This window comes from Enoplosus armatus, chromosome 9 (assembly GCF_043641665.1).
Source record: "Enoplosus armatus isolate fEnoArm2 chromosome 9, fEnoArm2.hap1, whole genome shotgun sequence".
NCBI lineage: Eukaryota > Metazoa > Chordata > Actinopteri > Centrarchiformes > Enoplosidae > Enoplosus > Enoplosus armatus.
Genome location: NC_092188.1, coordinates 9,006,726 through 9,078,297, shown reverse-complemented (window position 1 = coordinate 9,078,297; position 71,572 = coordinate 9,006,726). Strand labels below are relative to the sequence as shown.

At 43.1% G+C, this 71,572-nt stretch overlaps 3 protein-coding genes across 3 annotated transcripts; 2 read left to right on the top strand and 1 right to left on the bottom strand.

Moving 5' to 3' along the window:
• The first annotated feature begins 17,268 nt into the window (after positions 1 to 17,268).
• Positions 17,269 to 46,421, top strand: cicb (capicua transcriptional repressor b). The gene is made up of 20 exons (XM_070911751.1): positions 17,269 to 21,121; positions 33,529 to 33,678; positions 33,823 to 33,994; positions 34,577 to 34,688; positions 34,792 to 34,974; positions 35,119 to 35,251; positions 35,361 to 35,539; positions 35,707 to 35,845; positions 36,113 to 36,210; positions 36,319 to 37,324; positions 37,454 to 37,593; positions 37,745 to 37,905; positions 40,523 to 40,713; positions 41,236 to 41,712; positions 41,816 to 42,213; positions 42,336 to 42,493; positions 42,597 to 42,757; positions 43,146 to 43,280; positions 44,022 to 44,153; positions 44,248 to 46,421. The coding sequence occupies exons 1-20, from the start codon at positions 17,269 to 17,271 to the stop codon at positions 44,535 to 44,537; spliced, it is 8,268 nt and encodes a 2,755-aa protein (XP_070767852.1). The 3' UTR covers positions 44,538 to 46,421.
• Positions 46,422 to 46,644: 223 nt separating this feature from the next.
• znf526 (zinc finger protein 526) lies at positions 46,645 to 51,899 on the bottom strand. The gene is made up of 7 exons (XM_070912222.1): positions 51,611 to 51,899; positions 51,292 to 51,461; positions 50,336 to 50,431; positions 49,423 to 50,213; positions 49,176 to 49,311; positions 47,469 to 49,091; positions 46,645 to 47,224 (listed from the first exon to the last, which is right to left on the bottom strand). Exons 1-7 carry the CDS (start codon positions 51,897 to 51,899, stop codon positions 47,051 to 47,053), a joined length of 3,279 nt encoding a protein of 1,092 aa, XP_070768323.1. The 3' UTR covers positions 46,645 to 47,050.
• A 1,391-nt stretch (positions 51,900 to 53,290) lies between these two features.
• gsk3ab (glycogen synthase kinase 3 alpha b) lies at positions 53,291 to 66,454 on the top strand. Its single transcript, XM_070911582.1, has 11 exons — positions 53,291 to 53,322; positions 53,428 to 53,613; positions 59,312 to 59,499; positions 59,711 to 59,794; positions 60,623 to 60,733; positions 63,322 to 63,452; positions 63,736 to 63,940; positions 64,347 to 64,442; positions 65,149 to 65,335; positions 65,514 to 65,591; positions 66,095 to 66,454. Exons 2-11 carry the CDS (start codon positions 53,439 to 53,441, stop codon positions 66,160 to 66,162), a joined length of 1,323 nt encoding a protein of 440 aa, XP_070767683.1. The 5' UTR covers positions 53,291 to 53,322; positions 53,428 to 53,438; the 3' UTR covers positions 66,163 to 66,454.
• Positions 66,455 to 71,572: the final 5,118 nt, after the last annotated feature.

Genomic DNA, 71,572 nt, shown 5'->3' with positions numbered 1-71,572 from the left:
ACTTCATTTGCAGGAGCTTGCCCTTTCAGCACGCAGCACTCTTTCCTGTCTGTACAGTCTAGCTCAGCTCACTGGGGTTCACCCCGGCCTGAGCAGTTCTGGCCCCAGGCCACCTCTCCAGGCCCTCTGTGTGTGTGGGTGGGTGGGTGCGCCCAGAGTTAGCTCATGGGTTATTAGTGAAGTAGTAATCCTGTCTTTTCTCTTAGGCCAGTTAGCATAATGCTCCAAAGTTCACAGCAGCTCTGGATCGGGGCAAAGGAGTGGGGGGGGTGTTGTTAAGGGGTTAATCATTACTGTAAGATAGCCTGGATAAGTCCGACACGTGAGGCCCTGTCCTGAAAGGCCCTCTCCTCAAACTATGCACATTCACACATACACAAATGATTATGTTTTAACATCCTGGAGCTTTTCGTCTCTGCGGCCAGGTCATCCAGGCGTCTGATTGGTTAACTGAGCCGTGTTGACCAGCGGCCTGTCCCCGCCTGGCCAGCAACAAGATGGATCTATAGCAGCGAACTGTGAGATAGATGGCCTCCAGGCGGTCTGTGTAGCTGAGCTGATTGAATTTCCTCATCAGACCCCTGTGGTCTGGACTGGAGCATGTCACAACACGCGCACACACACACACACACACACACACACTCTCACACACACCACACACCCTCAGCCCCACCAAGTCCTGTGTCTGTATTTGAACTGACAGCTGCCTTATTACTACTTGTCATATCTCAGCAACAGATGAGGCATCAGTCTTACCTGCTCTGCATTCTCTCTCTTCTTTCTGTTTCATTTTCCCCCGCTCTGTTTCAGCCGCTGTCTGACTTCCTGCAGACGGCGGCGTGATCTGACTCGGTCATGATATTGCAGGGTAAAAAGATTGATTGGACTCTGATTGTAACACAGGCTCTCTCTCATCCTGTTTCAGGCCTCTACAGTCGAAGAATGGTAGATAAACAGCACAAATATTACATTTCTCTATCAAAAGAAAGGTTTCTCAGTTTATTTTTCTGATGTCGATATTGCTATTGATTACTGTTGTTGTTATTATTGTTCTCATTGGGTTATTTACCTCTCCACCTGGCATTATTATTATTCCATGGCTCTGTTAGCTGTTGCTTTTTATGTTGTGTACATCACTTTGGATGATGTGAAACCCTCCCGAACTCCATTCCCTGTTTCAAACCTTCAAGACCCCAAACCAGAGACCTTTTTCTTGTCTTTAGTTTTTACAAATGTAATATAACTAAAATGTGTAATATTAATTTTGATGCTGACAGAGAAATAACACCGAGGACTGAGAGGGCAGCGGCGGAGGATTTTAATTAGGGGCAGAGGGGGAGTGACTTTATCTTCTTTGTCATGTATTGTAATTTTTATTTTATAATGTTACTTTTTTCTCTCTTGCTCTTGTATATTTTTTTTCTTGTTTTTTGGGGGTAGGGTGGGATTGGGGGGGGTTGTATCATTTTAAAAGAAGAAAAAAGATGTGTATTGTTTGACTATGTAAAGGTCTATCTTCTCCCTCTTTCAGTCTCTCTTCTTTCGCCTCGTCTCCCCCGAGCAGTTACATAACACTCAGATGGAGAGATGAGAGTTAATACCATGATGTAACATTGAATTTCTCCACTTCTTTCGTGTTTCTTTTTTCCAAACTTGTAATTAAGCTGTAATCAGGGTTAATTAAAACCGGTTAAAACCCAATATGAAGATCACTGTGTTTGTTTATGTCTGCTATTCTTTCATACATCCATATTTATTAATGACACATAATCAGACAGTGGAGTTTTATTACAGGGTTATTTGTAAACAAAGAGATTAACCCCTGACTTTTTGTCTCGTCAACAGAAAGCCCGCAGTCATTTGAGGCCTTTTGGTATTTCTGCTTCAAAATTACAATTATATACAATGTAAACAAACACTTTAAGCTGTTTGAAAAGTAATCCCCACGACTGTGCTTTCTAGAGGGAAATATCTAAAAGCCAAAGTTTAACAAGATTGATACCACTCTCTTTATCTGTCCCTAAAATGTAAGGCTTCGTCCAAAGGCAGTTAGCTTAGCTTAACGATGGTAGAAATGCTGGAAACAGGGAACAGCTAACATTAGATTGGCTTTTTGAACAAACAAAATTCACCTACCAGCACCTCTAATGCTCATTAATTAACACGTTATGTCTCGTCTGTTTAATCTGTACAAAAACCAAAGTGTACAACCATCAATTCTACTTTTTATGGGGTGATGCGGGCCAGACTATTTCTTGGCTGCGACCAGTAACTCCCTGGAGTCTCCGCTGTTTGCATGGCAACAGCTCAGAGCCAGGACACCGTCCAAACCATAAAATGGTGAATTGTCGTTTTTTACAGATTAAATAAACATAACATGTTATTTAGTGAGCTTTAGAGGCGCTGGAGGAATGGTTTTGTTTAAGTTAAATTTCACAGAGCCATGCTAGCTGTTTCCCCCTGTCTTCACTCGTTTTTCTATGTTCTATGAAACAGGCTGCTAGCTTTAGCTTCATATTTAACAAACATGCACCGACCAGAGCATCAATCTTCTCTTCTAACTCTTCGCCAGAATTTAGAGCTAGAATTTAATTTAGAGCTAGCTACAGTGTACTCTAGTTAATGTATCTATCTTTTGCATTTCCATTTTTTCACATTCAAACATTTTATTCATCCAATTCAGGGCATATTTATACATAGTTAAAACTATCTAAAAGTACAAAAATATATTTGTGTAAAGAATAAAAGAAAAGACTTTCCAATCCATTTATATTGTACAATCATCCCTACTTCAGTTACTCATGACATTTCATAATTTTTATTGTCTTTACCCTGGCCTTCGTGATACCTGATGGTTGCGTGGATGAAATAAACACACACACTCATGGCTGCCGTGATGCAGAGGCCTCTGAAGTTATAAGTTTAGCAGTGATAAAGAAAAGCACTTAGTCTGCTGTGCTGCTGCCCACTCACCCACGTAATGCTCACATAAGGCTCGCCCATTTACCTTTTAATGTGACGTCAGTAGTAGCTCCCTTGTCTTTAGCGCACTTACAGGAACATATTGAATGTAAGAGGAGGAGGAGGAGGAGGATGAGCTCTTGGAGCCCTTGAGTGGCACTTCTTGATGTTTAATGTCATGTGGGACATTTAAAATAAAAAAAAATTTGCAATCCAAAACAAGAAACACCACAAACTTCAACTTCAACCTAAATATACGCAGGTAAACAGACACACACACATATATATATATATAAATTCACATATAAACAAAAGCAAAAATCTAAAATTATAAAAGAAAAACTTACAAAAGAAAAACATTAACAACAGTTAGCAACATTATTCAATATATTCAATACTTTTATAAAGGTTCATATTTTATTCTCATTTTGGTTCTGGCATTCATCAATAGCACTAAAATACATTTTCAATAATACAAATAACGTTTTGCTTGCAGATCATTACGTTTTAAAACTAAAATAATGCCTCAAGTAGATATTTGAGGATTGATGCTGAAACATATTTCATTGTCAGTATGATCATGAAAACAGAAGAGAATGGCATTTTGTATTACGTTGACATTTAAGGTTGTTTTCCTCCACAAGAACTCTTCAGTCCAAAAATCTTCCAAAATAAGTGATGAGGTGTTACAGGGAAAGAGTGACAGAAAGCACACATAACATCATTTTCAACGTTTGACAGGATCAATTGTATAAACAAGTTTATAAGAAGCTCAGAGTTGTTGTTGAGGCAGACATTAATTAGACTTAAAGGATAGGTTTTGTCATGTCTATCTTAATGATTCAATTCTAACATGCTTGCGTCTACATTGAAACATTTGTTGGTGGGTGTAATCCCTCCTCCTCTCCATACTGGCTGTGAAGGGATCCCTTCTTAACATATAAGACACCACACTGGAAGAGATGAGGAACAAAATCCCCAGTCCTCTGTTTATGCAAAAGTGCCTTCAAGTACGCCTCGAAGTAAAATGAGTCTTCAGCCGTCTGAGTTAGTCAAATCAAATCTTTCAATCTCTGTCTTTTTATTACAAAGTTTCCTGTTTCCTCAATGAGATAGTAACAGAAAGAAGGAAATTTGAGCTCAAAAGACTGTAACTTTGGAAGATACCTGCTCACTTAGCTTCCACTGAATATTGGAAAACATATTTGCACTGAAGGATGACTGTGGACTTTGTCCTCCCCCTCTTACAGAGTAATCACACCAGCGTATGCTTACGTCACAGCCTGTATAAAGAGGAGGAATGATCACAGCAAGTGATGGGCATGTCAGTATTGTATTAAGACAGACTTGACAAAATCTGAAACTATCCTTTAAAGCAATGGTTGCCATGCAGTGGTTATTATTATTATCCCGCGAGTGGGTCGTAAGATAATAATATAAATTCAAAATATTGTTGCTGCTGCTACACAATGTTGAATTCTTCACAACTTTTCTCTGATCTTTGTTTATTTTCTGTGAAATATGGTAAAGTTTTACCTCTTCAGGCCTCTGACATGAAACCATGAACTGCTCACAAGTCAGACATATTCAGCCAGCGAGGAGGGGTCACAGGCGGACACTGCTTCATTTTAAGGGGTCACCAGCAAACAATGTTGTCAGTGTGTGACGTATGGCTTTACTTTCTTTGACCTTGGTATGTGTGTGTGTGTGTGTTGAGATTTCTGGCCCCCACTATTGACACACCAGGTCACCCAGGTGCTCCATTCACAGCAGAGGAGAGAGAGAACGAGAGAGAGAGACCACAGGAACCACTCTACTCTCTCACCTGTGCCACATCCCTCTCCCCTCGCTTCATCTGAGCGCCTGCTTTCGCGGAAACCCATGCACAGCCGGCTCTGTGCTCCACATATAACCACAACCTATGCATTATGCACACGCTGCACGGCAAGAGGCCTTTGTGAATGCACACACACACACACAGGCACGACTGTTGCATCTTCTGTGAGAGTTACGGTACAGTGACAAACGGAGGCATGCTAGTAAGTTCACCACATCCTCCACCATACAGAGAAAAGCTGCACCGCACATGAGTGAGGCACTTTCACAGCGACGGCACTGAGCACAGACGAGTGTGTGCGCACATTGATGTGGTTTGTTTGAAACTCTGGTACTCCTTCCTTCCCGCCAATCTTTCTGTTCGACCTATTTCACCCCAAAAGAAATATCATATTCATTCTCCTCTCCCTTAGGGGACTGAAATGTCAGAGACTGGCCTGATGTGTAAAAAGGTGGATAAGACTTAATGAAATACGTCTAACTTGGCATTTTTATTCACCATCAAAACAAAAATGGTATACTCCCTCTGCTTAGTCATTTCACATTGAATGTCTCCCCCTGTTGGTGGAAGACCGCACTGCACTTTATACAGCTTTAAATTGACTTGTAGTAGTGAAGTTCTTAGTGTTGTTAATTGTGTGGAGATACATTTTTTCTTTTACTCAGTTGCCTATGAGATGATAACATTTAACAGGAAGTAGAGTCTTGTTTTTGTTTGAATTAGTTTGTTGTTTCTTGTCACTTAATGAACAATAACCGGTGACTAATAACACACCAACTTGCTTTAAAACCTATGATTATCATACAGTAAACAAATCAACCATCGAGAACATTGAGCTTATTCGTTCTATTTACTAAATCAGTGGTTCCCAAAGTGGGTACTATGGCACCCTGAGGACCACAAGATTTGTTTATTTCCATTTTTTATTTTACATTTTAGTAAGGTATAATAAATAAACAAGGTGGAAATTACATGAACTACATTCTTATATTTACATTTCTAAACACATCAAAAATGAAGAAAAAAGCTATAAACATTAAAATCATTAGAACCCTTCTAAATTTGTAGAAATGAAAGGCTAAAGATTTGTGGATGAGAGCTCAAATGTAGGTTTTGATCCAATCCAGGGAGATCATTTCCATTGACAAGAACGTCACATCTTTTGGAGTAGTAGTTGCTTATATACAGTAATGAAACTATACACTCAGCATTCATGTGCAAAATGTAATGCAAAAGTAAAAAAAAAAAAATGACACACAAAAATACTGAAGTGATGGGAGACTGCAGGGTATAAATGGTTGTCCTAGTTTGAAATTCTTCATCTTGTCTTTAATACAGGCAGGAATCTGTGTGTCCAAGGACGCCTGTCCACGAGAGTCCATGACGTGGACCCTGAGGAACAGCTGAGTGGTGTAAGGTTACTGTGAACAAGAATGCAGTGAGCACAAGGGCCCACTGTTCTCCATACTGCAGCTTGTATGGATGCCGGCCTTCTGTTTCTGTGCCACCTCTGTTAGGCTTTATGATGCTATGATGTCCCCTCTGTGCCTTTTCCAGCCATTTGGTTTTAGTGTCATGGAACCAATCACATCAATATGCAGTAGCTGTTCACGCTTCCGAATGATTCTATAAAAGAGAGATTTTTATACATTTCTTTCTTCCTTTACTCACACTGGTTTTATCTCCAGGTTTAATACCAGTCTGTGCCGGCTGGATCTCCCCTAAATCCTTAACCTTGCACGGTCTGGGTGCAGCATTTATCAGACATTATTAGACTTCATGACTCCTTGCCGCCTCCTCCTGTAAGCTACAGGAGCAGACTTGTCCTCTGCTGACACTTGATACACAAAGAGCCCTTCCATTCCTTCAATTACACACTCCGTCCCTAAAAGCCACAGGTAAAGAGTGCACAAGTTTAGTGAAACTAAAAATACAAATCTATTGAAAGACCCCTTATGTAAAAATGCTTTTGTAGAATTTGCCTCAGCCCTAAGGGACCTGTGGAAGTTGGATGGCTAAAAACCATACATAGAAGCCAAAATGTGTGTAAGTAAGATGATAAAATCAGGTAAAATACGTAAATGTCATATAATCAAAGTCCACATTAGAGTCTACAGCCTACAGCTCTGTGAAGCTGCACTAACCAGAACCAGAATCAGAATTAGAATCAGAAATACTTTATTGATCCCGGGGGGAAAATTGTACAGTACCGGTGCTCCCATTCAAGAGCAGCATAAATTTAGAAATAAAAGTATGTACAAAATATAAAATAAGAAATAGAAAATAAAAATATACACATTTATTTATGTATGTCTATATATATATATATATATATATATATTGCATATATTGTATATATATGTAACATGCTGATGCTAAGGTTGTCTAACCGCATTTGCATATTAGCATGCTAACATTTCCTAATTAGCACTAAACACAAAGTACACGTGAGGTACGTGGAAATGTCTTCAGTTTTGCAGGTATTTGGTCATAAACCAAAGTATTGGACAAATTAAAATTGTCACTTGATGATGGTGCTACAGGAGAAGTCATGGGAGCAGCAAAGACATTAGAATTCATCCTCAGGGCACCATGAATGCCAGTAGAAAATTTCATGGCTTTCCATCAAGTATTTGTTGAGACATTTCAGTCTGGACCAAAGTGGTGGACCTCCATACAGCCATGCTGCTAGCGTAGTCATCTAAAAGTGGTGTGTCTTTGTTGAATATTTAAAGTCCAAGGCCATCTCTCATGACTCCATTCCTTTAGGTAACAAGAATCCATAGCTGCAGCAGGGACCATTACAGACCAGCTTTCAGATGAAACAGGGTGCTTGAAATCCACACTGAACCCTCAGAGTTTTATTGTTGGTTTTGATCGTTTTATTAGAGAACACCATCTCCATGACTGCAAAGCTGTTGTTTTGAGAACCTTTCAGTCTTTCAGTTTTTTATTTTTACTCCATCACTTTTCCAGGGTTTGATGGGACATGCGTGGTCTGACTGGGCTGGGTGAGAGGTCAAGGGGAGGGTCAGAGGTCAGAGGTTATGCTACTGTGAGTGTCTGAGGTGAGAGACATTCCTGATGTGGAGTAACTCAAGTTATATCATGCTCTTCCTTTCTCTTTTCTTCCAGACTCACAATGTTTCTCCCCTCTCTCTGTTTTCCTCTGCTGCTGTCTGTACCTGAGGCCGGTCTGACAACAGAGCCCAGCAGGAGAGGAGGGTCTCTGGTGTTTGACTGACAGTCCAGTGATGTGCGCACAGAGAGAGGGTGAAGGGTGAAGGTCAGAGGTCAGGCTCCCATGGAGAGGGGGAGAGCAGAGCTGGGGAAACAGAGGGGGGGGGGGGTTGCTAACGAGGTGGGGTGGTCGCCGGGGTTGCATGCCAGGAAAAGAGATGAAAAACCACGTTGAAAGTTATGTGATGAGATTTTATTGATCCTCATAGAGACGCAATGGAGCTGCTGTAACAGCAAATAGTTATTGGATACAAAAAAGAAGAAAGAATGTATATATATTATATATTATATATTACATATACACACTTGTTAAAAAGTTGAAAGACATAAATATAAGCAGTGCAGAGCCTCGGAATGCAACAGCGGTCCAGGTCCAGCACTGTTCACATATGTAGTGCACATGCCTGGCTGCAGAATCCTTGTGTAGTTGACTAAAATCTGGACTGCTGTTTTGACGATGCAGCCAGTTTAAAAGTTCATGTGTTTCCAAAGTTTCTGGGCTGCCCCCAGCCATTTTCAGTTCTTTATTCATCCTGCATTCCTCCCAAATGATTCATATAACAAATAAAATAGTCCTCCAAACGGCCCTCAACAAAAACAATATACCACCCTCTCTTGTACAGCACCCTGATGTGAACCTGCACCTACAGCTTGTAGAGATGCCTATCTACATCTATAGGCATCTCTTAACATGTTAGTTTATTATAGATATAATGGTATCAGCATATAGTATAGTAAGACATTGCAGTAAGAAATGCCAAAGATTTGTTTGAGGCAGTTTAGAAACAGGGTCTCTATTACATAGTTTGTCCACCAGAGAGCACTGACAAGTTTATTTTGAAACTGTAAAATGTCCTGCTCACAATTCTTTATGATATCCTATATATTTAAAATATCCTGGTCACAATTATCTTATAATCGCATTCAAGAGCTCCTTAACAAAAATGTTTTATGTTGTGTGTTTATCCTGAAAAAATAAAAAATATCAGGCAATATATTTTTATTTGATTTTTTAAACTCTCAAATGTCAGTATCAGTATTGACCTCAAAAATCAAGTGTCAGATGTGATAACCAGTGTGAGCGCCTCCATCTTACTGGTTTTGAGCTGCAGATAGGTCTCCTCTATGGGAATGAAAAATCTTCTACTATTATGGAGGACAGACATAGATGACAAGAGACTGATAGGGACCGATGTAATAAACATCTGATGTATTGAAAGTTTGAATCTTAGAACAAATATACAGATTCTGATTGAAATGTTACAGTGAAGTGGTCCCCAAACCCTTGTGACTTGTGATGCTTGTGAGCAACTCATGACTCATACTCTAAACTGGAAACTGGAAATAAAAAATACCAGTTATGTTGTTTTTGTCTTATTTCCTACCCCCTCGGCTTTTTCCAGCGAGTCTATGGATGTCCCGACTCCCAGGTTGGACATTTATATTTCAGTGGAGACCTGAGTAAAACTCTAAGACGTTTAACTTTTCGTGCAGAAATTGTTCGCCATTGAAACTTGTATGTTGCAGTGCTGAACAATTACAACTAGATGTCACTCTACATCAACATTTAATCAACGTCCAGCCTTCTCCGTGTCCTTCCCCCTCTCTCTACAAACACACACACACACACACACACACGCACACACATGCACAAACCCAAGCAAGCACACATAAGTGGTAGACATACTCTTACAAAATATACAGCTCCTCTCATTCAGTACTTTCTACTGGTTTTAGGTCTGTACATCTCTTCTCTACCCTCATCGAGCTTGAGTGAGAGATCAGCATGCATGCATGAGCTCACACCGGGAGGGGGCGCTGCTCGTGTGAGCTCCCGCATGGCTGTCTGTCTCAGCATGAGTCTGGTCTTGTACTACTCACAGAGCAGGGGATTATGTAATGTCTACTATTATAGCACTATATCACTACCTATTGTGCGAGGTAGTGTTATTTCCCTTCTTCTGTGCAGAAGTTAAAGGTCACAATACAGATTTCTCATAGTGATCACACGTGCAGGATGCCCGTTTCACGCACGTGCCATCATCCCAAACATGCACATCTTTCAGTCAGCACACCGGTTTGTCTCCGCCACTGCCTGCAAGTTACAAACATGGGGTTAGCCGAGTTTACGCCAGACCACGCCCCCTAGGTCCAGCTGGTGGCAACACTCTTGATGACATCACCGCCGCGCGCACCCATTGGCCCCGAGACGTGGCACACCTGCCCAATCGCCTGCCGGTGAAGTGACGTCAGCCTAGACCGGTCCCGTTCACTTTCAGTGGAGTGGGCGGGGCGGAGAGATTACCGACGTCAGAGCCAGCGGGATGCTGCGCCGTGATTGGCTGAAACCGGAGAAAGCGAGCGTCTGTTGCTGAGAGAAAAGGGAGAGGGAGAGCGATTTGCAAGGGGCACCGATGCGTCGGCTGCACCACATAGGAGTTGTCCAGCTCCGAAGCAAACTTTTTAAACATCCACTCATGCTCATTTCTCCTCCTGTGTCAAAGCTTTCACTCTGTTTGCCTAAATCATGATACAAAAGAACGATTAAAATGCACTTTGCAACAGTTTGGAAGCCGGGCCACAGGGTAGAAACAACCGCATTGTGGTGCTTTAATCCTGCTGCACCGGCTTCAGCCTGGACTTGCAGAAGGGTTGATGCATTATCACCGTCTGCTCAGGGATGGCACTTGTGCTGTCAATTATGGTAAACATACTCCTTTTCAGAAGGGGAGGGGGCATTTGTGCCTTTCTATTGGTTCTCAGTTATTTGCTCCCTCCTCTCGGCCCTCCCTCATGCTGTTCCTATGGTTCCCAAAGCTCTTATTGGATACTGTAAAGTTTGGGACAGGACACCGGTCTGGCTCAGCATCCCCGCTGCCATTGGCTAGATCCCCCCGTCTGTCAACTGGACTTTGACAGCTCGCCACGCCCTCTGGTCTCTTGCGCCGGCGCTGATTGGCTACTGTACCTGTCAGCGAACTCTGATTGGTCGGCTCACCCAGCTGTTAGTGGTTCATTCACCATTTTGTGACTGTAGTGGAAAAGAAGACCGATAGTTTTTTATATCCCTGTTTGAGTTTCTGTGGGGGAAAGACATGTTTTGCGGAGGAAAAGTAAAGTGTGAGTCCGGACCGCACAGCCGTCAAAGCCGACAGCCAAGGGATGTTACCGAGAGTAGTGCGAGCCTCCACATCAGCAAAATAAGACCATAAATCTTTCTCTGGCGCGGGGAAAAGCTCTGTTGGGGTGAGTTGAAACTAAGTTAGCAAAAGGTAGTGAAGCTCAACTGACATGAATTTTCCATTTTCAGGAGCAGCGAGTTAGCACGAGACGAGAATCAACTGCCAACGGTCGGTCGTTTGTTCCGTTACCGTCCGAAGAAATGGAGTGACACCGCTTGCGAGGCGAGGAAGAGCCGAGAGAAAGGGGAGGGGTGGGGGTGTAACAGCCTAAAAACTTTCTCAAATGTTTTACCGCAGTCCCACGGACGACCGGGAGATATGTTTGCTCTCCCCGGGTGATATTACAGTATTGCGGTTAATGTTGAGTACTTTTCCTTGACCTTAGCTGTCGAGTTTTGCGTGGAGCAGCGCTAGCGTAGTAAAAACAATCGACCTATTTGCAGCACTGCAGCCCAAATGTTTACTAATAGCAACGCCAGCTCGCTTTGGTGTTTTTAAAATGGACCAGGGAGAAAACGGAAAACAACAAGAGAGCGAATAACATCCCGTTTCCTTGTGGTCTGGCTGATGGTGTCATTATGTGGGTACTAGTAGTCTGCTAACGTTGCGTACTACGACTACTACAACCACCACTACTACTAACGTTACTGAGCTGCTTACTAGAGCGAAACACCAACACGGACAGATTCCTGCTTTTTCCAAGTTTTTAAAAATCATATAGACAGAGTGTCACCTTACTGGCTCCATTAAGGAAGCTTCTCTGGAGTGGTTGCGTGCATACACTAGGCGTTGTAGTGGATATTTGTATGCCAAACATCGCTGTACGAGGAAGAAATAGGCCTTAAAACGTCACTTGAAACCGGTTGTTTGTGTTTGTTACCGAGCACCGTACAGCAGAGCAGACGGGCTGACTGCCTCGAGTCTTAATACTCCTTTGACATTGTGTAGCGCCTCTCGTAGTACTCGCAGAGATCAGCGCAAAAAAGCCGGGGATGCATTCGGTGTTTTCTCGGCTTTTCCCTCGCCGACACTCCACTTTTCTGCACTGAAATCAGTGTCGATGCAGCCTTGACATCTCTGACTGGGCAGTTTTAAACAGTTTGGTCATATTTCTCTTTGGGTATATTTTCACAGGAATGTAACGCTTGTTTTTGACATTTGGACTTGAAGTGTCCTCACCTGTCCTGCAGATTTACACTGTGGCATGCATGCCTCATATCCTCATTATTGCGCTTGTTTACACAGAAGGCAAACCCCTGACGGTGTAGGCATCTTTGCATAGCTTGTAGAGCAGTTGGCCATTGATGTGGCATTGGCAGTTCTGCCATTTGGTCCCAAACAGGAGCAGTCACCTCTGATCTATGCTTCAGCCTCCTGATCAATATGGGCCAGAATGCACAAATTCCAGGCCTCAGTGTGTCTCTTTTATTGATATAATATCTACATTCAGATATGCCACCCACTAAATAGCTGCCAGTATTCATACTACGTCACAATGGATGTTCTCCATAACAAGCGCAGTCACACACTTGCATGCTCGCACATACACTCTTCACAGCTCGCCCTCTTGCTACACCTAAAATACCCTAACGAAATGTTTTCTTTTACTTGTGTCATGTTGCCTGTACGATCACATCCCACTCACTCATGAATGCACAAACCAAAGTGTTTGTGTGTGTGTGTGTGTGACAGAGAGCATGTTCTTTTTTTGCTGTTTCATGTGTGAGTGTGTTCCCCGGTGACCCAGTTAAGGGCAAAGCCGCCCTGCCATGCTGGAGTGTACGAGGGCCACGGTAGGCTTCACTATCACATCTGTACCACTGTCTTCCTCTTTTGTACCATCGCACGTTCTTCTCTCTCCATCCCTGTCCCCGTCACTGCAGCCCTGCGCCCATACAGACACCCATAAAATGCTTTTAGGAGAGGGATGAGCTGCAGCGTGCCTGGTAACTACGTATACACTCACACTGACATATAGTACAAATGCAGCGTTGAACAAGGTAGACACAACCTGAAGACAGCCGCAGACAGTCATATACCTTATGTACTATGAGCAGCTGAAATGCCCCCACGTCTCCCACACACACTCACACACACACACACGCCCTGTGCCATGTTGCGGTGGGGCATAGGCTAAATTCTCTACGAATTACTGAATAAACTGGCATCAAGGTGGAGGTTTATTAGGGTTGTATAGTCCGGTAATAAATACTGCACAACTTCTTCTTCTTGTAGTGTTGACATTGAGATGAGATTTCCTTATGATTGACTGTTATGTGTGTGTGTTTGGCGCATACACACACCCTTATCCAACCTGCTAAGACATCACCAGCAAAGTGCGCTTTGCATGAAAATGTATATTTTTAATCTCAAAATTTAAGAACCATAGAAGTCATTTTTATTTTTTTTTATGTTTGTTTTTACAGAAAAGCGAAACTTGTACTGACCAGAGTGTGAGCTCTTGCATGTGAGTGTGTTGACGGATGTTTATACGGCACAATGAATGTGTGAGTGTGAGACGATATATAGGTCCAAGGGAGATTTTAACAGTGTATGCATGACTGCACTGTAAATTCCAGGGAGAGCGTTTAGTGTGTGTGTAAAGTTTGATGTTGCTATGCTGTGGAGGGGGGGTTACATAGTGTGCTCCTGTATGTGTGTTGGGTGAAACAGCATCTTTTAGCTGTTTAAGGAGGAGTCCAGTCCAACACCATGGAGACGATAGCCGTCGATTATCTGTCTATTCAGGATTTACAGTCGCTTTAGACCAGACCTGCAAAAATTTCAGTCTTAACCTGCTCTAGTGCTGGAAGATGTCTTGAATTACCCAAATTATGACTGAGTTCCTCTCTGTTTCGTCTGGATTCAGGCCAGAGGACCATCAGGATTTTTCAACAATTCCCTTTATATTTTTTGATTAACAACTTATACATTAAAACAGTACCCAAGAAGAAGAGATTTTGATTTAGACTTGCTCTTGAATTGTAGCTAACAAACAATAAGGCTTAAAGGTCTTCAGTTATTTTCCTTTTAGCGGATGTTCGTCTGTGCGTGCAATGCTTTTGATCTTTTAGGGAAGAATTGGGACTATATGAAGTGTAAAAATCCTATGCCATTTATTATATGGCAGCACTGATATTATAGATGCTTAAAGTATAAATTCATTTGCGTTTCCCTGTGAATTAGTATCACATATCTGGTGTCTTTGGCAACAATGGTATTCTGTCTGTAATTTCAAATGAAATTCGGTGTATAAGATGATTGTTTGTCATCATTGCCTTGTTTTTTTAAGGATGGACTCACAAATGGGTTCAGATGGCTGAAGAGTTCAAGGGTTTTCCACAATTTAATTCTAGATAACAAAAAGTTATGAGGCTTTCTATGATAAATAAATCGTTTACAAACTTGCTCCAAATACTCAACACTGAAACTAAAGATTGGTCAATGTCTAATTCTGAAACTCCTCTGTTATCTACTTGTTGTGCACATACTCTGTTGTGCAGTCCAGTATCTTCAAAGTTACAGAATGTGAATACACACACATGCCTGCCACTGGCTTATCAGCCAAATAATGCAGCATTTTGGGAGGCCATGAGCATGACCAAACGCATTTTTCTAAGCTAAGATCAGATCCTCTTGAGTTATTCAGTCAACCAGTCTGTCAGCCAAGTGGCCCTGACTACTTCCTGTCTCTTCCAGTGCACTACTTTGCAGGACCAACACTCCCAATCCAGGCCTCAGTGTCTACACTAATGAAGGGGCACTTGGCCTGGTACTTGGAGTTGGAGTTTTCTTTCTTCTGGACGGTTTATACATGGAATTTACAAAAACTGACTGTAAATAGAAAGTGAGTGATGGACGGTATGTGGAGTTTCACTTTATGTTCCTATGTTTGTTTTATACAGTTTTGTAGTTAGTAATAAATAAGCAGAGATATCAACAGAGCATTGTCTGTCAAATTTCTGCATCTGCAGGAAGCATCACAGTTACAGTACAGTAGGTAAACTCTAGATGTAAAGCTACACACATGGTGCTATTGCAATAAAACACAAAACATTAGTATCATTTTTAATATTGGTAATTAGAATTTACCATGGAAATTATCAATATGTGTATATTTCACTACTGTGCATTGACAATCCATGAATCCAAAAATAATGAAATAATTGAAAATAAGTTCTGATAAAATGATGATACAGTAATGAAAATGAAACCCCCTTTGCCTGTTTCTACTTTTAATATACTGTATTGTGTTAGGGCAGAGGTGACTCGAATTGTTTATTAGTCATTCAGGACCAGGAAGAGATGCTTTTCTTTACTGTAGGAAGTGGAACTGGTGTGTGACGGGTTTATGTTGTGTATTGTTTGTTACAGCAAGCAAACAGTTAACGACAAGGTCACCCTATGTGTGTGTGACGAACTTTTCCAATGTCTAGGACAGGAAGTGTGAGTGCCGTATAAATGTGTCTGTGTGTTCTTGTCTGTATTCGTAGGAATGCAGGCATTTTAATATGTTGCCGAGTTGCTAGGCTTAGTCGAGGGCAGCACATATGCACACGCCTGCGTACGAGTGTGTAAGTATGTGTGTGTGTGTGTGTGTTTTTGTGTGTGTGTGACTGTATTTAGCCTGTAATCTTGCATCAGTGAGTGTGCCTGATCCTGTTCCAGCCTTTTAATTTCTCTCATTTTGGGCGTATTTTACCATGGCAGATTATTCCAATTATATTGTCTTTTTGTAAAAATGTGTGTGTGTGTGAGAGAGAGAGAGTGTCAGTGTGACAATGACAAAAGACGACTGGGAAAGACTGAGACATCGAGAAAGAGTGAGAGAAGGCCAGCGAGTGCTAGAATGACTGTGGAAATTCCCAATGACTACACAAGAACAGCCTATTTGAACAAACAGCCGCATACTCCTACCTCTCTCTCTCTCTCTCTCTCTCTCTCGCTCTCTCTCTCTCTGTCGTTCTCTCACTCATGTTGTAGGATGACCTCACCCAGGCCACAGCCAGCGCTTTTCCTCCTGATGGAAGTCAAAATAAATGCTGTGTTGCGATCCCACGTTGAACATGCAGCATCAAGTCTATAATGCATAGCGTGAGAAAGCTACCTTGTCGCACATCGAAGTAGCTGGAGGGAGTACAGTGGAGAGATCAGGCGACCTGTAGTATGAGACTCAAGTGTGTGTGTTAGATTGAGAGATGAAGCGAAAGCATTTTTGTGCATTTTCTCTGCATGCATCTGAAACTAAAGAGATTTAGGCCATTAAAAGCAGACGTTGGATTCTCTAAGAGACGAATTGAAGCAAGTGACCTTGAATGTTTACGTTTCTTTCTTTCTGTTGTTCTTTTGGCCACCTTTTTCTTTTTCTTTTCTGCTGACCCTTTATTTTTAAGTAAACTAACCTACTATATAAGTTATATCATATTCACACAAGGTTAATCAGATTAAATCTCAATCCCGGACATGCTTGCCCAGGATTTCTTGGAAAATAAATCAATAATTCAGCAAAACTATCAAAACATAAATATCACTTTTGATTAATTATTTAGTATTACTCTAACTATGATATAGGCCTTGAGAAGAATACAGATTTTTATAAGATTTTTATATCTTTTCCTTTATTTTCATGAAGCAGTCTTTTTTTTATTATTTTATTTTAAATGGTGGATAACTAATGTACAAATTAAGATTTTATGTTTTGAGTATACAAACTCGCACCCATAAATAGACACGCTTGCATGCACACTCTAGTGGATTAGGCAGATATGGAGGGTGAATGAGAGCATACGTCAGACATTGAGCCAATGTGATAGCCAGTGCAGTGTAGCACACTTCCAGGTATGACGTCATTTTTATTCTCAGCAATTTTTGATTATGAAGATAATAAATGACCACCTGTCTTCTGCTTTTCCCTCTTCCTTTCCAGCCTGCAATACAGAGGACAGAAGGACAGAAGAAGAAGAAAAAGTAGAGGAAGACAAAAGAAAGGAGGTGAAAAAAAGAGGAGCAGGAGAAAATCTGCAGCACTTTGCGAACAGTGAAGAAAAGATGAGACCATTAAAGAAACACAGAGGGCGTTCTCCCCCGCTAACTAGAGGCAGAGGGGGGAGAAGGAGAGGGGGCTCTCAGCCCCTCCAAGAGAAAGACCCCAAAAGAGTCAAGAGGGAGACACTCGTCAAAACCACACAGAATGCACCCAACATTCCCTCTACACGCAAACAGACCCTGCCCACAGCCGCCAACTCTAACGAAGAATCCATCACAAACAGCAATACCCCCACGAGGGAGGAGTCGACTGAGCTGAGGAAACTTGTGGAGTCAATTGAGAAGGATGGAAAGAAGGCAGAGGAAAAGACAGAAAAGGAGAAGATAGTGATAGTGGGGACGAATGGAAATAGTGCTATGTCCACTGATACTGTAGCATTTCCTACCTCCGCCCCAGCACCACTCTCCACAGCCACGCCCCCTCTGGTCACCAATCACAGCCCCAGTTTAGGCTCAGTCTCTAGTAGGAAAACAGCCACATTTAAGGCTCGTATACCCAAGAAAAAATACACATACGAGCACTTTGCTAACAACGCAAGTGCCCTGACTACCATTCCTACCTCCAGCCCTGCACTCATACACAACCATTACTGCAATATTAACAGCAAAATCAGTGATAGTGTAAATATGCCCAATAATAATTTCAAGAGTAGTAACAATATTAGTAATAGCATTAATAAAAGCATTAATGTTAGCATCAATAGTAGTACTAACAGTAACACTACAAGTGGTATTAACAACCCAACTAACAGTAGTAATAGTAGTGCTGGGAGCCACAGTACCTTTATCAATAGCAGTAATAGTAGAAGTAATAATTGCTCAGGTAATCACCCATCAGTGCTAAATGTGGATAGTAAAGCTACAGAAGCAAACCATTTTGTTTTCACGGGGGATAGGGCCCTCAGGATAGCAGATTCCCAGGAAAAAGATTCCCAAGCTGGAGAAAATGAGTTAGAGGGGGCCCCTAACTCAGTGCGTTCCTCCTCCACTGATACAGCTAGTGAGCACTCAGCTGACCTGGATGTGATGGAAGCAACAGGACCAAGCCTTCATCATAAGAACTCCCACATCCCAGCTCTTCTCCATAACTCGCACCCTAAAGAGGCCAGTCTTTCAGAGGGGCTAGCTGAAGCTCTGGCTAAAGGAATGAAAAACCAGAGAGTTCTAGCTCGCCAGATAAAGAGGGCTATGGAGAGTGGGGTTGGGGCTACAGGGGACAGAGGAATTAAGGAGATTGACTCATGCCCTTTATCACCTGTGTTCAGACCAGGGGTGGTGCGTCGGGTGAGTGGAGGCACTGTTGAAGTCCAGCTCCAGGAGACCCTTGTCAAATACCCTTTCCATGGTGGAACCGTGATGACGTCGTCATCAGGCACTGAGAGCACTGTGGAGTTCATTTTGGATGCCCCCCCACCTGGCATGGCACCTGTGGCTGTCGGGACTCGAGTATGTGTGCCCTTTGGTGGAGAGGAGGGAGGTCCTCTGCTGTACAGAGAAGGGATTGTCGCTCAGGTGGACCCCCACCCCGGTGTCTCTTTCCCTTACCAGGTGCTTTTGAGTGAAGACAGAGAGACTCTGGACAATGGAGGGGTGGGGGAAGAGAAAGAGAAAAGGAAAGCTAATGCTCATGCTGTTTGGGTGTCCCGACAAAGTCTGAGACTGCTCACCCCTCCTTGGGAGGTCTCGCATTTGGATGGTGGGAGGGCCAAGGAGAGAGAGCGGGAGAGGGAAAGGGAAGAGAGGGAGCGGAGGGAGGAGATGGAGGTAGAGAGGGAAGTGTGCCAGTTGAGTATTGGAATGGGGGTGCTGGGAGGGGGAGCAAGGTTGGGCCATGGTTTTTCACATGAAGGGGTTGCAGGAGGGCATCCCTATGAAAACGTACATCCACCACCCCATTCTAGTGTAGCTGGCAGCACAGTTCATGGCTGTGGAGATAACTACTCTGACAGAGAGAGACAGAAACAGCCAAACACTCCAGAAGAGGACGTTGAGGTATCTCATTTTAACATGGGCCTCACTGTTGATCCCAAGCCAAATGCTGGAACCTCTCAGCACAGAAACGTCCTCTCCAAGTCTAGTGGCTACCCTCCTTCGTCCCCCCTCCTCTCTGTGGTACGGGGTCTGGGACCCCCACACCTCTCCACCATAGCTAGTCCTCAGCCACCCCCTTCCCCTGCCTTACAGGGGTCTGAAATGAACAACACAACTCCAAACCTACCTCCATCAAAGACCACTCCCACTCAGACCCCTACTCCCACTTCTGGTGGGGGGTCCTCCTCTGCCTCCTCTCGCTCGAGGACGCCTCTCTCATTGGCACAGCAAAAGTACAAGAAGGGCGATGTGGTGTGCACCCCCAATGGTATCCGTAAGAAGTTCAATGGTAAGCAGTGGAGGAGGCTGTGCTCCAGGGAGGGCTGTATGAAGGAGTCTCAGCGTCGAGGATACTGCTCTAGACACCTGTCCCTGAGGACCAAAGAGATGGAGGCAGCAGGGGGAGAGAGGGGAGGAGGAGGCAGCAGCTCAGGGACAGTCACCCCCTCTGACCTGCGGGGGAGAGCAAGCAGTGAGTTTGAGTGGGACGACACGTCAAGAGAGAGCAGTGAGACCAGTAGCAGAGGAGACTCCAGACCCCGCTTAGTCCTCCCCTCCCTCCTCCCCCATGACCTGTCGTCACGCTTTGACTTTGATGAGTGTGAGGCTGCCACCATGCTTGTGTCATTAGGGAGCTCCCGCTCTGGCACCCCCTCCTTTTCTCCCATCTCCAACCAGTCGCCCTTCTCCCCTGCCCCCTCTCCCTCACCTTCCCCACTGTTTGGCTTCAGGCCAGCCAACTTCTCCCCGATTACCGCCTCCCCGGTCCTGCAACACCGGAGGCACAGGCAACCCAGTGGGACAGGGGGAGGAGGGGCAGTAGGAAGTAAGGTAACAACCCCAGCTGGAGGAGGAGAAAGACACCCTTCAGGCATCCAGCCCTCCTTCCACAGCAACCTGACATTTACAGTCCCCATGAGCCCCAGCAAACGAAAGCCCGACGGGCCTCCCCCTACACCCCTCATCTCACACCACCACGATTACACACCCAAGACAGAGCTGGAGCAGGGGGACCTCAACAACTCTTTCAGGGTGCTGTCCCCCCACACACCAGCTTCACATTCCCGCACACACACACCCACCTTCTCCCGACCCAGAGGAGTAACCTCCTCCAGTAGGCCACCGTCCTCCACTGCTGTCTCTCCTCCTCCTCTGCTGGTGTCTCCAACTCCTCCTTCTCCTCTCACTCCCGACGGAGGGCCTCGTCGTGTGGTCCCTGTATCCCAACAGACCTTGCGGGACTCCCCTGTCATTGTGAGGAATCCCGAAGTCCCACTGGCAAAATTTACAGAGTGTCCCTTGGGAAGAGGAGGAGGAGGTGGAAATGAGGGAGGGACAGATAACTCCTCATCTAAAGACATTAACCTAACACCCCTTACCCCTCAGCCAATTTCTGGCCTCCAGGTTCCTGTCCCCATTAATGCTGCTGCAGCCACAGTACCCAATGGCACCGTCCTTTTGCGAAGCCCAGCCCAAACTCTGGTGCTTGTGTCCCCGACACCTTCCTCCCTGCCCACCACTGCCACCCCTGCCACCCCCCTGCAGGCCCTGTCAGTTACCGTCAGCACAACAGTCACAGCACCCACTCCAAGTAGCACGGACAGCTCTGGGGAACAAGAGAACAGGGGGACAGGGTTTGGGGGTGAGGTCCAGCAGCCAGTTCCCTGTCACCCTTCTCCCACCGCTCTGCTGCCCCTGATCCTCCCAGCTGAAAGCCTTCACCCTGTCCCACGAAAAGACATCATCATGGGACGCCCTGGCACAGGTGAGACTTCTGTACATGTGGGTGTATTTTGTATGTGAGGTCAGTGACTTTGAAGGAGAAACCTCTGAGACTATGGAGAAATTAGTTGCAATTTGTGAACTGGGCTGCAAACAGGAGATATGTGGAATAAATATATTAAATGGTGTATTCTGGGCACCTTTAGAAAAACTTCATGATAGCTATGTTTAGTCTCTGTTCCAAAAAACTCCTGAAAGAAAATGTAACTTGTCGATGAGAAAGTAATATAGATCAGAATATAACCTTAATTAGGGATACTGTGTTGAAAAATGTATGATATAGTGTACCTATTTCAAAGTAAAAAACAATTACATGTATAAAATAGACTTTCCATTAATTAATTCAAAATTATGTTTTTTTAAATATCAATCAACTCAAACTTTATTCCTACATGACATACTTGCAGCTTTGTACATGAAAAAAAAAATGAAGTAAATATTCTCCTCTATTAAATTTTTAATGAATCCCAATTTTGGGAACGTAGCAACCTCAAGGGAAGGATTTTCTGCAACATCCCCAGTAGTGTGGCATGAAGCATTAGGGTCTCGCTCGTTTTTTTCTGCGTAATTAATACCTTTTAGTTTGTTTTTGCAATTTAATTTCATGTCACTAATTTCAAATACTATTAGAATTTTCTCTAACCTTTTTAAATTATGTCTTTTTTGTTAGCTGTGTGGCTCTGTGGTGTCAACTACTAACACAGACAGTATCAACTCAGAATGGACTGAGAAAGCTCTGTTTACTGGCCTTGAATTTAAGTTAAGTTAACAAGCATTTTATAGTATGATGGCAATGATTTTTGTACTCAGTAACTGAGACTCCACAGAGAAATGCACTGATAGTGCTGCTATCGTCTTCAGAAAAGTACCAGAGGAGAGACAGAAGAAAAACAATGTTCTATTAATGTGAATTCAGTTGAAGCTACTGCAAGTGGCATAAATATTAAAATAATGACAAGACTAGGCAAATTGTGTGTAAATGTAGCTTTATGAGTTCCTCTTTTTATTTTGTACACACACACACACACACCCTCACGTGCACACACACACACACACACACAGACCAGAAGAGAGGGAGATTTATTGAAGCCTTAATTTTAAAATGACATGTTCCTGTTAAATTAAATAGTAAATAGACCTAGCTTAGTTATTTGTTTCTCTCTATATACTCTCTATATTTTCTTATAAATACCAGCCAACCATTAATATACTGCTTTGTATTTCATTCATCAAATAAATCTAATTCAGCTAAACAACCATTCATTCAATAATCATAGTTGTTTTGAACAAAAAGTATCAAACTACTGTATAGTGTTTTTTTAATTTTACGCAATAACTTGTCTGAGAACACATAACACCCACAGTGTAATAGAGGGTTAGATTCACATTAAAATGCCACGACCTATGTGTGTTGATGCCTAGTGAAAGAAGCTCCTGTTAGCCAACATGCTGTTGTCCCATATGGCTTTCTCTAGTCGTCTGTCCACCATCCTCTTGTCTGCTGGTAACACTAAACTAAATGCTAAGGCTGGTCACGTGACCCATGTAAGCCCTGGAACAGGCACCTGTGATTCAGCAAGTCAGGACTAGGCTTGTTGGAACCACTGCTGATGACAAAAAGTATATAATATATATTCACAAGATTCACTGAATTCACTAGTCAGCACTCAGTGAGGTTAGAATAATCCGTACCGTCCATCCCGGTAACTCGGAGAAAGGGAGCTTGGTTTATCTGATGGTTTTTGGAAAAGGACTAGTTTACATCACGTATCATATTTAAGAGCCAAACACTGTTATTAGTAAAACAAAATTACCGAAGTAATAATTAAATTGTGGTTAGTTTGGATTTTAAATGCAAATGGAAAAGGGACACACTAGCTGGATGCAAAATTATTTCTGTGTATTCATGTGTGTGTATCTTAGAGTGTGTGGTCGTTAGAGAGAGAAAGTGCAAAAGAGAAAATGTATGCATGGGCATGCATGCCTTGGTGTTTTTGTGTTTTCTATAGGGATTAGACTGTACGTTATACAGGATTAGCTTTGTTGATATTCAAGAGTCCCTCTTATATTCCAAGTCATTATGGACAGAAACTTCGTGGTTGAGTGGTAGCAATCATAACTACACCATATAGACAAGATAGACACAATGCAACAGCATGGATTTATAATAGAGAGGAAAGGGGAAGTTCGATAAGAAAAATAAGGAATCTGAGGAAAGAGAAAATGATGGAGGAGTGAAGAAGTGTAGCTGTTCCCTGCTTTAAATCAGTGCTACACTAGAAATTAACATTTGAAGACGAAAGCAGAAGTGTGTATGGAACGTGTGGGCTAGATGTATGTAGGCCAGTTATGGACTGTTTCCACCAACTTGTTTTTGATTTTGTGTTGAGAGAGTGAAAAAAAGGGGGGATTAGATCAGAAAGAGAATGAGGAATGCCTCAGAGAGGACGACAGCGAAGATGAATAAAGACGAAGGAGGAGGAAAAGAGGAGGATTTAACTGCAAGTTTTGTACAAATCCAGCAGTTGTTTATTTCCTGAAAAAAGTCTGACCGACATGCCTATTATAAGTGCATGTGTGTGTGTGACTTCCTGACCCCAGCAACTATTATCTTCTTACTCACTACAAACTATTTCCACTGACTCTTGCCGTGTGTATGTTCATGTGTTTGTTTGTTTATTAGTGACTCATGTAACGATATAGTGAAACAAGGTGTGGGCAGCAGTCTTGGCCAGTAATACTGAGGTGGGTTGATTCTAAATGTGTGTGTGTGTGTGTGTGTGTGTGTGTGTGTGTGTGTGTGTAGGATATATGTTGTAAGTTTCAGTAGTGTATTGTGGGTGTGTGAAGAAGTTGTTTCTCAAGCTCATGTGTAGGAATATGCTGTACTATAAAGTGTGTGTGTGTGTGTGTGTGTGTGTATGAGAGACCATTATTCATCATCAGCTGAAAATAAGAGCCTACTTCTCAATTCTGTTATATATGGACATATGGTATCAGTTAGTGTAATTCACTTCACCAGGGCCTTTTGCCCTCAGTGTGTATGCACTTATCGCTGTGCAGACGTTCACGAGTGTGACAGAGAAGTGGACAGGAAAGGGAGCGCTGTCATTTTGAGTGTACGGTCCCTCCTCACATCCCTTTTTTTTTGCAGCTGAAAGGACGCTGAATGAATGAATAGCATCTCTTTGTGTGAGTGCATGCACGCCTGCCAGCGTTTGTGCGCATTTATTTTACAAGATCTTTGAGTGAAGTACACATGTGGGTGTTTCCTGTAGTGTTAGAACGGGTGTGTGAGCTTTTGCATATGGTCGTAGGAGAGTGTGAAATACGAGGGACAGTAGGAAAACACTGTGCGCATATGTGTGCAATCACACGATTTGCAAGTTTGCGTAGGTGTTAGTGTCTTCTTATCAACTTGTGAAATATGTGCAAACGTTAAACAGTTTTTTAAAGTTTTAAAGGTTAATTTGGTGTTTTTCAAATTATCTTAAATATTCATTGTGTCCGAATATATCATTATATAAAATATTTTTGAATTGTTCAACCAAAACAAGAAGGAATTTGTTCTGTAAATCCTCTGTAAATTAAATATGTGCATCTTTGTGTAATGGTAATAAATATGATTCAGAGTACAGATTGAGGATCAGTATCAGTATAAATGTGATCATATTTATGGCATTACACACATATGATGTTGGTTAGAATTATGTTCATGTGAGGGTGAAAACGTTAAAAGATCACCACTGAAACCAAGATTATTTAAAATTCTCCTACATGGGTTAATAACTCATCAATTATGGCACATTACATCATTCAGGGATAGAGAGAACTCCAGGACACATCAGGCCTTGAAATTAAAATACTGTTTACAAAAACTACAACAGAGTAATTAAATGAATAAATAAAATGTGCAAACTAAATGTTCTGTATGTTGCTGTGGTCAGGTAGGAACTTTCATTTCATCAGGAGTGAATGAAATTACTGTGAAATATCTGGCAGTTAATAAAAGTACAATTTAGGATGATATTTCAGAAAACCAATATAGTTCTAACACCTTAGAGATCATATAGTAAAGTGCAGATTTAACACGTAAGAAGACAAAGAGACCATGATATGTAAGTCGAAGGGAGCAGGTTAAATTAAATCTCATACAATTCAGAAATAAGTAGTCTGTGAGTTCTTCCTCTCTTCTTGTCTGTGTTACATACATTATAATCCTGCTCATACACATTAATATTCTGTGTTTTTATTAATTCACTCAGAAATAAGGCATCAGTCGTCTGGCTCAGTGAAGCTCCTCAACTGACACTGTCACACACTTTAAAGACAACAATGCGTATGTTCTCTGTGTGTCTGTGCTTTCCCACATAAGACACGCTAATGAGTAAGTAAAATTAAATGTATTTTTAAGCGTCCCCGTAACTTCCTGTAAATTAAAACTGTTAAAGGAACAGGCAGAAAACTGTTAGCGACAAGGTAAAGGATGAGACCGTTTTTTATGGTGTCACGTGTGTGTTGCATGCAGTGTGTGTGTGTGTGTGTGTGTGTGAGACAGAGTAACCAAGCGTCAATCATTGAGTACCGGATATGATGTGTGCGCGCCAAACGTCTGTTGCCATGGCAACAAAGCAAACATCACACTGATGTAGCCTGTACATAACACAGAATATTCACAAATAGAAATAGCTGCCCCTGTGTGTGTGTGTGTGTGTGTGTGTGTGTGTGTGTGTGTGTGTGTGGCACGTGTGCTTGTGTCACTTTTCACTGAGAGGGGAGGAACTTCAGCATGCTCACATGTGTTTACACACCAACACATCAGTGGTGGCTCCTTCTTACTCCGTCTCGGGTGTTTTAGTCAACATTCCCTGAAAACAGAAACGATCCTAGATAATCGGAGGGTTTCCTCTAAATTATTCAAGCAGTGACTGAAGTGTTCCAGGTCAAATACCCTTTTACACACTCATAAGAGCCATGTCCACGCCTGCTACTGTTTTTGTCATTTTGAAAATTACAACCCTCATTATAAGCATTTATTTAGATAATATTTTACTTTTAGCATTCTTGAGTGGCATCTTTCATCAATCTACCTCTGAGGTCTGAAGAGAGGAAAGTGTGTATGGTGTCCTTTTTATAGAGAGGACCTAGATGACTTTGCTGCTGTAAAGGTCTTAAATGAGTATTGTTCGCTTGTATCGAAATCCCGGTTTCAACAGAAACACCAGCTTTCTCTGTATGACCACGTAGTGAAACTGCTCGGCATCTCACATACTGAGCTGCATGATTATGTCTGTGAGCATAATAATTATCAACATAATTGTTTCTTGAACAGAAAATCTTTTATTTGGCCTTTTAGCGTCTTTAATGAACATGTTCTAGAGATATGTTATTAGAGATATATGTTACCCAAATGTCAATATTCCACAGTTATAAATGATTGAAAGTAAAATTGCAATATAGCCTTTGTATATTATTAAGTGTGCATAATTCTTTATCTCTATCTCTCTGTGTCACTCACACACATGCACAGGCAGTTTGTGCAACACTGAGTAAACATGTCATGCCCCCTTAAGTACACGTGAATACACTTTTTCGCACTGTTATTTTGCACTTGGAAACATCTTTTTCTCTTCGCTCCCGCTCTCCTCCGTCTCATTTTTTATTTTTCTTTCTAAAAAATTATGACACATTTGTTTTAACCCTTTGCTCCATCGCATTGCAGTGGCTTCGCTTCCCCTCCTCTCCACTTCGCTCTCTTCATCCTGGTCTACCCGGATACGGATACCCGGGAATAACATCCCCACTCCCTCCCGCCCCTGCTTTACGTAACGCTTAAAGCCCTGCATATCCTCCCTGGCCATGGCAACAACCACATCTGGATCACACAGCCATCTAGACTGGCACCAAAGCACATGTGAAGCCCTCAAGACTTACCACAAAAGTCATGTGCAACGATAATCCTATTCTCTATTGGGCGAAGCATACTTTGGGGAGAAATGCACTGGTGCAGTGGGACTCCTTAGTCTGAGGTGGCTCCAAGACTTAGACTGCATTCACATAAAGTTAGCCCGATATTCAGATTTTGTTACTGCTTCTTCAGGATCTCAGTTAAACCCACATTCACTGTTCTTAGGAGATCACAGGTTTCATGTGTTCCTCACATCCCGAAGTTTGGAATGAGAATAGTTTTTATTTAGCTCAGGAATTTCGTTTCTCCTTCATCCCACTCTCCTCCTCTCGTTTCCTTGCATCTCAAGCTCCACAGTCTTTGCACTGGTTTTCTGCTGCTGCCCGTCTGTCGGCCATTTATCTGCAGGCTAGTAGTGCCCCCAGATGGCCAAATACATACATTACAAGTTCCTTCACACAGTGGATGGAGTGATCTGGGTCTCCAAACACTGGTCTGAAGTTTGCGTTTCATGTATTTTCCCCAATGCCAATTATTCGGTGTTGAGAGGAGAAAGTCAGTGAATCTGCATATCTGCATTCTTTTGTGGGTGACGAGATCTGTTCACTTCCCAGTAATTGATGAATAATTGTTTTATTCTTCTCAATACTCAACGATGGGGTCTTCCCTTTGCAACACTGAACGGAATAAGGAGTAGCAGGTTTTTTAACTTTACCTGAATCTAGAACACAGCCATGATTGACTCCAGTGTGTCCTAAAAAGGCATCCCTCCGGGCATCCATAAGCCATGTTAAAATGATCGGTTAACTTTATTTTGATGCAATAGATGGTGATGGTCAGTGGCAGACTGGTGACCACGGGGACCAGTGCCCAACATAGCTGTTGCCATGGTAACTGCAAAGGACTGGTGGATCGAGTTATAATTGGACAGAGCAAATGGTGGGTTGTGGGAGGGAGAGACACAGAGCACAGGGGTGGAAGATGAATTAAGGGATGAGAGAGATGGGATGGGAGAGTGAGCGAAGGCGGTGCTCCGCCTGCATGGTGCCAGCGTAGGTAAAGAGGAGGAGGAAAAGTTTCTTGTGTGAAGTCACGTGGCGTTTGTCAGATGTAATTGGGGGGTAGAGACGTGCATACATACGCACATTAAAAGCATGATGTCTGTAAGAGGAGACAGCCAATGAAAGCTGCTGAACACCTACACAGATATTGCACGGCCAGCACGGCAGCAAGGAGAGATAGTTAAGCTCAGCTGAAGGGGGAATTTCTCTTCTACTGTTTTTTCACACCTTCTCTCTTACTCTTCCCATTATTCACCGCTTATCTCTATTATATATGACTAAGATCTAAAATTCAGAGGTTTCACACCAGCATGCCTACCTCACCTCCTCCCTCCAACTTTACATATGTGCAGTCAACAGATTTTCTTATCTGTACGTCTTGTGCTCAAATAGCTATTGTGAGGCAGTCGAAATTGTCTGAAGTGACAAAATACTTTTACACAAATATGTCTGCAGTATTTTGTTGCTAATCAATTCAGAATTTAGCAGTATTCAAACCAGGCTAAAGGAAAAAGTCATCACCCGGCTCTGAATAATTGGTCAAATGTAGTTCATTACTAAGGCCTTGTAATGTTTACCCAGGGTTGTAACCACTGAGCAGCCACAGTAATCCCTCATCTCCACCCTGCCCTCTTTCACCCTCTTTTCCTTTCACTCACACAGCCAAGCTGTCCAACTATCTCCGCTTAACACACTGTGTTCACTGGATTGACTTGTTGAGAGCTCAGGGTAGTTGATAAGCCTTAATCTCTTACTCTCTCTCTCTCTGTCTCTTCTTTTAATGCCTATTAGTTGAACCATTTCTGGAAACGCCCAGGCTTAAAAGAAGTACAGACAGTCACCCCATTTTTTTTACATGACGCAAGATGCTTCACTGATGCCAACAGACAGAGAAGATAAAGGCACATGAGAGTTGAGTGGCATATTGAAGTGGAGCTTAGGCACACTGCAAAAATGCTTCTTTTTGTTTGAGATGTTACAATATTATTTCTCTTTTTTCCAGCCTTGTATAGTTGCACAGATCCAGATTTAGATTTGTCAGTGTTGTTATTAGGGAAGTGTAACCCAGGACTGAGAGGGTTAACTTTTTTTACTACTGAGGACAGCAGCTGCCAGTGGCTCTCACAACCTTATTGGTCAGTTCCCGAGCTCCTGATGAGCTGACTGGCTGGTGGTGGTAATTAAGTCCCTCCCAGTATTGTATTTGTCTTATGGATCGATGAGCTAAGCTGAGCATGACTTCTTGACTCATGCAGTATGACAGGAAACCGTATCATGCGTACAAGTCCTCTTCCTTTCTGTCTTAGCTGTGTTATACCTAAACAATATAGGTATCTTTAAATGCTTTCCCTTTGTCTCCCTCTGTCACCCCCCTCTCTGGCCCCCTGTGCCCTTCCTCCCTTTAAGAGAAGTTCTGTTTTCACAAGTTGTTTTCTCTCTACCCACCCACCCACTCTCCTCCTCCTCCTCCATCCCTCCCTCCCTCCCCTGCCTCTCCTGCTGAAAATGACTCTCATTCTATTTTTACCCTCTGGTCCTCTCCACTCTTAGCCTGTTCCACCCATTTTCCCTCTCTTTCTAACCACCCCTACTCTCCTGTTTTCAATTCTCTTCTTCTCTCTGTTTTTCTCTCTCTCTCCCTGTCCCTGTGAGTGTTGCATCAGAACATTTCAAATTCTGTCTGGAGGAGGCGCATTTGCATGATGGAGAGATGGAAAAATGTTTGGGGATTTGAATGGGCTTTTTATGGTGGAACCATGAATACATACATCAATTGCCTCTCTACTGTTTGTGCGTTCCTAAAAGCAAAGGTGTAGCACTACCAGAGAAAGGGTTTATAACCCCTCTCACAAGTGAATGTTGCTGATTTATAATACAGTCAGCGTTTAAGTTTGAAAAAATAGCACACAGAATGACCTGCATACTCATATAGGTTTAATGGCTGTGGATGTGCATTGTCATCTTGACCCCAGAGCCCTCATCAACATCCATCCCCTGTGCATATTGCATAGAAAGACCAAAAACAGTATGGAAAGTAAACAGCAGATAGCTCACTAGCGCCTTCCTGCATCGGATGGTCTTTATGCGTATTAAAGCTTTAGCCGAGTGTTTGTAAGAGGGAGGGATCTTGTCTAACTTCTGTTAAGCCATTGGTTGGCCTACATCTGAGTGTCGGCTCTTGATTTGCCGATTCGCGCATCAGTCGAAGTTTACTACGAATCCCACACCAATGACACGAGCCTGGGGTGGGATTACCGAAAGAAACACAAAAATATATATTTGAGGTATTACTTTAAGGCCAGATAGTGTTTCTCTATGGATATAATAAATCTACATTACGTTTTTTTAATTATTGGTATTGTATAGTTAAGATAAGTTTAGTTTTTGTGGTAAGAAGGGTCGCTGGTCGTAAAGCCGGGTTAAATTTGCATATGACTGGCATTCCAGTGCACACTCCGACCAATCAGGGTTCGCGGCGGGCAGATGACAGGTGGCGCTTGGCCAATAGCCGAGTAGAATTCGCCGAGGGAGGCGGGACAAGGCTGGGCGAGGTTGACAGGACGAGTAGGGGAGGGGGGCGAGTACAGGGGGGGCAAGCAGCCTAGTTTACAACAAGAGGAAGAGGGAGGGAAAGAGAAAGAAAGGGCCAAGGCTTGCGAGAGAGACAACGAGACAAAAATAAGGCAGTAAACTCGGGCTAGGAGCTGTGGAGATGCGATACGAGGACTTTTCTGGACCAAAACAACACTCCTAACATCAAGTATTAACCGAACTGGACGGTGTGCGCGCCGATGTCGTCCGCACGAAGTGGCTAGCTAACCTGCTGCAGACGGACGTACCTCAACCAACGGCTTTAATCTAACGTACTGTATCGCTTCCCACCCGTCGGGTTCGGGTCCAGTGTTCGGGCATCTTCAACCTGCCACTCGGTTGCTGCCTTGAGGAGGAAGAAAAATACAACACCAACTGCGATTCATCACCCTTTTCTCCTCGCTGACTGGAGCCTGGAGTCCTCACCGTAGTCGCTTTTATCGCTGTGTTGGAGACTCATCAGTTGCTAGCTAACGTCAGGTCTGTGGCCAGATTGGCCAGGTAGGATAGGAGCTGGTAAATTAGAGATGGTACAGAGATCAACTAAGCTGGTTTGTAGTAGAGACGATAGTGTTTGTTTGCTCTCTTGATAATCAAACTGATGGAAAGTGGGCTCTTAAGAACTGGGTGATGGATGAATGCACCAGATTTACAGTCAACGACATCTACTTATGCTAGTAAACACGGATAACCCCAAGTTGGTCGCTGTCCTTGTAAAGGTGATTTTGGATCTTGGCAGGTGTTAACTAAATTGTCAAGTTAAAGCAGGAACAAAGTACAATTCTGGAGGCAGGTAATGGGAAAAACAAGTTAGTATTTGGTGTAATGCACTTGTCAAACAGTCCTCGCTGGATTAATTTGGCAGCCAATACGTGTGAATACGCCTTTGTAGTTGAGACATGAGAACAATTGGGTTTCTTTTGCCTCTGTCTGTGCGGCGGGTGCACGACCAGGGGCGTTCCCGAGAGGTTGGTCCAGTTTGGAGTGGTGCACTTGAGGCTCCGGTTGTTGCAAGAGGCAGCTAAATTAGCGTCTGTGTGATTTATTATATAAATCAGCAAGTATTAAAGTCGGTGTTTAAGTAAACAGTGCTCACTTGGACCCGAAGCAGATCCTCACGCCGACCTTCCAAGTTACAAGTAGACGAATCACCTTAGCTTTGATCGCCCCAGTTTGCTTGTTGCAGTGCTGCTTGGCCTGATCGATACGGTGCCCTCTTACAGCAGCCCTGTAGCTGATCTACTCGGGAGCTTTATGTGCTTCTTAATATACGCCGAGCTCACCTGTCTGCAGCTGTATTGTAGCACAGAGGAAGATTTGGCATGGCCCAGAAAGACTGCGTAGTGTCCGGGCGGATGTTTTAATCCAGGCCGTGGATGGACTCAAGGCCTTGTTAACCCCTTCATGGCCAAGCTGCTGTAGTAATGTAAACAAACAGGGAGAGAGGGCATCGGGGGTAATTAGACCAGAGGGAGGAGGAACCTTGCCTTCGATCACAATCATCGTTTCAGTGGGTCGTCAATACACTGTTGCATTCTTACAGATTTAACTTAAGTTTTGAGTTTTATAGTAGTCGTTTATCGTACATTCTGTCCACTGATGTTTGATTGTTCCGTGTGCGTTATTAGATTGCGGCATTCTGCGATACGGAGAGATGGACTCTATTTGACAGACATTTCATTTTTACTCGCATTGGAACTAAAACAAAAAAAGGACACCTCTCTTTGCCACATCTTTAAGATCCTCATGATGCAGGTTGATGATGCAGTAATTATTGTGAATGATGACTGCAACCTGTGGGGATGAAACGGATACAGACACCATTGAGCACTTGTCGTCATCTGTTTACCTCCCCAGCATCAGCTCGAGATTTTGGATTAGAGATGTTTCCTTACCTGGATTTCTGTGTGTTGTAGAAGAGAGATTTTAAAAGGACATATCATTATTCTTTTTGGGAGAAACCTCAAGGATTTCATTCAGCCATGTTCTCATCAGAGAATCCTCAGTATCTCCGCCAAGGATTAAGCATGTTTGGTTAGTCCATGTCACTTACTTTACCATATGAGATTATAGTGTTCTTTTTTGCCAAGGCTTTATACATAGAGCACGATTTCATTATTGTTTAGTAGTAGCATAATGCAGTCTTTCACCTGTTTTTGAGGCTTATAGGGGACAGATTTTGTAACTTGAAAGTTTTTGGGAAAAGCATCCTTATTAAGAGATTATTTTCAACAATGGACATAAAGCTTATTCATTTATGATGGTTCAGAGTGTACCAGCTTCTGTTCTCCATCCAGCCTGTTATTGAGAACAGAGAGTCCTTTTGTACATCTGCTGTTGTTGGAGTGATTTAACCAGTTAAGTGGCTGGAGGTGTGCTGCTGTGGCAGTACTCATATTCTCTGTAGTAGTGATATTATTGTATTCTGCCAAGTAGTTAATTGCATTCCCCTAGTGTCCCAGATGTTTACCAGCCCCTTATGGCTAAAATGAAAAACTGCAGTATTGTGCATCTAAAGAAACAACTTGTTTTTAGGCTATTTATCTGTGGTTCTATCACTCCAAGATAATATGAAAAGATTATGGTAACATTGCAAACAAATTTGAAGAAATGATTAGAGATAGTGATTGGAGTAGGAATGCATTTCTGGTGGGAGTGTTGCACCGAGGGCCCTGATTCCCCAAAAAAGGAAATAGCATCTTGTTGATCTGAATGTAAGAAGGCCTGCTTCTTTTAAATGTGATATCTGAGCAGGGAAGCACATTATGAAGTTATGGACGTCAGATGGTGTTGGCTGTTAGTAATAAACAATACTGTTTTCCTCTGCAGTGTGGACCAATGTAGAGCCCCGGTCAGTTCCAGTCTTCCCCTGGCATTCATTGGTCCCTTTCCTGGCACCCACCCAATCAGATGCTTCATCTCAGCCAGGAGAGGGCCAGCACCCAGTCCACCACCCTCAAGCAGCCAGTCTGAAGTCAGGTACTGAATACATTTAGGCCTGACGTAATGGCTGTAGAAAATGTGTTATCACTAGTTTAATTTCATTTTAATACTGTTTTGAATCCCATTAGATTGCTTACTTTGTCCTGAACTAGTATGCATCTCTTTGTTGTTCTTCCACAGAGTGTCAGGGGGTGGCAGCGCTGTCACAGGAGCCTGCAGAGGCACCTCCCACTGTAGAGAGAGGTCCCCTGTCCCGGCCTCCCCCCTCTGATGAGCCGCCTCCAGAGAAGGAGAAAGGAGAAGTAGAGAGGGAGAGGCCTGACAGCGAGACAGAGAGTGACGTGGATGACCCGTAAGTGCAGTTTTTTTGTTTCATAGTGGTTTTATGTGTAAAGCTGTGAGGCTACATGAACACATAAAGATGCATACTGCACATATATCCTTATCAATGTCAGCATATAAAAGTGGTTATGTACTTGTCCAAGGCAGCCTTCACAGTTATTTTCTGTGTGGTACTGTGTACCCACACATACAGTAAGGGAGTGTGATATTTTCTGTATCCTCGCGCTAATTTGGGCAGAAGAGCTCAATGCCAGAACAAAGCAGATGGGAACAAAAGCATTCCATCTCTGGGCTCTATCACTATATGAAAGGCAGTGGCCAGGCTGTCAGCCATTGAAATAGATGAGCTATCTGCTGAATCTGCTGATGTATCTCATGGGAGATGAACTACTTGTACTCTGTGTCTACATCTGATAGACTTGCAGCTCTGAGATAAATAATAGCAGTTACAAAGTAGAATATTTATTTTTTAAATATCAAAGAGGGAAAGAGAAAGTAGCGCTTAAGTGTAAGCCTGCATGTGCGTATAGTCCCCAAGGAAATTATCTTAATCAAGATTACAAACAGAGGGCTGTTTTTTGTCTCCTTTCAGCTTCCTCCCAGGAGTTGTACCAGAGCAGCCCCTCTCTACATCACCAGTAAAGAGACGCACTCAGTCCCTCAGTGCGCTGCCCAAAGATGGAGATAAGAGCAGTCCTGGAAAGGTATTCTTTCCACTCCGCCCACCAGAACATCAAAAATTTCTGTTTTCCTTTTACTAAAATATGTAATGGAATATCTCTCTATCTTTATTTGTCACTCTTTCAGAGGGAGAAGGACCACATCCGGCGACCAATGAATGCATTTATGATTTTCAGTAAGCGCCATCGAGCATTGGTGCACCAGCGACACCCAAACCAGGACAACAGGACAGTCAGCAAGATTCTTGGGGAATGGTGGTATGCTCTGGGACCTAAGGAGAAACAAAAGTACCATGATTTGGCCTTCCAGGTACACAAATGCATTTTCTGACAAAACAACTTTTAACAACTATGACATGTGACTTAATGCTTCAATGGTAACCGATAACTGATACTGTATTTTTGTCTTCTTTTTCACTTACCCCCTCCTTTTTGTCCCTTCTCGTGTTCCCAGGTAAAAGAGGCCCACTTTAAGGCCCACCCAGACTGGAAGTGGTGCAACAAAGACAGGAAGAAGTCCAGCTCTGAAGGCCGTGGTGTCCCAGGGGGCAAAGACATCAGAGAGAGGAGCATGTCTGAGTCCACAGGTTGGTTTCACCCAGCTCTCACGATATACAACATACACATGTATATTTTTGTAACATTTGTCATTGATCCTTTACAGTTCTTTAATAGTCCCGTTTTGCCCCCTAATAGAGCCCCATTCTGTGGAGCTGAAGGGGGTTGGTCCAGGTCTGGTGGGCGTGTCTGAAAGGAGTACAGGAGACAGTCATGTGGGCCAGCTTACCCGTCCCCGAGCCTTCTCTCAAAGTGCCATGCACAGTCTGGAGCGGGGTGATAGGGGTAATACACAGGCCCTGGCAGAATTGGCACAGGTAAGAGTGGAGCACAGCCCCATAGACCTGGGTAGCTGATATGCAGCTTTGCATATTGTAAACATAAATTGGAGACTATTATTAAAGCTAGTTTGTTTGCCACATCATACAGACTGTGTACAGACACTGCAATAGAAAATACAAACTATACAGCTTTATTTTTTCAGATGTGTGGGGATGGTGGCAGTCAGTTTTCGAGTCACGCACCACCCCTGTCACAGTCCCAGCGGGGTGTCAGCGAGGACATGACCAGTGACGAGGAGCGCATGGTCATCTGTGAGGAGGAGGGAGATGATGATGTCATCGGTGAGAAAACAGAGCTACTCTACTCATGAGACCAAATGTTAGATGTTAGATTAGAGATATTACAGTGTTAGTACTCTGTTTCCTGTGGCACTGACCCACTCTCCATAAGATTCTCACTCAGAAGTAAGAAATAACATCAGCTTTTTGACCACTTCCATGTTGATGGCTTTGAGAGCTCATTCAGACACTAAGTACACCCTGATTTGATTGGATTATAAATTGGAAGGAATGTCACATGTAGCTGTAGTGTATTTTCCTTCTCCACAGAGGACCCTTATCCTAGCAGCTCCATAGACCTCAAGTGTAAGGAGCGGGTGACTGACAGCGATAGTGAGAACGGTTCTGGAGATGAAAGTGATCGGAAGGTAACCAGCTTTAACATTTTTCTCATGTTATTGAACTCTATCTAATACACTGTGTACACCCTCAATTACATCAGTGTTTACTCAAAATAATGTTCTCTGTCTTTTCAGAGAGTTTTTGCTCCAGTCATTTGCTCCTCTGCATTATCATCTTCCTCGCACCACACCCCTCATGGCAGGAGTGTCTCACTGTCTTCTTACCCCACCAGCAAGCGTTATGATGAGGGGAGATCAGGAGGGGGAGGTTTCTCAGATCACAGGAGGAAGGAAAGAGGAGAGGGAGAGGGTAAGGACACATTTGGGGGAGAGGGAGGAGGAGGAGTGCAGCAGTCTCTCTCTCTCTCTTCTGGCCAGTCAGTCATCTCCTCTTCTCCAGCTGGAGGACCTCCGTCCTCATCAGTAGGTTCACTGGGTGCGAACCCACTCCTGGGCATTGGCGCTGTAAGGGTGGCCTCTACAGTGGTGACCAATGTAATGCGTCCTGTTATCAGCACACCGCTCCCCATCGCCAGCAAACCCAGAGATGGAGGCACATCATCCAGCCCGCATCCACCAGAGAGGAAGTCCCTGACTCCCCATCAGCAGCCACAACTTCTAATTGGTTCAGGAGGTGGGGCCGCCACAGGGGGTGGGTACTACTCTTCATCATCACCTAATCCTGTAGGTGCAGGTGTGGGCCCAGGTGGTGTATTGACTAATTTGGTGTTGGGAGGGGCTCTGTCTGCTCAACCTGCTGTACAGCTCATCCCCCCCTCCCCCCAGTCTCAGCCCTCCCAGCAGCAGGCGCTTCCCTCCACCGCTGTTTCAGTACCACATAACCAAACCAATGGGCCCCTGCCTCTGCCCATGCTTCAGCCCCAGTTCCTTCCCGCTTCTTCCCTAGCACCCCCTGGGGGTAAGGCAATCACGCAAGTTCAGTACATCTTGCCCACCCTACCTGCCAACACTCACCCCAAGAGTCCACCTCAGCAGCTCAGCCAGCCAACCAGTATCTTCAACCTGCCCACAGCTCTACCCACACACGTTTCCCTGGCCAATGGAAAGCAGCAGGGTACAAATTCACTGACAGGATATACGTCCAGCCCAGCAGTGGGAGTGGTCAGCCCGGGAACTAGAGGTGAGAGATTTAGAACTGCAGTCATGTCAGTAAGGCAAAGTAAGGTCATGATAAGGCTCCATACAGCTATTATTCTGTGGTAGCTCAAATAAAATGCCCATTCCCCCTCTTTCTCTGTCTCTGCCTCAGTGCAAACACAGTCTCCAGTGCTCCAGGGTAAAATGCTTGTTCCCATGGCAACAGTACGGACTGCGCCAGCCCCTGCCCAGCAGTTTCCCATTGTGGCTCCACCTCTTCCTGTCCAGAACGGTGCCCAGAGCGGAAGCAAGGTCAGTGGAAGACACTGAAATTAGAACTTTATAAGTTGTGCTTTTTGTTAGTAACGCTAAGTTAAAACAGATCATTAGCTCACAACTTACACTGCCCATTCATAAATTTGGATTCCTTTCTTTATGGCTTCCTCTTTTCATGCCTCTCCAGATCATCCAGATTGCTCCCATGCCTGTGGTCCAATCCCAGCTGCCTCAGGGTGGTGCAGTCCACCCTGCAAGCCCCTTCCCTGTAACAGTGGGCACAGCAGCCGTGGTGGCTCCAGGTTCAGCCCCCTCCCAGGCTGTATTATTGCCACCAGCACCTACCAGGTAGGAAATAACAAACAAACTGCATTGAAAGAATGAATATGGTTCCTATACTTGAACCTACAACACCACCCTGTGCTTTTCGTTCTGCACTAATCTATATACACAGACCACAACAGGAATACTGTGTCAAATAGCAATTTCAATTGTAGTGAACATCACCAGTTTGGTACACGAGAACAAAGGAAACGTAGAATGTAGAGTAGTTTTCAGTCACAACGGTTATTCTAAATTGTGAAATGCATTTCTGTAATTGTATTTTTGTGAGACTAAACTCACCCACCTGCCGCTGAAAGACTGCTAGAAAAAGGTTCTTTCAGATATGCACTTCGCCCTGTAAATGTACTGCCAGTTAAACATGTTGCTACCATGTTTGCAAAAGTGTTTTTTGCTCAGGCATCCACCTGGCGGGGGTCTAAATATAGTGCATTAATGCATTCAGAACACAAATGTTATAATTTATATGCGTCACTTGTGCTGCCTTTTTAATATAACCAATACATTTTAAACGTAGGCCCAATTATCATTTCTTATGTGCAAGGAAATTTAATCTGTTTAATATACCCTTTTATGAACAAAATACTGTACATGAGCTAATTTTAAGGTGGGAAGAGATGTTCTCTTCTCATTTCGGGTGAGAATTTTCTAGCATTGCATTGCTGGATGAAAATCCAGCAAAATGCGACCTACGGCATGTGAGCAAAATGAGAAATTAGTTGAGAGCCAAAACTTGACTTAAATTTTCTATTTTCCTTTCTACAAACCTAACTGGAACAGGGTGCTGTCAGTATGTGTTATATATTCAATAACTCCCAGAGGTGTAGATGGTTGACAATCAGTTAACAGTCAAGGGCAAAATAAGTTTTAGTTTTCATCACTGAGGGAGCCAGTACGAAGGCTCTTTTTCCTTGATGACATTATTTCCCAACTTGCTATTGTCCAGACATGCTGCGTTGTGGCAAGTAGTTATAAAAAAAGGAGTTCCCTTAATGTTTGGGCATTGCATTTCTTTCCGTAACTCCGTAATGTTTGAGTTGACTTGGAACATTTTCTATAATGGAGATCTATGTTTGAAAGCCCAAACGCTATTGCTTTAACAGATAGATGAATCCAACAATGTTACAGATCAGATGTCTGAAAGGGGCTATAAACAGATTATGGGCCAGTAAAGCTCGACTCAGCGCTGACAAACAGGCACCCACTTATGAACATATGCCAGCCTCACTCATCCTACTCTGCGTTACTGTTGACCTCAGTAGTGGTTCCATTATTGTCAGTTTCTCTTCACGTCATAGTTGAAATTACATGAGCCAAATATATTGTTTTCTGTATGATATAAATGTGACTGATGACTTCTATGAAAGGACTCACATAGTGCTTCAGTATAAATTGGATATGGTGTGCTGTTCATATGTCCTGTGTACATGCTCCAGAAGGAATATTTAGAAAAAGGACATTTGAAACGATGGACCAGCTTTAAACACCATTATTGGTTTACTGATGTGCTTTCTATTGAAGCAACATTTCTTTTTCAGAGTATACTACTCTTGCAGTTAATAACGAGAGACAGCAGCCACTCCTGGGACTTGCAGTGATTCAGAATCTCCCTAAAACTAGTGAACATCCGTGTGTTTTGTAAAGAGAATTCCCCTGCAACCATCTTGGATGTAAATAAATTGGGTGAGCTCGCACAGAAATTGGGTGCTTACCTCAAAAATAGAAAGCAAACAGAAGGAGTGTTTACATGACAATTTTCCCCCTTTGGACAGACAATAAAAGGTTTATTCAACCATTTCAGACAGAACGAAATACCTTTCCAAATGGGCCAGTTTATGCCTAACAAATTTTTTAAACAAGGCAGTTTTATTCTGAGTGGACTTTTATTGTGGTTATTAGTGGGATAAAACACAGACTAATGAAGTAATTAAGTTTTTGTTGATTGCTGTTAAACAGGTGTTGTTATCAAAAATGAATATGTCTTTTCTTTGTAGTTTATAGATTGAAGTAACTCCAGTTACTTGCTGGAACTTAAGGTGGGATAAATGATACCATGTATAAGGAGGTTGTTTCTTATAGCAGGGATGGCCAGATTTCTTAAAGCATAGCGAGCAGACAATACGAGAAACAAAAACTCCAGCAGGGGTGCAGCTGTAGCAGTGCAGCTCTATTCTGGATGTGTTAGTCATGCTGCTGGTGGCCCAAGTTGCCTCTGCCTGCCACCCCCACACTACCTCTCAGCTCATAACACACACACACACACACACACACACACACATGCAGACACACACAAACACACACACACACACACACATGCAGACACACACAAACACACACACACACACACACACACACACACACATAGCACTAGTCATCCGGTGCTGCTCGCTGTGATGTACACTCACTGACCCTCAATGCAGCACTGCTTTTTTTGTCTTCTTCTTTCCTTCTAATCATGTCTCTGCTCCCTTCATTCTTGTTCTGGCTCATTATTATACCTTAACACCTTCTGTCACCACTACTACACCTTTTCATTTTCTCCCTCCCTGTGCCTTCTTCATTTTTATTCCTTATATTTCTCTCCTGTAATCACCTCTCCTTTTTTTCTGTACCTCCCGTCCAGGATCACCTATGTCCAGTCCACTCCAGGGGTCCCATCCACTCTGCCTGTGGTCTCCACGACAACAGGCTCTTCCACCACCCAGCAAGCCCTGCCAGTGGCTGGATCTGCATATGTTCCATCGCCCCTAGCAACGCTCGGGTTCACAGCCATCGCACCACCTGGACAGACGCTGGTTCAGCCACTGATTGCAGGTCAGTTCTGTGTAGAGCTGAATTCATAGGGTCTGTTCTTTATATACTCGTATTGTATGAAATGAGCTTTATGAACTACAACAATGGTAGGCAAACAGCAGATGGATTTGGCAGAACATTTTTTAAAAAAAGCTTGAATTGCTTTTTGTATAATCAGAATTGCTGCAAAAACAATAAATCTGACAGTATGATACGTTTAGTTTTTTAGATAAGAAATTAATACATATTATTATGTCACCTTTTTCACCCCTGGTGAGTTTGCGTCCCTGGATGTGGTGTGTATTTCAGTGTGACAGTAGGGCTAGTTAAATACCTCACACCATGTTAAAAGCACATTCACAGGAACAAATCTGGACCGACAGTTGGCAAGAGAGACTGAATCACTCATTTGTTATATTTATCGCCAATAAAGAAGCAATATGGACATTTATTCAGGTGAAAATGTTATGGATTAACACTGCAAGTGTTACAGAAAATGAAAACAATATTTTGCCTCTTTGGTCTCCTGTCTCCTTCATCCAGGTCAGCCACCACTCATAGCCGCAGCCCAGTCTCCGTCGCCCTCCACCTCAGCCCCTGCCTCAGGCTCCGGGGGCCAGATAGTCACCGCCATATACCCTCCTTCACCTAGCGTCACCATGGCAACAGGTGTGGTCTCCATGACAGCAGTGCCCCCCAGCGTGGTCTATTCTGTCTCCAGCCCTTCCAGCGCTTCCCCCCACATCCTGTCCAAACACACAGCAACCCCCACCACAATCACGCACCCACATCCACAGCTCCATCCGGACAGACAGGCAGACAGGCACCTGCCTCCGGACAGACCCGCAGATCGACAAACTGACAGACAGGCTGAGAGGCAGACAGAACTGCTGACGCATTCGGACAGGCAGTTGGAGAGGCAGACCCAGACCTCCAGCAGTAGCAGCTCAGTGGCACCTCCCAGTGGCTCAGCTGTGTCCATAAGGCCCTGCAGTCCTCCACTTCAGCTCCAAACACCTGGTACTTGTTTTTATTAAATACTTGGTTTACAAGGTTGTAGTTTGGAGTGATTTATTTGATTGATTTTATATTTTAAACACTTCTTCATCTTTCTGTTTTACAGGCAGTGCACCCAAACTAACCCAGCTTCCAGTCAGGACCCCCCAGAAGGTGAAGGCAACGGTGGCGAACATCCCCGTGGGCAGCTATGAGGGAGGAGGGCGAGGAAAAGAGAGAGAAAGGGAGAAGGACAGGGAGAGAGAGAGGGAGAGAGAGAGGGAGAGAGAGAGGGAGCGAGAGAGGGAGCGAGAGAGGGAGAGAGAGAGGGAGCGAGAGAGGGAGAGAGAGCGGGAGAAGGAGAGGGAGAGAGAAGCTGCAGCCTCTAGTCATTTCTCCTTTGATCCTGAGTCTCCATCGACACATCCTGCTGAGGAGCCGCCGTCCTCTGACAGACCCCTGGAGGGCTCCAGTGCAGCAGACTCCTCTGACACACGGAACAGAGAAAGCACAACCACCAAAGAGGTGAGAGGAACATCCCACAGTGACTTTCAGCTCAAACATAGTGTGAAGAAGCTATCTGGTTGTTGTCAACTCATAACATCTCTGTGACTTTGTATAAAATATTTCCTGAACTTTCTGTGCAGGCTGGATGGAAGGAGTCCCTCCCCGCCTCTCCTCTCCCCCCTCCATCAGCCACAGAACCCGCCCTGCCTCCCCCACAGACTGACAAAGATGGTCCCACACCCAAAAAAGTCAAAGCCCGCCCACCACCACTTAAGAAGACATTTGACTCTGTGGACAAGTGAGTTAACACCTTTGTGAATCTTTTGTGTAAGGTTGAATAAAACTGATTGATGGACAGTGTATATATACTGTATATTGTGTGTGTGTGTGTGTGTGTGTTGGTCCGGCAGGGTGCTGTCAGAGGTTTATTTTGAGGAGCGCTTTGCCGAGCTGCCCGAGTTTCGGCCGGAGGAGGTTTTGCCTTCGCCCACCCTGCAGAGTCTGGCCACTTCACCCCGTGCCATTCTGGGCAGCTATCGCCGCAAGAGGAAGAACTCTACAGGTGACACTCTCAAGGGCTTTTTATGATATTCTGACAAGATGCTGTTAGACTACTGTAGGGTTGTTGTAGTGAGTGGCATGATTGTGCAACCACAGATAGTTATGAAAGCAAAGGTAGAACTCTAAAGTGCTTATTGACTCTGAATTAAGGAGATTTGATCTCTGCTGACAATTTTCTGTTCACTGTTACAAGTGTATATGTGTTTTAATATTGTAATCTGACAGTAAAACCATATGTTGGACCAAGCTTGAACCAAAATTATATGTTACACAATTTCATGTTTTTTTGATTAGCAAAGGCGGTACGGTATTGATACTTCTGTGGTTCGTTTTATATGACCCTTCACGTTGTGTCTGGTTTTAAGTGTGTTTCCTCTTTGTGCTTTTAGATTTGGACTCCGCCACTGACGATCAAGTCTCTCCTAAGAGAAAGAGCCGGCGGCGCTCAAGCTGCAGCTCAGAGCCCAACACGCCTAAAAGTGCCGCCAAGTGTGAGGGAGACATCTTCACTTTCGACAGAGCAGGTAACACACAAATTCATTTCAAATTGGGTAATTCTTTTTACCATCTTTTATATTATATTCTGGGTAGGTGATGTGTGTAATAGAAGCATAGGTTGAGCTCTTGTTTGTGTGTTTTATTAGTTTTTCTAGTTTTCACTTTACTTTCATTGTGATGTTTTTACCTCCTGTGTCTCAATGACCCCCTCAAAAATGAGATTGTTCATGTCAAGGATTTTATCTGCGAATTTTGAAATAAATTCCTCCTCCTCCACCTCATTTAGAATATACCATTCATGTTTTGAAATGACTAAAAGCAACACAAAGATTCTTACTTATCTTGTTATGGAAGTGCACATCCAAATACTTACAGGCCACAGGTGACTAGTGACCCAGTCTCTGCATGGTGCATTACAATGTTTTTCTACTTTTTTAAGACTATATATTGTAGTTGTTTATGTTTATCTTTTTTTTCCAGCATTAAAAACATCAGATGAGATGATGCAGTTAAATATGTGAAGTAGGCATGTAGGAGTTTGTAGGCTTACAAAAATAGTTTGGATGTTACAATTAAGCAAGAAAGTTCTGTCTTTACCTTTTTGAAACAATAGTTTAACACTCACTCATTAGGATAGCCATGAGATGCAGTTGACAGGAAAAAGGCTACTAGTTGGACCTTGATTTGTCTGAACTAAACTAAACTAAACTGATTGTAGCTAGTTTCCTGAAGACTCAACCACTCCACCTGTTTGTCCCTTTTCCCAGCCACAGACGGAGAAGACATCCTGACAGAAATGGAGTTTGATAAGGTGCCGTACTCCTCCCTGCGACGAACACTGGACCAGAGGCGAGCATTGGTCATGCAGTTGTTCCAGGAGCAGGGCTTCTTTCCATCAGGTAAGACTCAAAACACACACTATATATACAAGCATTTTCAGAATGACTTTCCACTTGCTGCCATTCATTTATTTTTTTGTTATCCTCTTTCCAGCTCAGGCCACTGCTGCCTTCCAGACGAGATACTCCGATATATTTCCCACCAAGGTGTGTCTGCAGCTGAAGATCAGGGAGGTCCGGCAGAAGATCATGCAGACGGCAACCCCGTCTGATGTCTCTGGTTTAGGCATACCTGACTCAACAGGTTCCCTCCCTGGACCCTCTGGCTGTCAGTCAGGAGAGGGGTCTGTGAGAGGATGCGGGGACCTGCAGGATGAAGAAGATGAGCAAGGGACAGAGGCGAGCCCAGAGGATCCTCGTGATTCACAGGACTCCTCTAGATGAGGGATGCTGACAAGTTAAATTGACCAATCAGTGAATGTTGACGTCACACCTTTCCACCCCCTACACGCTTTCACACTTTTTTTTTTTATCCACACTCTCCTCTGGTCAGATCTTGATTTCTTTCCATCCTCAGCAGCCAACCTGTGAGTGAGAGATGTTTGTATGCAATGTTGGCACTTTTTGTAATTAGTGACACCAAAAAAAAAGGACACGTGAAAGACCAGTGGCACAAAAACTACCACATAACACAACCACAACGCACATACACACACACCCTGCAAACTCTTCATTCCCACACTTGAATTAGCACTCTGTATTAACCCACCCTGGAGAAAGCTCCCATCGATGCCAGTGAGCAAAGGACCATTGTGTACAGCTGCACTCATTTGCCTTGAAGAAGAAAAGGTTCTCGTTTTGGACGGAGAGACCTGCTTAACCCATTCTGAGATGGCGAAAAGTCAGCAGTTTTAAAATGAGGACATTATGTTTTGATATTTGTTATGTATAGGGTTAGAGGAGTAAAAGCAGTATCTGCTTGAGGAACAAGCTGTATGTAGACTTAACTGTTGTAAGCTTGTGTCTGGTTTCTGCTGACATTAGGGGGCTGGGCCCTCAACAGCCGGAAACTATTTGATTCGACAAGAGAACTCATTGCTACGGACCTGGACAGATCTTTTTCTCCATTTTATTGCTCACACATAGACCTTCAGGGGAGGTCTACCAGGAGTGACTGAAAAATTGACTGAAACTTAAGTGGACTTCTGGCAGTGCCATCATTCCCGCAGTTACCTGTCTGGCCAAGTCCTCCCTTCTCGCGACTGATCCTAGCACATGCCAGTAGGTAGGAACCAAGCATTCCTGTGCCTCTCATTCGCTAGCCATGAAGGAAGGAGTTGGGTCTGAGTCAACGGGCACATCCTGGCTCTTAGTTGTAGAGGCTCAGGCTGATAAGGCCTTAATCCTCTACTGCCAAGCAGTTTTATTAACATTTTTTAAACAATTTGATTTGTATTTAACATTGTCATATTCAGTTTGTTGTTGTACTATTCCTATGGTTATTATTATTACTCTTCATATCATTGCAGTGAACCCCCGGTCCTTAGTTATGTTCTTATTGCTGGCAGATGTTTCCTTCATTTCTGCCAGCTGTTGATTTCTTGTACTTGTTTTTTTTATATAATTTTGGAGGCAGGTGAGAGATGCTGCTCCACACCTGTACAGTTCCTCCATTGTAGTCTTCCCTTGGCTGGCCTCTCACCTCAGCAAGGACCTGCGGTGCAGTTTTTTTAAATTGTTCATTTCAAAGAGGAATACAAACACAACATGGACCTTTATATTCTTTCAACAGTAATAAGCCGTATGTCTTTAGATGACGCTCTACGCCTCTCTGTCCCTCGCTAAGTTTGGTTCTATAGCCTCAACACTTGTACATCTCCTTCCTCCACCTCTTTCCTTCCCTCCTTCCTCCCTTTGTCACTTTATTGCTCTCTCCAGACCTCCTTTTTAGACAGGCGGAGAGAAAACTGGGGGAAGTGAGGGGAGGGCGATGAATCTAAGAGAGCTGGTAGGATCTAATACTGGTTGTGTCTTTGTGCAAGACTTGGTTGTATTGTAAATAATTACTGTAGAGTCAGTAGACTCATTATATTATTGATAAGGAAAAATCTGTCATTGAACATAAGTTGACTTTACACCCATTACTGAAAGTAAAAACACATGAAATGGAAAAAACAATAATAAATATGGCTATTAATGTTTTTGTGTTATACTCCTTGTTTGGCTGTTCCATTATACAAGAGAGGAATTTATATGAATAATTTAAGTTTGTATCTGTATCTTTCAGTATGCAAATAAAAATAGGTGTTCAATTAAAGTGATTGTATCGCTGGCAATGTGAAAAATGGGTTTTCCTTAAAGCAGACATAACTCACTTTGTGTTTTCTAAAATGAAGTATGATTTCTGTCCAGCCCCCTTTAATAAATGTAACAGTAGCTCATGAAAATTAAGTTCACATCATCTCTAGTATACAGAGTTGACTCGAGGAATGTGGTTGTGTTGAATGAGACCGTGGGTTACAAATGTTGATCATCTTGAAAAACCATTTATTGATTTCACCTATTTACAACAGATAACTTTGCTTCAACAGCAGGACCAAACCTTTAAACTGAAGAAAAAAAATCACATCCATTTCATATAAATGATAAAATTAATCATACAAATGTCATCTGAGGCACAACCAATGCTTCTTGTTCACAATGAATGTCATCTCCCTAATTTTAGTATGCATCATTTCAATTTTAATACGGATCCCTCTCAGCTTTGTGAAAGGGAAGCTGATATACTTGTATTTTCTCATTTCATAGCCTTCTTGCCCATTGCGTAATTATCTGGTTCCAGTAAGTCATTCCTCTGAACTGATAGCTTTGTTTCAGTCAGTTCTAACACTCGCACTGAACTCATCAATTCAGCAATAGCAGAATAAATTGTTTTTTTTGTTGTCGACTTGAACTCCTCAGAGGAGCTGCAGTCCGTCCACAGCGACTGTGTCCATTGCGAGGCCGTTCTCCAAAGCTGTGTGATAGATCTCCAAAGCCTGCTCCAGAGGCAGCGCTCCTCCCTCGCTGGTCTCAATGATGGCTATGGTCTCCCCAAACTCATTACACATGATAGTAGGAGTGCCCTGTGCCTAAGAGGAGGAAACAGAATTCAGAATTAGTTCAACTCACAGCAGAAAGTGCACAGACACATTTACAGGTGCTGATTAAATGTCATCCTCTCACTGATTTTAACAGTTTAAACTCAAAACTTTCACTTAAAATAGTTAACTAGATAGGATGAAACTTAGCCCCTACTACCAGCTCATGTTAGCTTCATGCAGTGCTTTTTAATGGCATTGTTTTGGATGAGGTGACTTAGAGCTACATTCGGACCTGCTGAAGATCTGAGGCTTGGATCTGGATGAGCTGAGGCTGCCCGTTAGCCAGTTCCACTGCAGAAGTGTCCACTACTGCCACAGCAGAGCTGGTCTCCATGGCAGCATGGGCAGCAGCCTCCTCATCCAGCCTCTGCTGCCTGGCGTGGGTCTTTTTGTGGTTCCTCAGGTTGGAGAAGGTCTTGAAGGCTTTGCCACACTGTGGACATACGTGCGGCCGCTCGCCTGTGTGTGTTCGACGGTGTTCAGCCAGGTGCATACTCTGGATGAAACCCTTTCCGCACACTTCACAGCGGAATGGCCGCTCACCGGAGTGTGTGCGCAGGTGCTCTCGCAGGTGTGTGTTCTGACGGAAGCGCTTGCCGCACACTTGGCAAGGAAAGGGGCGCTCACCAGTGTGGACTCGCTGGTGAAGTGCAACTCCGGAGGAAGACACAAACAGTTTGCCACAGACAGGACACTGGTGGGCTTTGGGCCGCTTGCCCGAGGTGCACCGCGGCCGCCCGGGGCCTAATGCGAAGTGGCTCAGTCTGTGAAGTCGCAGATTGGCAGGAGAATTGAGCTTCTTCCCACAAATGTTGCAATCTAGACCCCCCCGCACGAGACTGGTTGAATCCCCTGATTCTGTCTCTGCTGTGGTGGAGGTGGAGGGCTCTGAGGTCAGATCTTTGCCCAACTCTACTTGGTTGTCTGTCTCTTTGGCCACTTCTACCCCCGTACCAGCCTGCACCAGGGTGGGGTGCTGCTCCAGACAGTGGCTGTCTCGCTGCCTCCTCGTCAGGAAGCCAGCCTCACAGTGAGGACATGGGAAAGGGGCCGGAGCCCCTGGATGTTGGGTGTAGCGATGTGCTGTTAACTTGGTGGGCCAGCGAAAGGTGGCAGGGCAGTCCGGGCAGCACAGTGCTGCAGCATTAGAGTGCAGCAGGCTGTGCTGACGGAGGTTGGAGGACTGTGAGAAGGAGCGATGGCAGACGTCACAGCGGTATGGTCGCACGCCAGAGTGGATGAGATTGTGCCTCATGAGATTGGCTAGAGATGAGAAGGTTTTGCCGCAGTCAGAACACTGGAAGGGCCGCTCACCGGTATGAGTGCGGATGTGGTTGCGAACGTGGATCTGCTTCTTAAAAGACTTGCCACAGATGCTACAAATAAAGCTGCGCTCAGTGACGTGGGACTTGCGTCGATGGTGAACTAGCTGCAGCTGGGAGGGAAACGTCTTAGAACATGAACGACAAGAAAAAGGGCCTTTGTCTGATGACGCGGATGAAGCAGCTTCTCCTGAGTCAGTGGAGCCAGATGTGACTCCTACGGCAGTGTCATCCAGGGCAGCAGGGTTTGTAGCTACGCCACACTTGGTGGCATCCTCCACCTGCTGGGGGTCATCTGTGTTGCCTTCATGTGGGATAGACACCTCCATGTTGTCATCCTCCCCCTCCACCTCACCCCCTTCCACTTTGCTCTGAGAACTTTGTAGTGGATCTTCTCCCAATTTTTCCATCTCCTCCTCTGTGAGTGGGGCCAGCAGGTTGATTTTTGCCTCATCACTGTGGGAATTCTTCTTCTCTCTTGCTCTCTGTAGGATGGCAAGAGCAGAGAGAGATGCTCTTGTTGGAGCTGCGACCTGAAGAAGGAAACAGGCAACTTGAAATCGTACCAACTTCAGGTTATGGACACAATTGGTAGTGGAATATGCTTATTTTACTACCATGGAGACGGCGGCCGGTGTGCCAGATGAATCACGGTTGAGGTGGGTTCTACGGTGGTAGAGGTACTTGGTCATGTTGGTGAAGGTTTTGTTGCAGAACTGACACTTGTGAAGGGGGTCTGCAGTGTGGGACTTCCTGCAAGACACCGGGATGAAAAGATGAAACAGACAGAAACAGAATCAAAGTGCATATCAGCTGTCTATCTCACTGTTATCTTGGCTGCTGTGGTGACTCCAAGCCTTTTACCTGTGCATGATAAGAGTCATCTCAGTGGTGAAGCCATTACCACAGTCCACACACAGGTACCTGGCCACGCCGGAGTGTGTGCGCATGTGTGTCTGCAGCGATGTTGCCTTCTTGAACACCTTGCCACACTCTGGACATTCATGCGTGCCCTGCTCGTGCACACGTTTGTGAGCAGCCAGCCGGTTGACGGAGGTGAAGGTGCGGTTGCAGAGCTCACACTGTTGGGGCTTGGCCCAGACTGCAGCTCTCTTCTCTGCTACTCTAATCCTAATGTCCTCCACTTTCTCTGTAGTCTCCTCCCTCCCTCGCACCTCCTCGAAGCCACTCATGACGCCTGGCTCTCCACTCTCTTTGTCCTGCCCCAGAAAGTGCTCTCCCTGGTGCTGGAGGAAGTCCTCGGGGGTCTGGAAGAGAAGGGAGCACTCTGAGCACTCATAAGGGTGGATGACCACCATCTCGGTTGGCTGCTGCTGCTGTGTGTCATCCTGGACACTGGGGGTCAACCTTAACTCCAGTCTCTCGACACCGTTCTCCAGGACCCCAAGCTTTGCCGAAGAGCCTCGGCCCACAGCAGGCAACAGCGGGGGCAGCTTAGAGCGTCGCTGACTCGGAGTGGGGGAGTTGTCTGCCAGAGCTTGAGCTGTGAGAATCTGCAGGTGCATGGTGGCAGAGCCGGGGGTCGGGGTCACCGGAGGCAGCAGGGCAGAACGGGAGTGTGCAGTAACTTTGGAGACAGACTGACGTTTCTTCTGTTGCTGCTGCTGCTGCTGCTGCTGCTGCTGAGCAAGTACCTGGGAAAAAATACACACATTAATGTACAGAAAAGAACGTTCAAAGACAGCGAAACCTTTAAACACTTCATCTAGTTCTCATATCTCTTCCTCTGTTGTGAGGTGTTTACAATCCTAAGTACCTGTGCCAAGATCTCCCCAGCCTGCTGCTCACTCAGCACGTAGTTCTGCATACTGTTCAGTGGAGTGACGGTGCCATCAGGCTGTAGCACATACTCCTGTTGCAAGGGCCACAAAAACATAGGTTACTACATTTTTATATTCAGTTAATACAGTGCTAAGGACATGCAGTTTGGAACAGCCGTCACTCTGATTCATCTCTTTAATTATCAGATGCTTTGGAGACTGGATGTCTCCTGTTAGGGCATAACGCCCATTCAAACTAGTATTTTCTAGAATTATAGTACAGTTGCAAACCAATCTGTGCTGGCCTACACAACGAAAATCAGAGAGTCACAGAGATAAATGTTTGACTTTGAAGTAATCTGAAGTCAGAAACTCTCATGAGCTATTTGAAGAGAAATATTACCAGAAACCAATACTGTAAATGAGAATGACTCAGCACAGTGACCCAGTATTACCAAGTGTCTGCCAGTTTGTGTGTCAAATATGTTTTTCACATCTCATGATGCACACTAACCCTGCTTTGATAGCTTAGGACAAAACACCCAATACAAATGACAATGCATTTGATCATTTCAAATAATTGCACAAAACTACTACTGGGATGTGAATAAGTCTGCAGAATATAGCCAACACCATTAACTACTGCAGCCCAATATACACGTTTTATTTATCATTGTTACTGTGCAATAATATATTTACAACTACATTTGATTCAGGAAGCAACTTATTTGAACAGACAAAATAATTGTTAGTGTTAAGGAGTCCCTTAAATGGTGTGGCACCAACAGCCAAACAAGAACTGCACCAGTCGGTTTACTAAATGATCAATAATTGTGACAGAAAGACTACCTTAGTATTCATATAGTAAAAGGTAAATTAATTCTACTTTCCCGAATAAAATTTTAAAAAGTTGAATAAGTCTCTCATGTCGGCCCAGTGTTTGGTCCCTTACCATGGTCTCTGTGCTACTGTGTGTGCTGCTCCTGCTGTGGGTCCGCCGGTGCTCCAGCCATGTGTCAGGTGAGTCAAACAGAGCCAGACAGTCAAGACACTGGTACTGGACAGGTCCTGAGACCTGAGCCTCTGACCCCGTTTCCTCTGTCTCCAAAACCTCACACAGCTCTGGGGAACAGTCATAGACACAGACTGTTAATGTTGTGTCTTCGTCTTCAAATGACTATTAGCTATGCAAATGTTAAACAAAAAGGTATCTTATTCAATTGCCATTGATGTGAATGGATGCTCAAAACACACACAATCAAGTCCCTCACCTTGCTGCTCCACCTCCATCCCAGCCTCTCTCATGTGCATCTCCTGGTGCTGCAGCAGTTCCTCTGGGTTCACGAGGAGGGTCCCACACTCTAGACACTGGTACTGCTGGGTTTGCCCCATCTCTGCAACACCCTGGATGGTCATGGCCTCCCCTTCCCCCTCTTGGCCAGTGTGGATCTGCTGGTGGATCAGCACATCCTCAAGGGTGTTGAAGAGCTGATGGCACTCACTGCACATATACTGGTGCTCCACATACACACCTTCTGCCTCCTCCTGCTGCTCGGCCATGCTGGTACTTTGCCGTGTATGCTGTCTTATGTAGGTTGCAAGTGTATCATGAAAGGGGATGTGTGACAGGTGATAAACTGAAACTTCACAGCTGTGTCCAATGCATGAAGACTACTTTTGTCATCCAGATGACCAGTATCAGATCACACCTGTGGTAAACCAAAAACAAAATAAAATGACAACATGCAAGACTGAACAAAATAGATATATAAATCAGCAGTTATGTAGTAGCCATCAAAATATTAATATGTTGGCGTTTCAGTGTTTCTCTCACACAACGCAAACAGCAACGCCACATTTGTAATTAATTTGTACAACATAAAGACCCAGTGTGTTAACACAGATACTATGGAACAATCCGGCGAACAAACATCGCAATGTTTAGCCGTTAGCTCAGGCCCTCTTGGGCTAACCATACAGCCACTAATAAGTAGGACATCACTAATAATTGTCTGATTTGCCTCCCAAATGTGATTCATATCTTTGTTTACAGTGTGTGATTGCATATGGAGAGCTGTGGGCGGCGCTCCCTCCGATAGTGCAGACCTGTTTCTCGGCACCGCGGTTTCCTGACAGCGGCTCCCCGGTTCGTCTGGCGGTCCGTCAGGCGGCGCTACCCACTTTTACCCGAAGCTCTCCGACTACGACGGCGGGCCCTTCTTTCTCCTTACCTCTCATTTACTCTCGTTGGACTGTCCCTCGTGTAGTCATCACTCTTAGTTCACACAAGCGTATGCCTTTTGTTAGTCCCTTTTCACCATCTGTGGCATGGAAATCAAAAAACTGATAGGGGTCCGTGAGAAATTACAGTTGAAAGCGTGTAATGAAACGTTTGCCCGCCGATCGCCTCCATTCTTGTGATACAAAGCCCCGCCCAATGCGGTAGCCTGAACATTTCAGAATCTGTGATTGGACAGGCTGACTGTCAATCATCAACTGTGCTTTACTGATGGGCATTGTAGTTTTTTTTTGTATAGAATATAGTTTATAGTTTGTTTTAATAGTGTAGTTAGAGTATAGTTTTTATTCCCCTGAACCCTTTTTATATTTTTTTATGTTTATTTTTTAGGTCAGTGACTTTAGTTGAGCAACTTTGTGTGCTTTGATCGATGTCTGTCTTTTACAGAATAATTTAGGCTTATATACGTGGTTACTTTGTTCGTTTTAAAAAGCAACGTTGACCCTGTTAATATTGTGTTATTAAGTAATATTGCGTTATTATGCACTGTAATTGTGATTTTAAATAGAAAATTCGATGTCATATTTTCGTTAGTACCGTAGTTTGGACTCGAAGCCACCAACAACTCATTTTCCCAGTAACCCTTGCGAGCTTTACGTTGTTGTGCGTCAACTCCCCAGTCCCCCCACCATCACTGTTCTACAGAGGAAGAAAGGGGGAGACGGGCAGCCTATACAGAACGCTGTAAGTGTAGTTTATATTTATATCGAATATTAAAACACACATATATATAGCTTAAGTCTGTGCCGGTCTGGCTACTAATAACGTTCAACCTTGCCCCGGGTTTAGTTCACACAAATATGAGCGGCAGCGGGCGGCCCAGGACCAGCTCATTCGCTGAGCCTCCCGGAGCTCCCGGATCCGCTGCAGCCGGTGCCGGATCAGCAGTAGCCGGTGGAAGCTCGACAGGAAAAACTGGGGCTTCACAAGCCAGTGGAAGCAGCTCGACGAGCTTTGGGAATTTGAAACTGCCTAGTAAGTGCTGTTTTATATTTCTATCATAAGTCCAATCTACGTGTTATTACAAATGCTCGGATTGTACGTTATTTTCAAACAAATGTGTCGCGAGTGGATTTAATGTCGATCATTGTCGCGGAGCTAACCTTAGCCAGCAAGCTGTTAGCTGGCTAGCTAACTTAAGTTAGCTGTCCAGCTAACGTTAGCTGTGTTTTTCATTAAAGAACCACTGCGATCAAGGGCTTTTATCGCATAGCTAACATTATCGTTAGCTGCTGGTGGCAAGCTTGGAACTAAGCCGTTGATATTTCGACGGTAAATTACGTTATGTCATTTTTTTGGGCAACGTTACCTAACCATTATTATTGCATTCTAACCCAAGATTAGAGTTGGTGTTAGCCGACGCTATAATATATTCGTCATTAATATCAGAAGTGGAAGCTAGCTAGCTTGCTAACATTTGTAAAGGATAGGTTGAAATTATCTGGTCTAAGTTTTTAGCCGTCGTTCTCGGTCCAGTCTGATCTAGCACTGATAGTTTGTGCTAAACAAGGGTTACGTTAGTATACGTCGTGTGGTAGCCTGAAGAAATGGAAATTAATTTTGACAATATCTCAAATTACTGCGTTCCAGCATAAAGCTGCCCTTACTTTAACGTTGGTGAACTGCTCACTTGAATGCCTACACTTATGCATACACAAAAGCATCCATGTATGGGTTTAAACAGCTGGTACAGTAGTAAACCCATCTCATGTCATCTTTCATTAGGAAAGTGAGAATTCTAGCTTAGTGTAGTGGAAACATTTTGGCATGTACTTGGCACATTGCCTGTCCAACTGTGTATCCTCAGGTGGAGGACAAGTTCTGAATTAAATTACATTTCTGTACACCTTAGAGGAAGCCATTACCCCTTAAGACACCTTAGTTGTCCACTCTTACACTGATGGTTAAACATGCTCACTCTCTTCACCATTTTGACGCCTGTACAGCAAAGTCCCTCCAGTTGGTTTTGTTGGTGGGATGTCAAGAACTTGCAGAATGCTCAGGGGTCATGTAGCTATGTAGCGGTAGCAGTTGGCCGAAGATCTGTGGGGTTGGACAGAGGTGTGCAGAAGGACAGACTGGGAGAGACAGAAGAAAATAGCATCACAGCTCGTGTGTCAAACAGCACTTTTCGAAGTTTGATCAATAATTGATTATTAGAACAGGTGAAATGACTAACAAAGAAAATGAATGGGCGTCAAAGATCAAAGTTGACTCAAATTGCTGTGTAGTAAGTTTTTGCTGAATTTAGCACAGGCAGCCAATCTGCAGATCTTCACCATTTGATTTGACTCGTTCACATCCATTGCTTCCGAATGTAAGCTCACCTTTTCCCTTGCTGGTTTTCAGAATGTCTCTGTCTTGGTCATCTGGATCTCCTGTACTCCGTGAGAGCATTGTTCTTGAGTCAGAGGTGCCAGGACCCTGCAAAAACCCAAACAAAAGTTCTGTTTTAGACTACATTGACACTAAGCTGGCAGAATCTGAAAAACATCTCTCTCTCTCTCCCCATGTCTACCTTTTGGCATTTTCTCCAAACTAACCTGACTATTTTCACACCCAGATAAACCCCAAAACCCCAGGCTCAATTTTTAAAATGCATGGGAAAACTGAGCTTGAGGTGATATGCAGTGTAGCAGTAATGTTCTGAAAGCCGCTTTCTGCTACCTCTACTCTGTGATTCTGCCAGTACTGCCAATTACACAATACAGATGTCACCATTAACCTTTATTTACTGTTGTCAGACAACTTGGCAGCATGTAACAGTGATTTGATCAATGGTTTAAGTGCAGCAGTGAAGGAATAACTGTTTATGATTAACAGGTAGCATTAACAAGCCACGATTGAATCACAACTTTATGGTCATTCAGTTGCGTGATGACACATGTCAATGGGAACAACTAAATGGTATCTTCAGCATTATTGAAAAACACTAAGTCATCATTGAGAGCAGGAGGTGACAGACCAGCAGAGACTGACTGAAAGAGGAGAAAGAAGAACATTTATAGCCATTTTGGCTGATCAAAGCCTTAAGGGATGATGCCAATCACCAATGTAAAGTGATTAGAACTGGCAGCCAAACAGTTACAAATTCATTCTTAGGTATCCTATGAAATTATGTGATACTAGTTGCAGTATTGTACCTGAGTCTTAGTAGCAAACCAAAAAAACAATATTTTTTTTCAATTCTCAAGTAGTTGTACAAGGACTTTGCCTAAATAAAATATAGTCTAAAACTTCGATCAAGCATTCCCAGCCAGCTTTCATTTCTTGACAGTTTTAAATAATCGGTGCTATGGACACTTTTCAGTTTGTATCTAAAAAGGTGTAATACTTTGCCCTATAAATTCTTATTCTACGGTGTTTTCACACATGTGAGAAACAATGTTAAAGTCACTGGATGATATTTTGAAAGTTGGCCGACTTACTACTAAATATCAATGTGTACCCTTTCTACTACTAGTTAACCATTTCAAAAGTATTCAGCTATTTTACTGGGATCTGTGGGTTTTTACATTTTTACACGTCATTACATTCTGTAACACCCTTTAAAATCCCAGTTGCCTCTGCCCTTCCTTCAAACTGTGAAGGAAGACATCACCAATCCACGTAAAATACATTTTCTTAATCAAATGTCATTATGAAATTCACTGTTTCAATGTGCCTTCAACTCAGTATTTAGTGCCCGGGCAATCCCAGCAATCTCTGGCCTCATATAACCTCACATAAAAATGATCCCAATGAGTTCCACGTAGTGTGGTTTATAAATTTTAAATTAAGGGGAAAAAAGAGAGAACCATATTGGGTCAGCACTTGGCATCGACAGATACCCTGAGTTGAGGTATAGGAATTGGTAACGGGAGAGAAAAAGTTGGAACTGTGCTTTACATGAGTGCTATGTTGAGTCCATGTGGCGCAAAACAAGAACATAAACTGCAATAGTTGTGCAGTGTAGTTTTCTGATCAGAGAATTTAAGGACCATCAATAGTTATTTGTAATGTATATTATGTGACTCTGATTGGTGTTGGGTCAATTGAAGCATCTTCTATTGTGGAGGAGGGGAAACGTGTAGATGTATGGATTAAAAGGCACCAAGAGCTTTGGAGGGATTTATCCAAGCCACACCCGGTGTAAAGCCATCATCATACAATATCAGGCAAGGTGTTGCTGTAATTCCTGTAGCCTGCTAATGATAAAATACTTGTTGTAATTTATCATGCAGTTGCTGATCATTTTGTCAAGTTAAAAGTGTACTTGAGTTTTTCACTTACAAACAAGCCCCAAGCTAATTGCGTGTAAGTGTGGGTGTGATGAAAGTCACTCTGCTCATCCTTTTTCCTCTTACTCATCAGGCTTGCGTTGACGTATCAGAAACCAAAGCTGTTCACTGACAGCTGGGCAGAGTGCTCATCTTTGCATTCATTATTCAAGGGACTATCATGCCACAGCTGCTTCATATTTAATGTGCTCCCCTCTGACTTGACTTGTTTAAAAAGAGTGTGAAAGTGATGCTAAAAGGAAATACAAACTGTGTATTGTGGAGCTGGAATACAGGAATGTGCAGGAACCACACAGTGACTGATCTCAAAAGCTGAATATTTCCTGCTGACCTGAGGGTAGAGATCAGATCTAGGCCAATCATGTGGATATGCTGTTGGCTGCTGTTTACTGCTAACCTTGGAAGGTTTTGCCTGGAAAATTGCAAAAATAGACATATACAGTTGTCATTTGGAGTTTCTTGCATCATTCAATCGGGTTTTTTAATTAAAGCAAATTTATTCATGCGGAAAGAAATGGCAGATGATGAAGTTTTTTGTCATTTTGTGGGAGAAACCAAAATTGTCTGACTCCATTTTGAGACTCTGAGACCTACTAGAGATCAGGAGGGGTCCTGTTGAGACAAGCGAAGTGAGCAAGCCCAGGAAATGGTAGCACTTCTGGGTGTGCTATTGTCCACGCAATTTTATCACAGGCACTGACAAGCCTTTTGGCAATGGGCCTCTTCTCTGCTGTTCTTCCCCTCCTAGTGTCATTGCTTCTGGTGCCGATTTGTCAAATCATTCTTGACCCAACACGTGCACAGGCATAAAACACTGAGCAGCTACTTGACCCTAACAAGAGCTGTCAGTTACTGTTGGATCTTGAACATCTCACTTTGCCTGATTTCCACAAGGTCAAACATAGCCAGACAGTGAAACTGTTGAACTAGTTTAAAACAAACACCTTGTACTCCTTCCTTCCTGTAAAATATGCTCTAAGGTAAGTGCTAGAGCTCTCACTTGTCCCCTTAGGTAGGTATAATGTGATCAGGGTGTAGTGACCACTACATTTCTGTTTCCAAGGCCACTTAGTCAGAAAAGCATCTTAGTTTTGGCTGGTGTTCCATTGAATTGAATCTAACTTTCTTGTGAATTTAACCAGTGTTCTCATAAGTCCTAGAGGCAGGGAAAACATTGAATGAGGGTTTATTGAAGGTTTAGATCACAACATCACGGTAGGTGATGCTTATCTAAAAGTTACATCACAGCACGGTCACAGTGTGGGACTTGATGCCCCGTTCCTATTTACTCCGTGGTATGACAGTCAAAAGCTTGTTTTGACCTAAAGTTACCAGCACCAAGTTGTACCTAAACATCTGTACCCATGCGTACTAAAACCTCCCTCACACTTGTCGCAAATAATAATATATAATAATATATCTACCTGTATTTAGCTCTTAATGAAGCATAATAGCAAATATAAACATAACCCTAGCCTAGTCCACCTATAACATACTATTCAAAATGTGTATATATAACTGTTGTATGACCTTCAATAATAACAGAAGGTCCATAGCATATATCAATAGTTTATACTCATTCACTCGCCTGAGGACAGAAACAGGAAAACATGTAAATGGGATCAACTAAAGGGGGTCTTCTGCAATATTGGAAAACCCTATAAGTCATCATTGAGAGCAGGGGGTGACAGAGACAGGTTGAGACTGAATGAATGAGAAGGAAGAAGAAAATATATAGCCATTTTGGCTGATCAAACCGTTTTAGGTATGATGCTAATGACCGATGTAAAATGATTAGAACTGGTAGCCAAACAGTTGCAAATTCATTCTTAGGTCTTAGTATCCTTTGAAATGATTTGATCCTAGTGGACAGAACACCCATAGCTCTGTTAATTGTGGCGATTAATCTTTGACTGCAGTCTCATGAACGCGTCTAACTTGGGTTGAACGTGGGTTCAGCAGACCTGCATTATATCCGTGTCTCCAGTATGAAAGGGGTTTAGGCTAGTTTCACCCAGGGGAGCACAGGGAAAGTGTTGTGGAAACGATCAGGAGCTCATTACCAGCCAGTAGAAAGTGTCTGGGGAACCACCACATAGGTCACAACCATTTAGAGAAGGACGGAGCTCTTGTTGATGTCTAGCCTCTCTCTCTTAGGGACACTGGTTAAAAGGCTGAACTGGAGGGGGTTATGTCACTGTGTTTTTCCTCACATGTCTTAACATCACTTCATTCATGAATCTTATTTATGATATGGTTACAGTATGTTAAAATATTTTGAAAGATATTAGATATGTAACGTTGGTGTGAAGCCACGGTGCATTTCTTGACAGGGACAGTTCTGATCATTTCAGGATCTCTCTAACAAGGTGTGTTTGTGTTTTCATCCACAGGAGACAGCGGCAAAGTGACAACGGTGGTAGCTACACCTGGCCAGGGCCCCGATCGCCCACAGGAAGTGTCCTACACAGACATAAAGGTTATAGGAAATGGCTCCTTTGGAGTGGTCTACCAGGCTCGCCTCATCGACAGCCAGGAGATGGTGGCAATTAAGAAAGTTCTCCAAGACAAGAGGTTTAAGGTATGCTTAGACAGGCTTACATTGTCAGATAATTACAGTAAAGCAAGAAGCTGTTGTTTGTAAGCATTGCTCTTTCACTGTGCATTAGAATATGATGTTCTTTAGTAATTGTCCTGAATTAAGGACTTGTGCCAGTTTGCTATAAGTGTCATATTATTGCTCACAATTTTTGCATATGTCTCCCTTTTCCTTTTTCCTTTCTTCATTGTAGAATAGGGAGCTGCAAATTATGAGGAAATTGGACCACTGCAATATCGTGAGGCTACGTTACTTCTTCTACTCCAGCGGAGAAAAGGTGTGTATGCACTGACTCAACATCTTATGTTGTAGGAATCAAGTTTCTAGATGAAGCAATCTGCCTCCACACCCAGCCATTTAATGGTGCATGCATCAATGATGATTCATAGACATGTTTTAGACAAGTTGATCGTGGTCTTAATTGTACATCAAATACGCAGTCTCTACTCTCTTAAGGGTCCAAGCACTTATTCTAAAAGGCTCAGATTATTATTAGTTTTGCTTTTGCCCTAAACGTGTCTGCATCTGACAAAACACAGTTATATCAGCCAAGCTTGGCAGATTAGATTAGGTTAGCGTCTCTCACAACACAGTACAGCACAGTATTTCCATAGACATGGAATCGCCATATAAGTTAGTATATTATTTATTATTATATGCTTAGAAAAAGTACAAATGTATTTATCATATATTATAATGAGAGATTTTATAGTTTATGAATTAAGTATTACATTGGTGTCAGTGAGTCTGAATATCCTCCCCTGTTGTTGAGTCAGACCGTGTTTACCCCATTGTACTTTAGCAATATTTACTATGGCAGGCTAATCATATGTGTTTACACTCATAATGATAAATGTGTTTTATCACTTTCTTTAAGTGTAAATGAGCTGCATCAACTGTAATTGCTTGTTTCATATGATAATATTGCTAGAAATAATTATTAGCTAAATATTTTTTGTTTACTCACTCAACCCATGTGCAATCCAACATATTCTATTATATTGGTTTGTTTATATATACTTGTAAAATCAGATTTACAGTAGTTTAGATTTCACTTTCCACTCCTAATTATACAATCCTCTTTCCTGTTTTTCCTCCTCTCCAGAAAGATGAGGTGTATTTGAATCTGGTGCTGGACTACGTCCCAGAGACAGTGTACAGGGTGGCTCGGCACTTCAACAAGGCCAAGACCACCATCCCCATCATCTATGTTAAGGTGGGTAGACGCAAAGCATACACAGACACAGCTGGGTGTACTCTTGGGCATTTCCCCCTAACTGCTTTCACCACGCCACGAAAGTCATCAAAAGGTTAATTCAACTAAGCTATTCTACATACTTCATTTCTGTATGTATCATAAGTGAAAATTGCTGTTATAATCTTAGGTGGAAATATGCTGCCTGGTCTTTCTGACTACAGACTTGTTATGTTAACCTCTGCAAGCGTTGTGGATTTATGTTTTCACTCCTGTCTGTTCATCAAAAAGAGAATGGAAATTAAGTGTACATTCTCGGAGTTCGTTTTGGCAGTGATGTGCGATTAATGCATCTGGAATGCATTTTAGCTGTGAATTATAAAGATGCATGCGTTCGTTTTTGGGAAGCCCTGACATCCGGACTGCCAAACGGCATTGCCTTCATGTGCTTGTTGTTAATGCACAGAAGACAAACAAATACAGTACTATCTTACGAAGGCAGCTGCTTTACAAGTTGGAGGATTGTTCATCTTTGGCAGAGCTCTGCGCTCTTGGTGCTTTCAAGGTTTGAAGTAGACTACTATAAATATTTAATTCTAAAAAGATGAGACTTTAGGTCACAATCTGCAACTCTGACATGGAATATTGATGATATTTTCACTTGGACTAATAGGTCTGATTTGTATTGCATTCATTTTTAGTCACTGGTTTCCATGTTAGGTCATTATCTCTCTCTATGTGTGTCACATAATAAAAGGGATTAGATTTAAATATTTCATCCCTGTCTTTTGAATTGAATTTCATCAGTTATTGAGCACATTTTAAAGAAATTCGGTGGAAACTGAAAGTAAAGATTTTGTTCAGTAATTGCCTGTGGATGTAATAAACAGTTAGTATTTTCCTGTTTATTTTTCACAGACAGCTCACTGTTTGAGGATTATGAGAGCAGAAAGGGAAAGATGGTCCCCTGGGAATTAATCTGTTTGCAATACACTTGGTTCCCTGTCTAAAAGGGTGCTCATTTTAGAGAGAGTGTTTGTGTGTTTACTGTGTCTGTAGCAGCAGAGAGGACATTATAGCTGTCTCATGGCCCATTTCCCCACCTCAGCTTGCTGCTCCCCTGTGGCTTTGAGATGCATACTGATCTAATTCTTTCTCTCTCCTCTGTCATCCCTCCGTCCTCCAGCGACACACGTCTATCACAGCATGTCTGGGGTCTTCTTTTCCCCCCTCCCTGTCCCCTGGGTCTCATGTTTTTGCCATGTCTTTCATTGTTTCCCATATTCCTCACCCCTCTGCTCCTCTCTCTCTCTGCCCCCTTTTTAACCATCATCTCTCATCCCTCAGTCATCTTGTCTGTAATCATTTTGTAATCTGTGGCCGGCCTGCTGTCACTGCATCATGGGGGTAATAATGATGATAATGGTGATGATGACAGTGATTTGTCATATTAAGATGCTTACCGTCTGCATTCCACAGGCGCATTAAATGGGTGCAGACTTAACTGTGTGAGCAATTTTTATTCGAGAATGATATCATTGACCTAGGATGTGTAGACAAATGTCAAATAGGGGTCGGATGAGGATGGTAACAATCCTCGGGGAGAATTTTTCACCCCTATGTTATTTTGTTGTAGAAACACACCACGGCGGGCTGCATCAGATGCCACAAAGCTGCTTCTTTCAACACGCACCAGTGCACCCAAAAACAAAATTAGGGCACATATAGAAGTGACTGGCACATGACGAGAATCTATACAGACACACACACACACAAGTCTGTGTGTTTACAAATTGGGAATAGTTGCACTGTATAGTGGAACAGAGTCAAACATTTTCTCGAAATTAGCAAAGATCAAAGAAAACTCTGAAAAATGAACCCACATTTTTGCAACAGAACAATATTTTTCTTCTCTCCTGTACCATTAATCAACGAAAAACCCTCCGATTTATCTTGTGACCCAGTGGAGGGGTCTCGGCCCCCAGGTTAGGAACCACTGCATTAGCTGACTCTAGCTTAGCTTGGGCCAGGTAAGGTCACACAAGACTACTAGTCTAAATGGCAATGAAACTTTTAAGTTTCTGGTTATAATGTCTGAATTTATACAAAAAGGTATTAACAAGTCTTTAAATAACATGAGTCTTAAACATTTTCTCTTGCCTGCTGTAGGCAGTAATGTCTATATATATATATATATATATAAATATAAATATAAAATGTTTTTGTATCCAATTGAGACAATTGTGCTCGCAAGAGACTGTTCATCTTTTCATTAATTCAATTAATTATTTCATTGGGAATTATTGTTATATACTGCTGGAAAGTACTTTCATACTTTGGTCAGTAAGATTGTGAAACAGGTATCAAATTGTATTCTGTGTGGTATTAAAATGGTCTTAAAAAGTCTTGGTTGAGCACTGGAGCTAGGACACCTCCCGCTAGTCATGAATCACCTGACTGAACATGAGAACAGGGAGAAGACATGACAATAGTGAGCTCGAGGTGTCCTCAAATGCTCTTTTGCTTTTCTTCTTGGAATATCTGTATGATGCTGTCTGAGTTGTTAAATACTGTTGGGCATTATGCCAACCCTCTCTGTCCCCCCTCAGGTGTACATGTACCAGCTGTTCCGCAGTCTGGCTTATATCCATTCCCAGGGCGTGTGTCACAGAGACATCAAGCCCCAGAACCTCCTGGTGGACCCAGAGACTGCCATCCTCAAACTCTGTGACTTTGGCAGGTCAGTACCAAACGCTGCCTCTGGACGTCTCCGTCTGTCTCTTACATTCTTTCCATTGTGGTGACTGTGTCTCAGTGTGGATATTTAGTCGGCTGTCTGTCTGTGTAGCCATCTCTTTCTCAGTCACGACTTTCCCTGTGTTGATCTGTCATATGTCTTCTTACCCCTTTGCTAACGTGCTGTGGGTTTGTGAAAACAAACATTGAGAAATGTTTTCATGTTGACTGGCACTGCCCTCCTGAACTGTCATTTTCTGCTTCGTCTTTCTTCTACCATCTTCTAGTGCAAAGCAGCTAGTTCGGGGGGAGCCGAATGTGTCCTATATCTGCTCACGGTACTATCGTGCCCCGGAGCTCATCTTTGGTGCCACCGACTACACGTCCAACATTGACATCTGGTCAGCTGGCTGCGTGCTGGCTGAGCTGCTGCTGGGCCAGCCCATCTTCCCCGGGGACAGTGGTGTTGACCAGCTAGTAGAGATCATCAAGGTACAGTAGGGCTGCTACAAACCATGGCCGAAAGCCAACTGATGGCACAAGCCGCTAGATGAAAAGAGACACGGTGTAAAGTTTGGAATTGAAACTGCTGTCAGTATAGGTGTATATAGTATACTAGTACATAGTATATGTAAGCGCAGTGTATGCTACATTCTGCCTCACCAGTCAATGCGTGTGTACTTACATTTAAATATAATATTTAATTACAGGTACTATTAAATAGAGAACAGTACATCCAGATGGACAATGCAAGCTGTACACTTAATATAACAAAGGATATTTGTGCTACCAACCACACTGATAATCCCTACTCCACATTTTGTGTACAGGCATGCAGGACATGTTAATGATTGTGATTAATATTAATGAATATTAACTTTTCGCCCTTGTTTGTCAGGTTCTAGGGACACCAACAAGGGAGCAGATCCGGGAGATGAACCCTAACTACACAGAGTTCAAATTCCCACAGATCAAAGCACACCCTTGGACAAAGGTATGTTCCCACTACTGGAGAATATTAATCCTGAATAGCAGTTATCCAAACATCAGTGTGAGGTGTTGTTTACATCTCTCTGACACAGCTTTTTTGTACCTTTATGGAATAAGAAAATACCTAAATGAGACTCATGTTAGAAATTGGAATTTGATGGTTTACGTCTACATAGAAGTAGACTTATGTGTTTTAGATTTGAGAAGTCATCCACACTTTTTTTTGGAAGAATAAGGGTTCTTTCAGACAGCGAGTGGTTGCTGCCGGCAACGTGAGTGTTCAGTATTTTAAATTGGTTGCATGACACAGCTCTGCCCCGGCTTCTGGCTACCTCTGATTCTACCTGCCTGTAGGCTACACCACAGGCTGCTGCCATTTACCTAGTATGAGCTCATCACACAGCTAAATGGTAAAAATAATCAGACTTCATTGATCTGTCTGTTTTCTGCTGGTGAAGAGATGTGTCATTCAGAGATACAGTATAATCAGCTCCTGTATCGTTTCCCTTGTTGTCGTTTTCTGCGATTGGTCACCAGCTGCGGCCGCAAGCTGGAAAAGTTGAACCGCCATCCCTCTCCTTGCCGTTGTGTTTACATTAAAAACAATGGAGGCGGCTGCAACCGCTCGTTGTCTGAAAAGCACTTCAAGTCGCCGGAGTATGTTAATACGGAAACCTAAATATCTTTGCTAAATTTCTCTCTTCTGCCAGGTGTTTAAGCCTCGTACCCCACCAGAGGCCATTGCTCTCTGCTCTCGACTGCTGGAATACACGCCGGTGACCAGGCTGTCTCCCCTGGAGGCATGTGCGCACGCCTTCTTCGATGAGCTGCGCCAGCCCAACACCCGCCTGCCCAGTGGACGAGAACTGCCGCTCCTCTTCAACTTCAGTCCTGTTGGTCCGTTTACCTCCCCATCATTCATTGTTTTTGTTTTTTTTCTCTTTTATCTCCACTTTGTTTCTTGTAGTTGACCTCTGATGACCTTCACTTAGATGTTGTGGTTGGTTGACATGTGATTGCACCAGAAGTATTTTGTGAGTGATTAAACATTTGTTTGCCTTTTCTGCTCCCTCAGAGCTGTCTATCCAGCCCCAGTTGAACTCCACACTCATTCCTCCTCACGCTCGTGCACAGTCATCGCCTGCCTCACATGGTATGTATCACAACATTGAGTCTTTCATTGACGTACCCTATTGAGGAGGGCTTTTACTTATATATTTATTGGCAGTTTTTATTTGGCTGTTGTCGTTGATGCACTAGTGAATTACCAAATAATTACAAGTAATACTTAATTTGGATCATCTAATGATATTCAAGTTTTGGTTGACAAAACGTAGTGTGGGAAATAAAATATCTTTTTCCTACATGGTGCATTTCTGGCCTACATAACCCTGATCAAAAACTAAGCTTAGCCCCGGTCTGAACTCTTTTTAAATTAAAATTATTAATTAGATTTGTAAAACCCAACTCTAAGAGTAGCCTTTGCCCAGACATTGAATGTCAGTCTAATGACATTAGACTACAATGACTACTTTTCACATTTTTATCAATATTACCTAAAAGAAGTTTTTATTTTTTTAGATACATTATACTCACTTATTTCTGGGAGATGAGCTTCATGTTGGTAACAAGTGTGCTCCCTCTCTCCCCCTGCAGAGGGCAGTGTGTCAGACAGTTCCGCCCAGCCCAGCTCAGCACCTGGATCCATCAACAACAGCACCTGAGCATCCATCCCTCTGTCATCCTTTCTTTTTGTCTTCCCCATTTTCCTTTTCTCTCCTCTGTTCTTCTCTGTCTCAACCTTCTTCCTGGCTCCAAAACCCTTAAGATAGAAAAGAAATAACTATACGCACCCACACAAACACTCAGCATTGCTATTTTCCCTGAATTTTAACCATTTTCCAATAGAAAGCGATTTCTGTGGCTGATAGCTTCAGGAGGGAGTGGGGGTGTTTTAAGGACATTTAGGTAGCCATGGTTGGGCTTAATATAAGCTGCAGTCCATGTGGTCCTCGTCTGGCCTGTTAGAATAAAGAAACTTTACATTGGTTGCATAGGATGAGGAGGGTGGGGGGGGGGGGGTACATCAGGTACATCATATGTGGATTTTCTGTATTATAATCTACAGTTGACTTTTATCCCTTTTTATGTTCATTTTATTTGCATTAGCTAATTTTATGTGTGGCCGTGGTGCCATTGAATGGGGGTCCTGATTGGCTACAGAGTTGAGAATGCAGGCCACGTGTAAGGCCTGACGAATATTGACAATCATCCTTAGTAGGGTCAAAAATGGCACACTTGTACTGTACATAGTGTTTGATTGTACAACCCACTGTGTAGACTAGTGGCTTTTCTGTCACTTTCAACCCTGAACTCTACTCAAGTATTGTCAGTTCACCCAGCCCAATGGTGAACAAATGTGATGGGTTTTTTTAATCTCCCAGTTTGATACCAGACCGAACTTATTGGCTGATTTTGTCCATGTCATTTTAGCTAAGAGGTGGTTTTACATTTTATTACAAAAGGGGGCACCACAGCCTGTCTTTACACTTTCTTTGTGAATATTAGCTCCTCAACTGCCTTTTATGTGAATGAGAGGGAGCTTTATACGAGCAGAGTGCACATCTTCATTCACACATATACGTTTCTTCAGTATAAGCTCATGTTTTCATTGGTTAAGCTGGAAACCAAGCGTTTCATGTTAATTCTCAAGTAAGTATTGCACATCTCCAAAGGGAGTAGAGTGGAAGCAAAGGGGCGAGTTATGTGTGCTGTCCAGCTCTAAACATAACTTTACACAAAGGGAGCCAGTGGTTTGGGGCTCCAGTTAAATCTAATACAGACGCATCAACGTCTCCCTACAGTTACTAGCACTGTAGGGTGAATAGTCACCTCATTAATTATGTCACTTACTTTGTGGTGTTAAGTTTCATATCGGCTTGATTATGTTGACATCAGGTGCAGAGGGTACAGAGAGACTACTGGCCGCTTTCACTGATCACCTGGCTCCTCATTCATTTCAGCTAGTATACACAGTTGTTTGTGCAGGGGGAGGACTCTGAATGAATTTTGTTTGGTTTGTGAGAGAGATTTGTTGAAACCCTCTTTGCCCCTTCCCAAACAGCCTGCCTGTGACGCTCATATCATGTTCTGCTTGTCCTGTGATGATGCTAGGAACTGGTCTTGAATGATTTACGCAGCCTAACGGTCCGCTGTCGCCATGAACTAGTTTTCTTACTTCCACCACACAAATGTGCATGTTCAGCCCAAGTTCACCACACTGTTACTTCCACTAATCTCAGTGATAATCTGACCAGAAATGATGCTCAAACCCCTGAAACCCAACAGCCTTTGGAGCCTCCCCTTCCATTCCTTTTAGTCCTCATCCCTCTGCCTTCTGCTTCCCTCTTTCCTCCTTTTTTTCACTGCTAAACTGTAAATATCAAGTACCTTTTATTTTATTTTATTTTGTTATTTTGTTATTATTGTTATTATATTGTTGTTCTTGTAATTTTTTTTCTCTAGTAGACCGGCGCAGCAGCGGCCGGACTGTTTATCCTCAGTCGCAGTCTGTAAATACAATTTCATTTCAGTCCCTGGTTCAGGAGGGGAAAAACAGAACAAAATGTTTCATTTTTATTCTCTCTCCCTCCATTTCTCTCTTCATGACTTTCCCTTTTCCTCCATACATGTTGTCATAACTGTTTTATTTATTGTATTGTGTTTTTTGGGGGGGTGGGGGATCTTTTGTTTTCCACTGGGGTGGTAAAATTGAGGGATTAAAGGTTTTTCTTTTGTTTGTTTTTTTTTCAAATTTTTGTCCAGCGATGTCACATGCAAAACGATTTCACATCCAAGATACTGTACTCAAATCCAGACGTTGGTGTGTGTTCTCCAATCAGTGGTCTTGTATGTATGCAGGTGCACATGCTAGCCAACAGGTGGAACTTGAGTTTTCCATTTAACTTCAATGTGAAGGGAATGTTACAAGCTTCTGGATCTATGGGGTCGTGGTGTCTGGGGGGAGCACGGATCACCCTGTGTGTGTGTGTGTGTGTGTGTGTGTGTGTGTGTGTGTGTGTGTGTGTGTGTGTGTGTGTGTGTGTGTGTGTGTGTGTGTGTGTGTGTGAGTGTGAGTGAGAGAGTCTGTCTGTCTGTCTGGAGGAGAGGGGAAATAATGAATCTGTCCATTGACATGTATCATCTCCTGTGTCCGACCGTCAACTGTTTTCGCTTCCTATGTGTCGTATGAGTGTTAACGGGTTCGACCTGTTAGTACAAGTGTGTGTGCTTCACAGATACTTAGTGAGTTTCTTGAGCACAGCTGCAGGGAATGTATGTGTGTTTGTATGTGTGCGAGCAGACCATGGACATTATTCTCTGTACCCCTGACTCTTTCCTAAATGAAGAGCTGACTAAATGTGCTATTTTAATGTTTATTTTTCCCATCTTCTGATCTGTCACACTTTGTTTTTAATTTGCTGTGACCCTGCTCTTTTATCACCCTTGTCTTGAGGGTAAAATGTCATTGTTGGGAACAGAACGGTTGGATAAAGGAGATGATGAAGAGAGAGGGATGGAGGGAGAGAGACAGTTTTTGTTTGTTGGTATAAATAATTAAACTCATTAATAAAGTGATGAAACTGTTCCTGTCTCACATTCATGATTGAATTTTACCTGAATAATTGAGGCATGTTTTACATGATCACAGTGGGAATACAAGTCGCAATGAGGTTAGAACAGCTTGCACATGTTTATTGGTTACTTTGATTGCATGTGGTGTGTACACAAAGAAAAACAACATCAGTAAAATGAAGTAAAACGTACCAAGTCCTTCTGTCCAGCACAAGCCCAGATTACCAACCAGGCAAGTGGACAACTGCCCCAAAGTGCCAGGCTGGGGAGTTTCAGGTCCATCAATGACGACCAATGATCTGTTTGTTGTAGCTGATACAATAACCAATAATATTATTCTTAAAATTGCAAAGAGGACTAAAGGGCTAACTAGACTTTCAGTTTATTTTCCATTCTGCTAATTTAAATCTTTGGTTTCTTCAGTATGGATGAATGAAAGTATTAATACGCATAATATGGAAATACTCAAATAAATACAAGTACATCAAAACTTTGCTCAAGTACAGTACTTGAGTAAATATACTTTCCACCACTGGTGTTTACAATTAATTTAATTTCTTTACTAATTTGGAACCCATCTTGATTCAGAATGGGGTATTGGGTGACATTATCAGAACAATAACAATTTATTTACTTTAATCATTTCCTTGAAGTACCTCTTCCACCTCCTGAGCTGGCTGATACAGCTGAGACATCCTTCAGGAGATGAGGTTGAAATAACTGATGCATCTCGCATTTTCTCTGAGTCTGTGCTCAGCTGAGGTCATCGCTGAGCCATTGAGCCATTTTTTTCATTAAAAGTGCTGTTTTTCTTGTTTCTAGGCTTCTTTTAATGATGTACAAATGTAGCCTTTCTCCTACAAGAAATGTTCTCATAACTAATTGTATAGAATATAAAGCGGCGCCACAAGTTAATGTACTTTGGTGTTGAATTTTGAATGTGCAGAGCATTATAAACTTGCTTATCAAGTATGAGTCACAGGATTTTCTTTAGCTTTGAATGAACCTTTTTCACGGAGGGATTAAAGAAATGAAGCTCTCGTTATGCTCCGCAGTGGAGTCGGGTGGATCAGTGAACTCTGGAAGGGACCATTTGGTGAATGATGAAATCAGAATGGTTGTTATGGGAACCATGCTATTGCAAATGTCAGTGAAAATGTTTTTGACCTTGACTGATGAAATCTTGAACTTCCTCACTTTGATTATATCAGACGTGTGAACAGAGGGGGGCTGGTTCATGGACAATTAACATTCTGGTATTCATACTGTTTTGATGTATTTCAGTGATGCTCTCTTTTAACTGTTATCTCTCCTTTTTTTTTTGACATAGTCTCACTTTAGTTTCAAGATATCTGAGCATCACATTGAACTCAGGTCTGATTTGGCTCCATGACTTCAAGGACCTTCAGCACACATCTCAAACACATCTCAGAGCGACTCAAATGTTTAATTCAGACAAGAATCTGCTGTTCGCAAAAGAAGAGCAGGATTTAATGAAGTCTCAGGGTGTCCGTGAACTTTCTTCTTTTGTCTTTGTCCGTGTTGAGTACAAAATATTTATAGGCTCTGGCAGAACCTTTGCTGCCCGGTGCTTGACTAAAGTTTCTCGGTTACCTTTTAAGCCTGCCCCTCAGGTTGAGCTCACATGAATGAATACTTTGCCCTTGTATGACCTGGCCCAGTCCTTGGTCTCTATTCATAAACATGAACTCAGGTCTTACATAGATATTTTGTGTTGTGTGATCATTTTGGAGGAAAGATTTTGGTTATAATATATATATAAAATATTAATACTCCTTATAGTAGGAAGAAGAAACCCTGTGAATGACTTGTTTGTTATTAGTAAGACGTGTCTTTTCACTGTGGTGTATGAATATGGTATTTGACCATATTTATAACAAGATCAGATCGGATTAAATTAAATTAGAAGATGTTAATAGATATATTAGATGAAAGACTGAAGAAAATAGTCTAATGTGGGAAAACTCAACTGGGACATTATTAACCTTCCCAAAATTGTGTCCCACTCTGTTATTTAATTTCAACCAAAAATACATAAAATTAAGAAAATAATGTAATTTGGAATATAATTACCAAAATTCACAGTGTTTATTGATGAAAGTATCTATTTATACATCACTGAAAAAAGATTGATGCGGGGAAATATAGGTGTATTGAGCGTATCTCTTAATGTCAATGTTTATATTAAATATCATGTCAAATAGTGTTTGTATCCTCTGATTTTGACTCTGGAGTGCAACAGCAGCTGAGCTCACAAGCTGTAAGATAGAGATGTTGCGAAAACAACACAACAAGAGATGAAGAAGAAGAAAAAGATGAAGTGGGGATGCTGAGCAACCAATGCTGCGTAACAAAGACAGCCCTCTTCTCCTGGGACCTGCAGTCTCTGAACTGTAGCCTTCAATGAAAAACATGGCTGCTGTGCTTATTCTGCTGTGTGTCAAGCAGATTGCACAGTTTCTGTGGAGCCTGAGTGGC

Coding starts and splice junctions, on each gene's coding strand:
- znf526 (XM_070912222.1), bottom strand. CDS start 51,899: ATGGCCGAGCAGCAGGAGGAGGCAGAAGGTGTGTATGTGGAGCACCAG. Junction 51,462..51,610: donor GATGGAGGTGGAGCAGCAAG/GTGAGGGACTTG, acceptor ACTGTTCCCCAG/AGCTGTGTGAGGTTTTGGAG. Junction 50,432..51,291: donor ACAGTAGCACAGAGACCATG/GTAAGGGACCAA, acceptor CCCTTGCAACAG/GAGTATGTGCTACAGCCTGA.
- cicb (XM_070911751.1), top strand. CDS start 17,269: ATGAGACCATTAAAGAAACACAGAGGGCGTTCTCCCCCGCTAACTAGA. Junction 37,906..40,522: donor TTGCCACCAGCACCTACCAG/GTAGGAAATAAC, acceptor CCTCCCGTCCAG/GATCACCTATGTCCAGTCCA. Junction 41,713..41,815: donor ACTTCAGCTCCAAACACCTG/GTACTTGTTTTT, acceptor TCTGTTTTACAG/GCAGTGCACCCAAACTAACC.
- gsk3ab (XM_070911582.1), top strand. CDS start 53,439: ATGAGCGGCAGCGGGCGGCCCAGGACCAGCTCATTCGCTGAGCCTCCC. Junction 63,941..64,346: donor AGCTAGTAGAGATCATCAAG/GTACAGTAGGGC, acceptor CTTGTTTGTCAG/GTTCTAGGGACACCAACAAG. Junction 64,443..65,148: donor AAGCACACCCTTGGACAAAG/GTATGTTCCCAC, acceptor CTCTTCTGCCAG/GTGTTTAAGCCTCGTACCCC.